Raw genomic sequence first — 72089 nt, 5'->3', positions numbered from 1 at the left:
TATTTTTGCATTGTGTTGACCCTTATAAGTCATTTGGCTTTAATTTTTTGTTTATTTATTTCTTAATATTGTGCTTATTGCTACAAAATCGCTGGTATTCGTAAAAAACCGCAAACACCATTCAAAATTCGAATTTGTTTCCCGCAGTTGCGGTAAATTGGTTTGAAATGACTCTAAATTAGTTAATTTATTTGTTTGTATAATAGATTGCTTGATAAAATGCTTTAAACAAAGGAATCGGACCGAAAACAAGGTAAGAAAAGGTCAACCGGCAAAGTTGACAAAACGTGATCAGAGATTTAAAGTTGAAAAAATTATAAAAAATACACATTTGAGTGCTGTAAAAGTTTTTACAGAGTTAAATTAAATATTTTACATTTAATTTTCACCTAAAATTTTTCGCCAAGTTCTCTGATTAGCTGGATTAAATGGGGCCTCTTCCCGCAGAAATTTTCTTGTTCGCACGAAAAACACAAAGCTTACGCTTTTCGTCGCAAAATCGAGGATAAATAAGCTAAAAACATTTTAGAATTACGTCTTGTTTACAGATAAAAATTAATTTAACATTTTTGGTTAAATTGTTGCATAATTGTAAGTAGAAGAAAAAATTAGGAAATTAATCTTAAGAACTTAGTTGAATCAGTTAATCACGACGGTGGAGGTGTTCTAGTGTGAGGGTGCATAACAGCATCAGGACTTGGTAGTTTGGAATTTTTTGATGAAATAATGAATCATACTGTTCCTTTAAATATTTTAAAAACCAATTTTGAACTCTTAACCAAAAATTTGGTTATTGGAAACAACTTTGTTTTTTATCAAGATAACGATATGAAGCACTCGGTTTTAAACGTTTGCGTCTAGTGCCTCAAAAATCGTCCTAAAATTCAGAAAAAAAACCCTCAATCTCCATATTTGAACTTAATGTAACGTATTTAGAGATATCTATAGGCTAGATTACGAAAATACGGCTTTAAAACGAAAATAGAGCTAGAAACAGTAAGACTCGAAGTGTGGTAGAACACTTACTCAGAAATTATGCAAAAAAAAAATAAAGAAAAGGAATGAAATCTATTCCCAGACGTTTAAAAGGTGTTATGAATATTGTATGATATTCTACTAATTAATAACTTAATCAAAAGTTAGATTATTCAATAATAAATAGACATTTTATAAAGTGTACAAAGACTTTTGTAACATAGAATTTCCGGCACTTTTTGGTTTTTGATTTTTTTTAAATTAAGTTTTAATATTTTTTAAAAACTTTTCATGTAGTTTTGTTAAAAATTAATCATAGATCTTATAATTAAATACCTATTCCGAAATATTAATTCTAACCAATGGATTGGGGCCTATTTCGTTGAAAGTCGCAGGTGTACGAAGACTTTTGGGAGCCACTGTATGTGCAATGTGCCTTCTTTTATGTATTGTTATATTTTTGTATAGTGTTGTGTTTACAGTTGTATTTAAAACACATTAAAATTGAAAACGAACGGTTTGATTAGGTTTAGAATTCTGTGTGTTAACTTTGAGTCACCTCCACGTTAGGCTTAGCTAGCGTTGTTTTTTTTATTTAAAAGAAAATGTTGGTTCGTTGACATTTGTTTTCAAAAGCGTACTTCCTTTATTTCGTTAAAAAAAAATTACAAACATGACTAAAGAGTTTGTACGAATTTAAACTTACAAAAAAAAAAAACCCTCCACCGTAGCTTTAACTAACAGATAATAAATACAGCGCTTTTATAAATGCATAGAACTTGGAAGCTTTTAATTTCAACATGGAATATATTACATGGTTATGTGTTTTTATTCTTCTCCATGAATTTTACAAAAATAATTCTGTTAAACGAAGTGTATTTTTTAGTTTAATAGTTCAAATTGGTTTCATTCTGCATTTTTATTTTCTTAAACAAATACTGTATACCAATCCCCCAATATGCTTACCAGCTTACCCCACGTTGTTTATATAATCTCTTTCCCTGCGGCAGATGTTTCTAGCAATAAGTGCTTACAGTGGCTCCCAAAAGTGCTCGTACACTTTGAAATTTTTTAATAAAATCAAAATAACTCGAAACTGAATTCGAATATGAAGTCCAATATTTTTTCACATCATTCCTATGTCATTCTAAATACAACCCATTGGTTTTTTCAAAATATTGATGGATCTTCTTTTTGAAATGGGTCAGAAAACCAAGAGACAGAAAAATAACACGCCAATAAAGACATCGTATACTCAAATATTTTCGAATAAATTCATGATTAAAATTATCATACGCCGTTTTATCAATATTTTTGCATTGTGTTGACTCTTATAAGTCATTTGGCTTTAATTTTTTATTTATTTATTCCTTAATATTGTGCTTATTACTGGAAAATGGCTGGTATTCGTAAAAAACCGCAAACACCATTCAAAATTTGAATTTTTTCCCCACAGTAGTGGTAAATTGGTTTGAAATGTCTCTAAATTAGTTAATTTATTTGTTAGTATAGTAAAGTGCTTGATAAACTGGTTTAAAGAAAGGAATCGGACCTAAAACAAGGTAAGAAAAGGTAAACCGGCAAAGTTAACAAAACGTGATCGGAGATTTAAAGTTAAAAAAAAATATGAAAAATACACATTTGAGTACTGTAAAAGTTTCTGCACAGTTAAATGAAACATTTTACACTTAATTTTTACCTAAAATTGTTCACTAAGTTCTCTGATTTGCTTAATTAAATGAGACATCTTCCCGCAGAATTTTTCTTGGTCGTGTGTAAAACAGAAAGCTTACGCTTTTCATCTCAAAATCAATGATAAATAAGCTAAAACCGTTTTAGAATCACATCTTACTTACAGATAAAAACTAATTTAACATTTTTGGTTAAATTGTTGCATAACTGTAAGCAGAAGAAAAAATTAGGAACTTAATCTTAAGAACTTATTTGGATCAGTTAATCAGGACGGTGGAGGTGTTTTAGTGTGAGGATGCATATCAGCATCAGGACTTGGTACTTGGTATTTTTTTAATGAAATAATGAATCATGCTGTTCCTTTAAATATTTTAAAAACCAATTTTGAACTCTTAGCCAAAAATTTGTTTATTGGAACCAATTTTATTTTTTTATCAAGATAACGATAAGAAGCACACGGTTTTCAACGTTTGCGTCTAGTGCCTCGAAAATTGTCCTAAAGTTTAGAAAATATCCCCTCAATCTCCAGATTTTAACTTAATGTAACGTATTTAGAGATATCTGGAGGCTAGATAACGAAAATAGGGCTTTAAAACGAAAATAGAGCTAGAAACAGTAAGACTCTCGAAGTGAGGTTGAACACTTACTCAGAAATTACGCAAAAAAAGAAAGAAAAAGAATGAAATCTATTCCCAGACATTTAAAAGGTGTTATGAATACTGTATGATATTCTACTAATTAATAACTTAATCAAAAGTTAGATTATTCAATAATATATAGACATTTTATAAAGTGTACGAAGACTTTTGTGAGAAAATTTCTGGCACTTTTTGGTTTTTGATTTTTAAAAAATTAAGTTTTAATATTTTTTAAAAACTTTTCATGTAGTTTTGTTAAACAATGATCATAGATCTTATAATTAAATATCTATTCCTAAATATTAATTCTAACCAATGGATTGGGGCCTATTTCGTTAAAAGTCGTAGGTGTACGAAGACTTTTGGGAGCCACTGTATGTTCTTATTTGTGCAGCCTTTTTTTTTACTTGCATAAAACATGAAGTAAAGTAAATATCCATTTGATATAATCATTTTAAGATAGATAAAATATTAATTTCCATAAAGAGCTCTATCTTTGTGTTTTATATTTCAGCAGAATATTTTCAATATTTTTTCTATTTTTTCGCAAATTAAAATAAATTATTGAAGTGAAGTTTTAATGCTTAGCCTCGATTTAAAAAGAAAAAAAGAAAAGATAGTATAGCATGTTTGAAAATTGTAATAACAATAATAAGCATTTTTTGTTGTTTATTTTCCCACTTCATGCACTAAATTTATAAGTTTTTCTATGTCAATTTGTGTTACATGATTTGTCATAATTATGAATTTTTCCGTTATACATAGTTTCTACAGCTAAAATAAATGCAGCATTAATTTTATTGCCATATTTGCCGCCTCAAGATATTGTCAACAAAAAGTGAGAAATCCCGGTCTACATTAAATCAGACTAAAAAGCATTTTATAGATGAACTTCCAATAAATCCAAATCTTTCAGTTGGAGTTGTGATTTTGCTGCAGATAAAATAAAATGTCTGAAAATTTACCCGAACTTCAATTGAAAAATTGAAAGGATAATGAAAATATATAAAAAATTAAAAGGATAATGAAAATATATGTTAGGCTTTATATATGTAACAAGCTTTGCTCACCACACTAGTCCCTATTTTCATTATATACCTTTGAAAAAAAAATCCATTGATATAGCTTCACCACGAAGAGAAGGCGGATGACCTTGAAGCGAAACCTCATTTTGTATCATTTGTAATAGGTAGAATCAACCAGAAAGCACCTAAAAGTGAGAGTCGTTTTCATTGATCCTATCTATCACAAAATAATTACAATCAATCTATTACAAACGATACAAATGATGTGTTTGCTTCAAGGTCAACCGCCTTCTCTTCGCGGTCAAGCTTTATCAGTCAATTAGTTCTCAAGACACAAACAAACAAGAAAATGCACTTTGTTATTGGATTTCCCCTATCTTTGGCAGCTCTTCTCCCTTGGCGTTTTTTTTTTTTTTATTTATTTATTTACTGCGTGAAAATTGAATATTTTGAAAATAAAATATGCTTAGTTAAAAGTTGATACTCCCTTCGTCTCCGTCCCAAACTAGTAAGTAGAGCTACGTTTGAATATTTTTGCACTATTGATTGATTCTGATGATTTTATGATTTTGTTCGAATATTTTTTAAAGATTTCAAGGTACTATACTATCAATTAACAACTTTACTTGGGAAGCATTCTCTCTTAAAATCATTACCAGCTGAGTTAAAAAAATCCGAAGTACACACGCCCTTAAGCTACGCCCCATTTTGTAAGTATACCACCAGTGTAGCAGAAAAATAAATTTTTTTTTCTACTAAATCCCTATCCATCAGCTAGAAGGTAGCTTTATGTAATTACTAGTTAACTTATAAAATGGAGCGTGGCTTCGAGTGTTGGAGCCCTGGGTTTTTGACTCTAATTTGATAGTAGTTTAAGGAGGTAAAGCTCGGTAAGTAAATGTTGTTATTGATAACATAGCACAATAAAATCTCTGAAAAAAGTGCAAATAAAATCATAATCACCAGTTTCAGTACTACTTAATTCATAAGTACTTTATTGGAACTAATTTGGGTAGGGGGGGGGAGTACTTCAGAAAACATTCGTGAAGAAAACGGGACACGAAAATCGGAAAAAAAAACGGTGTATTTTGGCTATGGGTTAAAATTAAAAATAAATTAAAAAAAAAAAATCACAGATCAACAATTTTCGCACTTTTGATTTTTTTATATCTCAAAAAAAATTAAAAATTCACGACTTGATGTGCAAAAGAATTAACTCGTTCAATGGCTAAATAATGCTGATTCTCGATAAATTGAAGAAACTCTAATTCTAGAATATTATTCAGAAATTAATTTCAGAAACTAACTGAGAGTCTAGCTGCCTAAATAAAAATTTTGTTCATCCGCTCAATCTGCTTGAAAAAAAGCTGTCAGCATCGAAATAATCATATATTTTGAAAAATATGAAAATTAAATCAGATGCTTTTCAAAGTCACAAGCGAATCGTAGCTTTTTAACTTAAGAAAAAAAAACTCAGATTTTGAAAGAAATCGTGAAAACATGTTTTATTTCAGAAATAAACTGCTGAATTTAATCGTAAAACTTTCCTCGAAATAGAAAAAAGATCCATGTGCATGAGGGCATACACCCATGGACTTAAACCTTTACTTATTATGTATATATTCTCTTTTTAAAACTTTTTTAGGATAGATCCAACATCACGGAGATAATCGGAACAAGGACAGACGAAGACTTTTTCATAATTATAACAATATTCTAAATGTTCGTATATTATACATTGATTTCATGTTACACATGTTTGGAAATGAAAATAAAAACTTAGGGGTAAAAAGCAAAGGTATATTTTTATAATTATTTAACAAACATTACACTAAATTAATTTTACCAAAAGATTTATTTCACATCTGCATTTTTTTAAGATTTATATTTTCAAATACCTTTTGCAATTTTGGCAGAGAATTGTTTTCTAAGTATGAAGTATGAATTGCATGCAATAATAAAGCTCCTGTTTTAAACATAAATTTGGCCAAATAAACATTCTCCATACAAGCAAAATTAATAAAACAAATAAATAATTGCAAAAAGAAAAAGGTAAGCTTTTTCTTAAGATTATCTAATTTTAGAACAAATATGTACTAACTTAAAGTTGTCCATTTTATTGTACTTTTTCTTTGAAATTTGTGGTATAAGTTAGATAAAAATCTTTTTTTTTCTGGAATTTTTTCATGCGATGCAATGAAGAAGAAACTTCTCAGCAATTTTCTCCCGAGCATATATCGATCTAACTGTGCATAAAAGGGGCACATGATTTTTTTTTCCCAGAACCCAATGTCTGCTGAGGAAGTAGCACTTTTATATTCCCAGTAGGGGCAGACGATGTAGGAATTTCCACATCGTGATGCATCGCCATCCTTACATCGCGATGTAGCGACGTAGTTCAAACAGTTTGAAATATTCTTTCCGCTTTAGGGGCACCCCCCTCCCCAATTAGGGGAGTTTTCCTTACAAAAATCCAGGCTTTTGTCAGATCTTTTTCTAATTCGGCACATAAATTCTTTAATCACATGGGGTAGTACCCCATATGAATACTACCCCATGGGAAACTATCCTATGTGGATTTCCAGCATCAAAGGATATCTGGGCCGAATCTGGAAAAGATCCGACGAAAACTGGATTTTTATAAGGAAAACTCCTATAGGGTTTGCCACACATAGCGGGACGAAAACTACACTATGAGAATTCCGAAACATCAAAAGACAAATGTACCAAATTTGGAACAGATCAGACAAAAACTGGGTTCTTATAAGACCCCCCCCCCCCCCCCTCCCTACACACACGTGGTTTCAAACTCCATAGCGGGACGAAAACGGGAATTCCCGAGTGTCAAAGGACATCTGTCACAATTTTGGAAAAGACATGATAAAACTGGTTTTTTTTAAGAAAACCCCTCATTTGGCGGTTGTCCCCCATAGCGGGGCGAAAACTACCCTATGAGAATTCCTGAGCATCAATGAACGAAACTCTATGCCAAATTTTGGAAAGATCCGACAAAAAATAAATTTTTTTTCAAGGAAAACCCCCATCGGGGTTGCCCCCCCCCCCACCCATACATTGACGAAAGCTAACCTCCGTGAATTCCTGAGCATCAAACCTCTATGGCAAATTTAGAAAAGATCGGACAAAAACTTTTTTTTATATAAGGAGAACCCCCAATGCGGGGCTGCTCCCTTCCCCCCATCATGGAGGGTTAAAAACTACCATGTGTGAATTCCCGAGCATCAGAGGACCTCTGTTCCAAATTTGGAAAAGATATGATAAAAACTGTTTTTTTATAAGAACCCCTCCCGTATGGGGGTTGCCCCCCATAGCGGAAAGAAAACCACCCGATGAGAATTCCTGAGCATCAAATAACGAAACTCTGCCAAATTCGGAAAGATCCAACGAAAACTGGATTTTTTGTAGGAAAACTACCATAGGGGTTGCCCCCCCCCCCATAGAAGGCCGAAAACTACCCTGCGTGAATCCCCGTGCATCAAAGAGTCTATGTGTCAAATTTTGGAAAGATCCGACAAAAATTGGATTTTTTCAAGGAACCCCCCCCCCCCCCTTCCTCCCTTTATAAAGTGCTGAAAACTACCCTGCGTGATTCTTGAGCAGCTAAGAACCTCTGCGGCAAATTTAAAAAAGATGGGACAAAAACTTTTTTTTTAATACGGAGAACCCCCAATGCAGGGTTGTCTGTCCCCCCCCCCCCGCCCCCCACATAGAGGGACATAAACGACCTTGTGTGAATTCCCGAGCCTCCAATAACGTACCTCTGTGCCAAATTTGGAAAATATCCGACAAAAATTAGATTGTTTAAAGGAAAGCCCCCATTATGGGGGGTTTAATTAGATACCATGGGGAGTTTAATCTGCATTGATTTGTTTTACCTTTTTTAAGAAGTTGTTTGTTTGCATTTTTACATAAATAAAAATTTGCTTGACATATTTTATGTGCCTCTTTTTTTTAACAATTGCTTGTCTTTTTTATGGGGGGGGGGGCTGCAGGCCCGTTGTTTCAATGTTTTCCCAAATATGACAAAGAGTCTGTACTCAATTAAAATTTTACAGAAAACGAACTAAAACAACGGCCAGTCATGTGTAAAAACATGAATGTTCAAAAATCAAGACAGGAGGGGGGGGGGGGTCAATTGACCCCCTGACCCCGTAAATGACGGGCCTGTGAAAGTGACTATACGCAATAAAGTGGGAAACTACGGTGGTAAGATTCTGAAGTTAGGATTTGATCACACGCACACAAATCTTATAAAATACAGTCGAACCTCGTTATAACGAACTTAAAGGGACCATTAAAATCGATTATTATAAAACGTGGTTCGCTTTATCCAAAAAACAATAAACAATAAGACAAGGATTGCAAAAAAGTTCAATTCAGCAGTTATTTGTTTTAAGCGTGTTCGAATTAACGAGGTTCGACTGTATTCTCAGAAAAAAAAAATAATAATAATGTGCTCAAAAAAAAAAAAAGGAAATAAATTTTCTTAAAAATTTACGAAATTAACGTCCTCATATATGACGAAATTAATTTGACGAAATTAGAATGAAGAAATATTTCGTTACATTTGACGAAATTCGCATCCTCAAACCACTAACAAAAGCAGTTTCTTCAATTTGACGAAATGTTCGCTCGGAGCATATCCCTGAAAGTGGTTTCGTCAAAAACGAAGAAAATTTCGTCAAATTTGAAAGTCCATTTCTGAGAGTGAAAAAATGTATCATATCACCTACCGTCAGTTGAATGATGCGAAAAAGTTGTGTTAATTATTTTAAAAATATAAAATTAATTCTAACCAGGCCCGGCTCTTGGGGTTGGCGACCTATGCCACCGCCTAGGGCGGCAGAGTTTAGGGGCGGCCAATTTCATAATGGCAAAATGTAAAGAGGCAAAAAAATAAGGGGGAAAATGAAAAACTCAAATTAGTTCTTTTTTTTTCTGTAGCTCAAAATCAGCAGTACGTGAGAGTATGCTCGATGATTTAAGATAAAAAATACATATAGGCCAGGGGCGGCTCCTGTCAACATCGCCTGGGGCGGCAAATCGATTAGAGCCGGCCGTGATTCTAACAATTATTTTTAAGAGCAAGAAATACTCTTCAGCTCCGACAAGTTGAGCAATGGCCTTGAACAAGTCCATTTCTTTCAAGGGAGAGCAATCGGTATGAAGCGGCATTGTTAGGCGTGGTGGGGCAACCATTGCAAACCTTTTATTGGCGAGAAAGTCCTGTACCGCTTGCTAATAGTTAGGTATAGTAATATTGTTCGCCAAATGGGCAATACACTGCCAACTAAATCCACAAATTTATAAGCCTTTTTTTCTCACCCCTATTTCAAATAATGGAATCGATGAATCGGTCAGGCAGCGGAGCTCAACTTGCCAGAGGTGGACAGTATGTGCTATATTGTTAGTTAATGATTAAACATAAATTGTCAGTAATAGAGGGACGACTTGTTGGGGGAAGTCGATAAGTAACCCCGAATATTGGTGCTGACAGTTTGGAGAAAAAGAAGTTTGTTTACTTTGTCCCCCCGAAGCGCATTTCTCTTTTTGCAGACTATCCCACTAGTCAGAGAAACATCTCTTTCCGATGGAACAGAAGTTGCCATCACTATCAAATACTTTAAAGCAACTTTTACCAGCTTTGAATTTTTAAAGCTATAATTTTCACCGTAGTAACATATGGGATTTTCCTTTAGTTTAGGAACTGGAGCCTTCAAATAGACTGCAAGTTTTGGCACCAGACTACCAGTGTCAGATTCTTCCAATAGCTTTGACATCTACCTCACTCTCTCGTTCAACTTCTACTATCTCGTAGTGATCTTCCCAAAAACCACCAAACAGAAAAATTAATCTTATAAAGTGGGTGCAAAAAATGATTTTCTTTTTGGCAACTCCATAAGTAAACTTAATTACCTAGCGAGAAAATTGGAGCAAATTTCATGATAATTTTCAATTAAAATGCAAAAACTTCAACATCGAAAAAACATCGAAACCAAGACATCGATGGTCCAAAAACATCGAAAGTAAAACATCGATGTTAAAAACATCGATGTTTCCGAAACATCGACATCGATGTCGCACCCCTACCAAGCACCCTCAGAAATTTCTCGACTTGCTCAAGCGATATATACATTCCTTTTACTATTATGTAACTGAGATCGAGGTAAAAAATATATTATTTTTTATTTGAAAGTGACTACTTAGAAAATGTTACGCAACAAAACTGTTTGCCAACTCTGACAGTTATTATCCAGTTAAATAAAATTAAACAACAAGCAAACTTGAGGACGGTTTCTGTAACTGTTGCAGACAGTTCGATAAACAATCAAGCCAGTTGGTTGCCATAATGATTATTTTCTTATTATAGTTATTTTCTTATTAGTAGGCCTTTATACAAGCAATCAAACTAATTGGTAGTCAGTTTTTTGAAAAATGCAAAGAGAGTCAATGAAAATTAAAGAGAAAAAAGAAGCCCAGAGTAGGAGTCGGCATATTTTCGAACGACTCCGACTCCTTTACATCAAAATCAGTCCGACTACGACTCCGACTCCATAGCCCTGTGCAGCATTCCCAAATGTCGAATTTATTACCTTTTTTTAATTTTTAATTTTATTTTATAATTATTAGTTGTTGTTTTTTTTTTTTTTTTTCGAAAAAATGAAAAATTTACAATAAAACTAAATAAGTCGAAACGAAAAATATTGAACGAAAAAACCTTTCACTTTTATGACTCAATAGCTTTTAACAGCAACTCACAAGAACAGCCTATTGAGTGTATCAAATGCTAACCCAAATTTCACTACCGTCAGCAAAGTTAAGCTGCCTCATCATCGAACCGAAGCCATCACCAAATAAATGAACGGGGTTTCCTTTCTTGGTCGCAAAGCACGACTAAAAAGAACTATCTATGGGCTAGTGCTTATCGACGCAAAAGCAACGAATTGTGATGTTTCTGGGGAGGGTAAGACTAAAGATATATTGCCTTCTTACCGCACGGCGGAAAGAATTCTTAAGTCGGAAACCCCCAGCTCTTTTTCCTTCTCACTCCCTTCGCAGTGTACATCAGCAATATTACTGTCGAATCTTATTTTCTCATTCCTTTTCAAGGATCCCTTGAATAAATTTCTGAATGCGTTTATTCCCTTGACGGAAACGATGTACAGTGCGGGTTTTTTCTGCCCACAATACGTCATTCTACAATGGAATCGCATTAGGACGATCTGAATGTGCATCCATCATAAGCATGAATGCCATCCCCTTTGCTGTTATGTTCTCTAATATATAGAACATTAAACTACTTTGGGATGGATATATTTATGTCTATTGCTCAGAGGGAAAGCAAAATTGAAAGTCAAGTACATTAGTAAAGACAATTGTAGAAATTAATTGCAAAATAAAAGCAAATTGTGAAGCATAATGAGTAACACACCTTTTGCAAGTTTAGAAAATGATATTGATGCAGTAAGTTTGACTATGCTACACTGTTAAAAATTCAGGAAACTTTTATGGTAAACATTACTGTAGAATAAAGTGTTTACAGTACAGAAAAAAAAAACTACAGTGAATTGTACCGAAAAAAAAACGATTGCAGCGCCAGTTGATACACCACGTGACTTACAGTGCGAAGCACATAACACCGTATTTCCCCCTCACTCGATGTGTTCCAACTCGTATGGTGGGAAGCAAAGCCGTCAGCCAATCCGATGGGCTTGAGATCAAACTTGCGGCACGCATTTTGCGTTTTTTAACTCTCGTTTACTCTATCGTAAAATTTTACACTAAAATAGGAATTTACGGTAAAACTGACTGCCAGCATGGATTCAGTAACTTTTACCATAAAATTTCAGGATTTTTTATTAGTGTACTTTGGTTTAAACAGCCAATTACGATCTAAACTCCGCACCATTAATAGAAAAATAAATCTATACAAAACTCTTATAAGACCAATCTTTTTTTGGTAGTGAGACAGGAGCCATTAACATAACAGAAGAAAGCAGGCTACTCATTTTCGAAAGAAAGATCTTGCGGTCAATTTTTGGAACAATAAAAGAATATAATACAGGGAATAGTTTATATAACAATGAAGTGTACACTAAATACAGACAACCGAACATCATGAGAGTTATTAAATCAAACAGAATCAGATAGCTGGGGCCATTTTTCGACGGTCAGATTTGGGCCCAGTTAAGAAACTAGCCTTTTCGAAGATTGAGAGTACTAGGAGAAGAGGAGGACCAGCTAGAATGTGGTTGGACTAGAGAGAGATTTGGAAACCTTGTGGGAATAAATAGGTAGAGATACCTAGAAAAGACTTGTACCGTCTGGGTGGAGCCAACAGAAAAAGACTTGGCCTGCAACAGACTGTAGTGCTGCTGAAGAAGATTTTGGTTATGTTTAAATTTTGGGGATCGTTTAAAAATATTGAGCGTTTTGCTACGTCACAAATCATTTCATAAGTTTTTTTTTCTTTGAAATAGGTGAACGAAAAACACTACGAAGGAAATTAAACGAGCAATTAAAGCAATTAATTAAACAATTAATAAAAATAATAATTATATTTCATACTGTAAGGCACTGCCGCGACCAGACTTTACCTGTAGGTACGGTGTCATAACAGTCCTTAAATTACCATATTACGATTGATAATAAGTGTAAAAACCAAAGGCTCTAGGAGGTTGAATAATCTATCTGAGTCCAAATCACAAAAAAAAAAAAGTACAAATCTGTACAACTTAAAACTTTTGCTAAAGCTGCATCAGAATGAAAAAAAAAACTAAAAAGAGTGAATGCAATAAAATACACAACTGGAAACGAAGGAAAATGAAAATTTAACTCTTGATCCTTGACGTATTTTCAACAAATCTTGAGCTATAAAAAATATTTTTCACTGAGTCCTTAACTAGACTTCATAAGAAACTATCATCCAGTTACCAACATATATTTAAATGTCTTCCTTTTAATTGTATATTAAATTTCGTTCAGATTTATCAATTTTTCGTTGATATTTACCAAGTTGATGACTTTAGTTGCATATTTTAGGTTTGTGAGGTTTGTCATCTTGAGCATCACTGCTTGATTTCAAAAGCACGGTTTTTTTCTTTCTATCTTTCTTTCTTTTGTCTTTTACAATGGTTTCTTTTTGATTGTTTATTTTTCTTTTCAGGGAAGAGAATGCTACATTTATTTCATTTCCTTGTTTAAATTTATGAACCATCTGCAAAGTAAGAAAATGAATGAAATAACTAATATTCGTTATAAAAGTTAATTATTGAAAAAAAAGCATTTTAAATAAACTTAATTGGACTACAGTTTGCTACTTTCCGACAAAATTAACTCTAAATAACCAACTTCTTTTTTTCCTTAACATCAAAACCATCAGCTTTCTCTAAGAACTTATTCAATTGCTTAGAGTTATAAATAAAATTCAATATCTAGTAAGGAACTGAAATAACTAATTCTAATGGCAGTTAAAAGATAAAGAGACTTGAAATAGTACATTACGAGAGCTTTCCTTGAAGAAAAAAAAATTAGTGTGCTCTATTATTTTAAAATAAAGATAACTAATTTTAAAAAAAAGAGTTAAAAAGACAGCCCAAACTTTCACAAAGAACTACTAAACTCTATTTTCGTGAAGTAATAGTTTTAACTTGGGGTGACATTTTAAACTTACAAACATAATGGTGTCGTTTCCAAAATTTTAAAAGTATTTTTTCTGAAAGAGCATGCTTAAAAACATAGGATCTGACCATTTTTAAAATAATTTGTTGAAGTTTATTATTTTTTAAAAATTACTTAAATTGGTGCGCATTCATTGTTTGTTGCCGGTGACATCACAAATGATAAAATGCCATTCAGTGTTGCCAAACACCGAGCAAAATATTTAATTCGCATCTTTACTCACGTGTATTGGCAACGATATGGTTGATAGCAAGCGTAGAGCGCAATTTTAATTCGCTTCTTGATTATCATAACGTGGAACGCTGTAGAAAGATGCGCCAAAGAGTATCATTTGTGACGTCATCAAGACCACGCCTTGTTTGAAAAATCGGACATTTTAAAAAATTAATTAAAAAATAATTGTTGGGAAAATGAAAGTATTTTCTGGGTCTATGTTTTTTTTTTTTTTTTTTGCTTATACTATCAATTTTAGTGACAAAAAGTACTACTTTTGACTGAAGGAAACAACCCCATTTTTTACCTCTTCTTTTTTTTTCTTTTCAGAAAGGCAACAGATTCCTCCAGAGCCATGGTTCGCGGAAAAAGCTGCAAATATCACAGCGGCCGTTGGAAGGGCTGTCACACTCCCCTGCGTTGTGGAGAATTTAGGAAATTACAAAGTAAAAAGGATTTAATATTTGATTCTCCATAAAAGTGTATAATCAGTAATTGTATCTAATATAAAGGGGCTATTTTGAATAATAGTATGATACATTCGTTTAAACCAAAGTTGGTATTGTAATATATGGTAAAGAAAAATTTTATTTTAGTTCCTTTTTATTTCATAATTACAATTTAATAAAACTAAAATAAAAATATTATAAAACTACGAAATATCTTATATAAGAGAAGAAAATTTCTCCCATATAAAACTAAAATTAATTAGTTATATTTAATAATTGAATTAATACATAAAGTACACCAACCAGCTCAGTTATCCCATCCGATGACTGCAGTTTCGTGGTTTTTAGCCCTTATCAGCCCGGAATAGGAAGTAACTGCGTTGGGGGCAAAAAAAAAAAGACCTAATATTTGAAAAAATAAAACTTCTAACATCAAGTGCCATATATTCCAAGATTAAAAAACTAATTGAACTTGAGTGGATAAACAAAAAATGTTTTATCAACGATTGAAAAATTGATCGAGATATATAAATCCTTTATATATAAGGAGAGCGTGAACTGAAAGTGTGGAATTGAAGAGAGAATTGCGAGAGTGTGGAATTGAAAAATAAACTAAAAGCAGTTGTTGTAAAACTTAAACACATATATTTTTGCTCTTAAATATTGATTTTTTTTTCGGGCAATATAATTGGTGGTGTTTTTACGAGGTAAATCAGTTAGTAAAAAATGCTTTTCTAATTTTCTACGAGTAACTTACACAGTGTGCGTATTTTCGCTTTAATATTATACTGTAACTTTCAGTCATTTCAAGAACAAATCATGCACACTAATAACTTTTAAATTGAGTGAGAAATAGCTTGGTGCTATAGCAATTAAAATTCCTCCCGACATACAGAACAGTATATTGATTAGGGCAAATTATGTGATGTTTAGAGTATTAAATGTTATTCTGCGGTGGAAAGGATAAGGACAGTATCGGCAGGAATGAATTTTTGAGATCCTCATATATGTAATAGCGAATGATCGAGTCTGACGTCATCATCAATGAAACTTGCGCCACGTAAGGCCCCTATATATACGAGCCGACGCATCAGCTTAAGATCAGCGTTTTTGGATCGGAGCGCGTGTTTGAGTGGTTGTCTTTTCTGGCGAGGTATCGCGTTGGTGATTGTTCACTGTGAGCAATTATTAGCGGCACGTGATTTGTTTGTTGAATAAAATATTATTTTCGGCAAATTTGGCGAAATCCGAAAATTTGCTGTGGTAACCCTAGCAGTGCAACAATGAAAAATCCGATTCAAAATGGCTAAACTTGAGCTGATGCGTCGGCCTATCTATATAGCGACTCTAGCGCCACGCCATGATAGTTTGATAATATGTTTTGCCAATGTTAGACATGCAGGGAAAGGCTTTATTTGGACAAGGCTGGACTGGATCCGGTAACTTAACTGTTTTACTGGAAAGACTGTCATTTTAGGAGAATGAAGAAATAAAAAAGTGGTCAACTCTGAACGCTATCTACTGGAGTTTAGGTTTAATCCACTGGAGTTAGGGTTAAAATTTCAACTATCAAAATATCACCAAACAGGCAATTGCTTCGTTCAAATGTAGAAGCAATTTTCACCCGTCATATCTTGACGGGTGATTTTCTAGTATTTTAAGAAATGTGTTTTGGATTCTATACTAACAATAGTAAAACGTTGGAGTTTGACGTTTTTTCCTATTTCATTTTCGGTGGAAACCAAATAAGCACGTCTGTACAGTGCAGGTAGAGTACAATAGATGACGAAAAATGAAAAAGGAAAAAAAAAATGTGCTGTTACTGCCTTTTACCTTTCCACGGCAGTCAGTGGCGGATACAAGGTGAGGGGGGGTCATGGGGGTCATGATAACCCAAATCCCCCCAAAACTGCGAACATATATAAATGTTTGAGTGAAAAAATAAAAAAACTTGATCACAACCATATGAAAAAGATTTTTTTTTTTATTTCAATAATATTTGGGCATTACATGAAGGGGTGGATAGAGGGGGGGGGGGGGTCACATGGCTCTCGACTCTCCCCCAGGAGTCGGCGAAATTTCTTTGCAATCGTTATAAGGTTCATTGCATTTGAGTAGTAAAAATGACTACTTTAAAAAAAACCTGAGCAACACCATAGAAAAAAGGAAAATTTTTTTGATTTTTTTTTTTTCGAGCAATCACGATTGCTTATTGCTTTCATTTGACCGTCCTTGGCGTCTGGTTCCTTTCTCAGCTTGGACCAGGGACACCAGCACCACCGCCCACCGGCCTCTGCAGGCGGCGCGGCGCGGCTGCTCCGGTCCTGAGCTATACGCTTCTCCTGGTCAGAAGCGTCAATGTCCTACACACATACGCACTCATACACACACACACACACACACACACAATCATACACACAAGCCTTTACACACATACACACACGCCTACGTGCATACACACAGGTCTATGCACACACACAAGCCTACACATGCACGCACGTGTGCCTACATGTACACACACGCGTGCACGCACACACACAACTATACACACGTAACCGCCTAGGAGGAGGGGTAGGCTTGGGGGGACAGGAGCTGCTTCTAGAAACAATAGCCCCCTATGAGTAGGGCACTGTCGCAACTCGTGATTGCGAAAAACATAATTTGAATTCAAAATTTCAGAGTTCAAATTAATTTTGAAAATTCAAAAAGTTTTTTTTTTTTTTTTTTTTTTTTTTTTGTGGCATAACATGTGATTTGCTATTGATATATAGCTTTGCTTGAGACAGTCTTTCTACGGCACTGTTATCAAATGCCAGTAAAGTGAAGTAACGAAGAAATGTCTCCACCCTACCGATCGCTTTTTATGCAACAAATTTAATGGGCGATAGGAATATTTCCTTAACTGTAAGGCATCGCTTCAATGGATAAAACATTTGGTAGTGTAATTATTTTTTATATAGAGTCACTGTAAATTATTATTCCTTTCTGTTGTGATTTTTATAGACAGTTTCGTTTCTGTTCGTGCTGAGTTTATTTGTTAATGTGCTGTGAATAGTTAATTAGTTTAAATCCCCCACCCGTCCCCCAAGAATAAGACTGGACCTATGACATACACTTCGCACGTAACGATTTGTAGGAAAATGAAATTAAATTCTGTTAACAGTAATTTAGTATGAGAGAATAATGTGCTGCTTCTGATTTCTGAAACGGTTGAGCACTGAATCTCGAGTAGAAAATGACGAGCGAGACAGAACAATAAATATTGTTTAAAATCAGATATTGAAATCAGATCGTTTAAAATGAGAAGCTTTAAATAATCTGATTTTAAGATTTATATTTCTGTCACACTTGTTCGAAGCTTGCTTTTGAACTGTGATTAAATTCGATGCAAAATTAATAAAGAAATCTTCCCATTCCTCGTAATCTTTAAATTTATACATGCAAGAGTTCCTCTGTGATTACAATGAAATGTCAATGCCGAGAAAAATTTGGAATTCTTTTCAGAAAACGGATTTTCTTCTTGAGTTGTTAGACAATTGGAGCAGATGAAAATAGACCGATCAGATCACGCTCCAGATAGTTATATAATTGAGTGGAATTAGCACGACGTTCTATTCCGATAATTTAATTTAGCAGTCTGATTTTACTCTATGAAACGATCTGTTTTCTTGGAATGGAATGTGTGGTTTTTTTCCCCCTTAATTTTAATATATGGTATTGGTTTTTATTTGCACTCCTGGTACATTCGGTATTTTATATAATGGTTTTCGGTACAGTTTTGTATGAGTGATAACTAAATATTTTGCTTACAAGTTTAATAATTTGACTTAAATTTCTTCATTTTACTTGGAATTTCAGATCGTCCATAAAAGTTATGACAGCAACAACCTGAATGAAAAAGAATTATTATTAATTCTTAGAATTATTATTAATTCTTGGAATTATTATTAATTCTTAGAATTATTACTAATTCTTAGAATTATTATTAATTTTTAGAATTATTATTAATTCTTAGAATTATTATTAATTCTTAGATTTATTATTAATACTCTTCTCCAGCTCAATTCTTTGAAGATTTGAAGCAAGGGTTTTAGCTAGGCCTAGGCAGAAATCCTCGACCTCGAAAGAGCCTTGTATCGTTCTCGACTCTGCCTCAATAAATTCATCATCGGAATTAGTTTTATTAAGTTTTCATCCCAGACATTCTCTGCATCACTCGGTGCTACACGGACTATCTAAAAATGCGAAGTTCAATACTATATTAAACGAGCTGATGTGTGCACCACATTACTTTCTTTTACACCAATTTAATGAGTTTTAATCAACAGTTTTAGAAAAACATCAACACCTAACCTTACCACATTCGGACGTGTCATTCACATTAACGAATCTAAAAACCTTTCAAATATTAACTAGTTGTTCGCGAACCGATGCAAAAAAGCGTTTTTCAGACATTACGTTTCGCAATATTAACAATTTTAACGTGATTCAATGGATAACTCTTTAAATATTGTCAATAACGCCAAATTGAAACCAAATTCAAAAAATTATTTTTTTTTCTCCAAATTTGTCGCCAACTTCGCAATATATCACTAAGTTGGCCACAAAACTTGGCGACCAAAAGCTTGATGATACATCGCCGAATGTTCTCCAAAATATAACATCACTTGAGTTGACATTGAAGTTAACACCTGAAGGGCCCTTCACCTTCCCACGGCAGTATTGTTTCCGAATTGCTGAGTTGTTTGCCACAATATCCAGGGTAAGAAAAGTTTTGGGAGGTCTGAGTGACCTCCCGTGACTTCCCATCGACTAACTACAATCCATGAAATATTCTTCAAATAAGCTAGAAAACGCAATGAGAAAGTACAGGTATATAATAAAATATTGTTTAGACAGTGGTTTACATTCACCATATTGATAATTGAATTCATTTATTTAAAATACAATTAATAGTTTCATATTGAGCACAATAGCGTTTTCGTCTCTCACAATGATTGTGCTGATCTTCCAATCTTTCAAATTACATGTAGAATTTTTGTACCCAAACCGGAGGTTTATCATCTAAGGCCTATTATATTTAGGGCATATGAAGATATTTTGAGCAATTAGCAATTAACAAATGAATAATGAGGATACACAACACACTTTCACACACAAAAAATCACACATTTTTTTGATATAATATTTTTGTAAACAAATACTCAAGTGCAAAATACATTATAATAACCAATACATTATAACAACCAGTGGCGTGCACAGAAATTTTGGGGCCCGTCAAAAATGATTTTTCCGGGCTCCTATCCATATTGTTGACCCGTATATTTCACCCCTAATTTTAAAAATATTGGCCCCCTTCAGGCTCGGGTCCGGACTAACAGGTGCCTCTTCTCCCCCTGTGCACGCACCTGATAACAACTAAAAATTCTGACGCATTTTCACCTTTTATATAACAATTTCTGAACATAATCTGATATCACCGATTCTGGAACTTATAACTGATTCATCCGATAAATGTCAAAGCATTAAAGTTAAAGTAACATATAGTTCAATTAAGTCACTATGGGCAGTCAAATAAACATTAACTCAGCTTCATGGCTCCATAACGGACTTGATGGAACCAACCCTGTCTGTCATTACCTAAAATGCGTAATGAATCTGGTTAATGTTACACTTTTAGCAAGTTAGATGGTATCGTAAAATGGAATTTTCCCAATGATTTCTATAAGAGCCTAGATTTTAGTTAAACGATTGTACTCAGAGATTGTGGGGTGAGATAAATTTAGTTCTTTTTAGTTTGAAGTATTATTAATATTTTGTAAATGACGTTTAGTATGGTAGTTCGAAAAAATCGATTTTTTTTTATTTCGGAATTGCGTTACCTCATAAAAGTTGTAGTTTAATATCCTCAATTGAAGAAAAATAGAAAAGAAATTCTGAGTTAAGATCTTTAGTTCAAGCATAAGGCTGAAAAATTGAAAAAATATGTTAAAAATTCAATGTTTGAAAAATTCAAAAAAAAATCTAATTTTTATAGTGCAGCAACCATAAATTATCTGTTTATAGCGTAGTTTGAATCTAAAAAAAATATTTTATAGCTTTTCATATGATTTTTAGTCACGCATTCGCAAATTTCAAATTTTACGAGATTTAAGCCCAATTCTAGGCGTATGCGCGATCTTCTGCAAAAAAGCCATAAAATATTTTTTTAGGTTCAAACTACGCTATATCTACATCTTCATAGGTATAGGGTAGTTTGATTTATGGTAGTTCCACCACAGAAATAAGAAAACAAAATTAAATTTTTGAAAAATTCAAATTTTAACACATTTTTTTCAAACATATATATTGTAACGGATCCGGTGCGACTTCCAACTTTCTTGAAATAAAGAAACAGTTCTTGAGGGAAACACAGGAAATTTATTTACACTATGTACAGGAAAGAGCGTCAACAACTGCTAAATTAATCATCAGCAATTAAGCAAATATCACACAACACCGTAAACTCAACGGTTACACACGTATTTACTTCCAAATACGAAAAAAAAACACAGCGAAATGCCTCGCAATAAACAGAGCTAATACACTCTCAGTACAAATTCTCAATCGAAACTAACTTTTTATCCTGCGTAACGGCTTTTATACACACCGAAATTGACCTCTCAACTATTCCAGCTGCACCGTTCTACATTTTCTTATTTCTTTCATTCATAAATTTTATCAATGAAAATTAGGGGATCGTATACTTCAGCCGAATGTATAGGGGCTGTATATTCATTACGGGAAACTGTTTACAGGTTACGTTACTACAATAATTACTATTTACAGAATTTGTAACAATATATATATATATATATATATATATATATATATATATATATATATATATATATTGTGTGTGTGTGTGTGTGTAATGTATTCTTAGATGTAATCTTTCAATTGTGAAAATGTTCAAAATCAGATGCAGAGTTAGAATATTGAAAGTTTGCATTAAAAATAAAAACAAGTCAAAAAATACAAAATTTAACTTTTTATACGGGCCCCAGGTCCCCTAACTTATGTTTAGGGAAATAATCTCCATTGGAAAATAATTCCAACACAAAAAGTTTGAAATTAGTACGACAAATATTCACTGAGATATGAAACGCAGCGTTTTGTGACTTAAACAACTTTTCACTCGCCGTCAATAACACCTTTGGGAGGGGGGAGGAAATTTAGCGGTTAACAAGTGTTTAAAATTATATGTGTGCATAAAGTGTGGTTTTTCTCAAATTGTTCGAGGTTTTGTAGTGTGTTTTTGGGTATCACGGCATAACATTTGCATTTTTTTTTCTTTGAGTAGCGAAGAAAAATATAAATACCTTGTTTTTCTTACTTTGACGACCTGTCGTTCTTCTGAAAGAGCGATAAGTAATTATTAGTTAGGAGACCTTAGGCTTGTCCTAAAAAAGGTAAAAGGTTAAATTTTATCTGTAAAAAAGCCTGTATAAAAAGTTAAATTTTGTATTTTTTGACTCTTTTTTTTTTTTTTTAAACTTTCAATACCTTAACTCTGCATCTGATTTTGAGCATTTTTGCAATTAGAAGTATACATATAGGACTAACCGTTGCAAAAATAAAGGTCTTGCAGGTGGTTGAAACGAACATCGTGTATATTAAAAACGAATAAATAACAAAATTAATTTCATCCTCATCCATTTACTCTCTATCAGGCGATTTTTTTCTCCATATCCAAATAATTATCCTATTAAACATCAGCCAATATTTTTTCAAAAAAAAATAATAAATATTGTTTCTTTAGTCAAGATCCTGTACTTGGCTTTTCGGACGTTTTTTCTTGGATAAATATTTTTCTTACTTACCATTCAGTAGAATCGCTATTTTCGAACAATGTTTACAATGAAAACTCATTATCATGTTTTGTTGTCAACTATTCAAAATGTTCAAAAACAATTTCATTCAAGGCAAAAAAAAAAAAATAAATAATAATAATAATTAGTGATCCTTTAATTATTAGCACTTTCATGGATTCATTGCTATGATTTAATTTTGTATCACGCTTCATTTCAAAAACAATATTTCAATGCAGTTCTTTTAACAACACATTATATACTTTCTTCATGTACTGTAATTTTCAGAACGAATTTCCATCATTGTTCATTGTGAAAAAGAAAAATTATCATAATTGTTTCAGTTTGCCCCGCATCCCCTACTTCATTTCCTAATTACTTTCTATAGAACCACTTCTGTGTCCTGTAACGATACTTTTCCAGCAGAATTTATAGATCTATTCTACATATCCTTAACATACCCTTTATCCCAACCCCATCTCCATCATTGTCAGCGATGGAGATCTCATTTGAATTTGACTTAATCTCCGCAGCTGGCGTGGATCCACAAAGACCGGCATATCCTCCTGACCCTGCATGACCGAGTGATCGCTGGAAATCCAAGAATATCAGTACATCACAACAATTATCGATCCTGGTGGCTGGAGATTAAAGATGTCGGCCCACAGGACAGTGGTGCGTATATGTGCCAGCTGAACACCAACCCTATGGTCAGCCAAACGATGCATCTCGAAGTAGTTGGTGAGTTAATCCAGAAAGTGAAAAATAACTTTGTTTGGGAGACTTGGGGTGTTTCCTTCAGTCAAAAGTATTACTTCTAGTCACTGAAATTTACAGGCAAAGTAATAAAATAATAGTTTAAAAAACTAAAAAAACACAATTTCGTAGCAAAATGAACTAAAAAGTGAAAAATAATCTTTGGATGATAGTAGTTGACCAATCACTTAATTTTAATGTAATACAAGAAAGCGTGGGGTGCTGTCTATTTACATTTTTGCATGGGCAACAAATGGAAGAAATTCAAGAGAACTGATAAGAAGCCCCCCACGCTTTTTTGTATTACATTAAAATTAAGTGATTGGTCAACTACTCTCATCCAAAGATTATTTTTCACTTTTTAGTTCATTTTGCTACGAAAGCGTGTTTTTTTAGTTTTTTAAACTATTATTTTATTTTTCTGTTTTTTAGTCTTACGTTGGAGAATTATCAGGCGACGAAATTATTTATAAAACGAGTGCGAGGTAATATCTTAAAGTTAAGACAAGGGCACCCCGATGGGAAGCTACTGTGAGTCATCGATGTATGTTTGCGGAAATCATATTTATATTACTTTGAAAATTTGCGATGCATTTGAATAAAAGTTTTGTTCAACAATGGTCTGATCAGCAATGAATTTCCAATTGAAGGCTCACCTAAATTTTGACATGAAATTAGTTAAAAACAATTATATTTCATGTTCTAATCACCTTGGAACATTGGAACAAATTTTATCTGATGCAGAAAAATGAAAGGTTTTTGTAGATATTTTCAAATAATTTTTGCGAGCATTTTTTAATGTATTTTTTTTAATTTTCCCTTTTTCACATTGTTAAATTTATGCCAAAATATTGATTAAAATTGGAGGAAACTAACAATTAAAAGAGCTAATCAATTAATTTGATTATAGAATATTGTATTGTCATCGGGTCTGAGGTCACGTGCCAAATTTCAAAAGAATTCGATCGCAGGAAGTGGGCGAAATTTGAGCTGCAAGATTCCGTTACAAGATACATACATACATACATACATACATACATACATACATACAGGTGAAGCTAATAAAAGCGTGTTAAAAAGAAAAGAATAACAAGGAGCCACAAGGCACTTTTATTTTCCCAACATTTAATATTTAATTAATTTTAATATCAGATTTGGAAAATAAAATGTTTCATCGTGTGACGTCACAAGTGAAGGCAGCCATCTTATATCGGAGCGTGTGGTTGTCTTTTCTGGAAATATATCACCTTTTCATGGTTTTTTACTACAAGCAATTATTAGCGTAACGGGAATTGTTCGTAAAATAAAATATTCATTTGGCGCAGTTTGGCAATGTCCTGAAACTTTGTTCTGGCAACCATAGCGACTTGTTCACTTGTGACGTCAGCAGCAAAAATGAAAACAGCAATTGAACGTCTTTTAAAACATTTTTTAAAGAGAGAAAATAAGTCAAAATTCAGGAAAAAAGTAACTCACTCCACATTTTCGACCATGTTCTCTCAGAATTTTAATTTTTTTAAATGTTAAACAAACCCGTTACTAAAATGCGGAACATGCCTAGTTTCCCAATGCTGAAATTGCCTCTCAACTGTTTGTTTAAACTTCATTATTCTGATATTATTTCTTGCCTTTACATTCTTCCAAAAAATTGAATTTCTTTGCTTAGAAAACTTGTTCTTTGGGAAGAAAACTTCATTTTCTGACCCATTCGTGAAATTAAAATTTACCTCTTTCTAACCCTTCTTTCGAAATATAAAATTTAATTCAATTTAATCACTCATTACTTTCTATATTATTGTTAATCCATATTTTTAAAAAATACCAATGGTGAATGAATTCCTGAAATGCAAATGATCTAGCATTTAAAGAATAAAAAAATTAGCACATATTTTTTCATGGGATATCATATATTATAGGAAATAATGTATTTTCCCCGTTTCATTTATTTTACATTACATAATTATTTATTCTGTACTTTGATTTTCAGCATTTTATCATTCTTAGTTCTCTGTCCGTCCCAATTTAGTCGTAACATTCAGATTGAAAACTTTGTCCCAAATTGAAACTAATGGTTTTGTGATTTTGTTTAAATATTTTTCTAAGATTTCGTGGTAATATAATATTAATCAACAACGTTTAAACAAAGCATGCCCTCCTGAAATCGGTACCAAATTAGTTTTAACAAATTCAGGGTTCGCACTCGGACGTTTCCATTGATAATTGCATAAAACTATCTTTTAGCTAATAAATCATGAATCCATTAGAAAGCAAACTATCCTCAAAATGGGCGTGGCTTATAACTAGGAAAAACAAATCACACGAACTTCCAATTGCGCGTAATGGTAAAACAGCTGATTTTAAATTCACCAAGCTTTAAATTCTTTCCCGAAAATTTGCTTGCTTTATTGTTACAATGGGGCGGTTTCCTTCAGTCAAAAGTACTACTTTTAGTCATTGAAATGGATGGAATTAGTAAAAAAACAAATGGGCCCAGAAAATACTTTCATTTTCCCAACAGTTTTTTTTTAATTAATTTTTTAAAATATCCGATTTTTCAAACAAGGCGTGGCCTTTATGACGTCACAAATGATGCACTTTGCCGCATCTTTTTACTACTATTTCATTTAAATATTTTTCTAAGATTTCGTGGTAATATAATATTAATCAACAACATTTAAACAAAGCACGCCCTCCTGCAATCGGTACCAAATTGGTTTCAACAAATTCAGGGTTCACACTCGGACGTTTCCATTGATAATTGCATAAAACTATCTTTTAGCTAATAAATCATGAATTCATTAGGAAGCAAACTATCCTTTTTCTGGTATACTGGTGGTAGAATCCCAGCAAAATGGGCGTGGCTTAGAACTAGGAAAACTCGGAATTTTAACTAATTTGGTTCTAATCTTGGGTGGGAAGGAGGGAATGCTTGATATATATATATATATATATATATATATATATATATATATATATATATATATATATATATATATATATATATATATATATATATATATATATATATATATATATATATATATATATATATATATATATATATATATATATATATATATACATGTATAACTAAACGTTGTTAATTAATATCATCTCTCCCTGGAATATCTAAAAAGAACATAAAATTATCGGTATCAATACTATGTACAAAAGTATTCAAATGCAGCAACTAATTTGGATGGAGGGAACATTTAACTTTTTTCATTTTTTTTCTTAACTTTTACTCTTAAAAACTATTAGAAATTAAATCTTTACCATCAAAGTACTGGGTGTCCGAAAAACAAGGGAGCCCACCTAGTCGGTGTCATGGCGCAGACTGTGCCATTGAAATTTTTAGGAGGGGTTGTTTTGAGGGATATTTTTCACTATTTGGGGGAGCTCTTGCTTTTAAGGGGGGTTCGCGATATTAAGGGGGTACGGCCTTGCTCATAAGGTGTGGGCACCCCTGCAAAAAGGCAATGACACATTTTTAAAATTAATAGGAAATCAACACATTGTCAAATAAATATGCGGTTTGCAGCATAATACTCCACAGGTTCAAGAATTTTTTACGACAAAGTAAAAAAAAGGGGGGGGGCAATGTACCTCTAAGTAATCGTTGTATCGTTACAGTAAGAATTTATTGATCTTATTGTGAAGATGCAGTCGTCAATGTAAATTACTTACAATTGGGTTGCTTCTGAAATTTCAAAAGTATTTTTTTCTGAAAGATTATGCCTAAAAACATGGGTTTTAACAATTTTTTTAAATAATTTGACTAAGTTTTGTCTTTAAACAAAAGAAATTTTAATCGGTGCGCAGATTCAATTTTATTTTTTACGCTTATGCTCATGACATCACAAGTGATGAAATGCCATTCACTGATGCCATCAGTGCAGAGCGCAATATTTTGGCAATAGATAAAGATAAAATATTATAGCGCGATAATACTAATGAACTTCATGTTTGCTTCAGAAAAGCCTTTATTCAAAAGTCTCATCATGATTGATATTTTTATTACTGATTAATGTCAACATTTTTCTTAACAATGCGTAAACATCCAGTGTGACAATGGTGTAGCGGTCCAAAGTACATTCCTTCTGACGTCATAAAGACCACAAATTATTTAAAACATCGGCCATTAAAAAATTATATAAAAAATTATTATTGGGAAAATAAAAGTTTTTCTGGATCCACATGTTATTTTTTATGCTTATTCTATTAATTTCAGTGACTAAAAGTAGTACTTTTAACTGAAGGAAATAGCACCATTACATATTTTTCCTTTATTTTTACAATGTCGTAAGAAGTTCTTGAACCTGCGAAGTATTAAGGTGCAAAAAGTATATTGATACAACAATGTGTGTCTTTTCTGTAAATTTTTAAAATATGTCAAAGACTTTTCAGACACCCTTTATATTTCAACCACTTTACTAAAATTCCTTTACTTCTTTTGAGTTGCATAAGAAATATCAATTTGCTGTGATAGTCATTGCTACTGTTTGACCACGGAATGTATGTAATTTGGCAATCGGCCAAGTTAAGACGATTCCATCTGAATGAATCTAGCAGGGGATTAGGGAAAATAGGAATGAGATTTTGATGCACGCGTTTTATAATGTCACTGGTGCCTAATTAATTTATTGCATTTTCCAAGTTGAAAAAGAGTGGAATCATAGTTTCTATGGAAACAACAAAAAGAAAAGAAAATGTTTTCATTTCGTCAGGAAATGTAAAATTAAAATGGTAAGCTCAAAATTACGTGATAATTTTTGTAGTTAGAATATAGATCGAATATAGTTTAGATTTAAAAGAATGCTTGCCGTGAACGAATTGTCATATGTGCAAAAGTGGGTCTAAATAATTAAAAGGTAAAAGAGCATATTTGTAACGAACAAACTATCACCCCTGTAAACTAATAGATACGTCCATTTCCGCCTATAAACCGGATAATAGCCTTTCCATTTAATCGATGGTTAGACAGTACCTTTTAGAACAGAGAAACGGTTGATTCCTTTAGTCATGAAGATGTTTACGTTATAAATTTGTTGAACGAGTTTTCTCGTTCAATAAACACGTCATTTATCTGGTTGCAGATAAGTGTCCCATTCTAGATTTAACGTGGTTTTTTTTTTCTTTTTTTTTTAAATCTTTGATGTACATATGCGTACTTAGTTTGCAATCAAATGCACATTACCGAAATAAAAATAAATAAGCATGAATTACAGAACCGAAGAAATGTATTTAAAACAATAAATGTTTGAAATATTTTTCGCATTTCAGTGCCACCATCCATTGATGAAGATCAAACCAGCTCAGATCAAAGTATTCGAGAAGGCGCAGATGTGAAGTTGAGATGCAAAGCGAGCGGATCTCCAGCGCCAGTCATAAGATGGACGAGAGAAGAACACAAGGACATTATTCTAGGACCAAAAAGAGGTTATGTTTTGTGATAAAAGACGTAATTGCAACGTATATGAGAATCACAAAATACAGGATGTTTCAAAATGAATAGCGGGGTTTTAACATGTTATAATATTTATTACACCAAACTTACAGCCACAAGTGATATATCAAATGAAAGAGAAACTCAAACAGTTTTTTGTTTGTTGGCATCAGTGCGCATGCGCGTGGAATGTTTCTGCTGCGATCCGCTAGAAAGCGCTTGTAGCAAAGATGGCGACCATAGACTAATAATAAGAGTAGACAGAGCTTTCCCGGACTTGCTGATGAAAAAATTGGTTCATGGATACATCATGTGACTGGTGGAAGGCTTGGCGAAAACTTTGGCAGCATGTTTGCTAGATGGCAGGATTATCTATAGTTTGGCACTCGACATGTATTTTAAGACGTAATGTGTTTTTATTATAATTTTTTTCCCAGGTGCAGAGATGATTGAACTGTTTTTCTTTTAGTTATGCATTATTTTGACATTAGTAATTAGTTTTTGATCACAGTTTTCAGTAACTTTTATTTCATTCGGAACTGCTACGTCAGCGTTGGCGTAAACGTAATGGCGTAAACGTTCCGCGTTAACACAAAAATGTACTAATCGGTATCTTAAATTGAAATTGTAGGTAAAAATCTTACCGCTTGCCGATTCTTTTTGGGCGCTTGCATCTTTAATTGCTTAGAGAGTTATTGAAATTGAATAAAGAGAATGCACAATACTATCTAAACGAAAAATTTGCTATATTAACAAAATATTTACAACTTAGAATAACAAATTTACAAATCGGACTCCATAAAAGATCATTCTTCCGTGTTCCATCAATTCTATTTATTTTATTTCTCGCTCGCGTAGATCGTCTGCTACGATCAACGCCCGCTGTTGCTAGGATATCCACCAGTCACATGGTTTGGTTTATGAGCAGCAAAAGGGTTGCCATAGCTCGGTCTACTCTTATTATTAGTCTATGATGGCGACTAAAGAACAGAAAGTGTTTTGTGTTTTACAGTTTGCAAAGACATAATCTGTTGCTACTGTGCAACGTGCGTTCCGGATTAAGTTTGGTCGTGATCCACCAGGTGGCCGTAAGGGGCCTAATGACAGAGCTTGTTTCCCATGGCCTCCACGGTCACCCGACCTAACGCTGTGTGATTTCTATCTTTGGGGTTTTATTAAGGAGCGTGTGTATGTGCCTCCACTGCCGGCCGACCTTCCCGAATTAAGGAACAGGATTGAAACAGCTGTTGCAGCAATTACTAATGAGACACTCATCAAAGTTTGGGAAGCACTCGCATATCGTCTTGACGTGTGCCGAGAGACGAATGGTGTTCACATTGAACATTTGTAGGCTATTATGTAAAACTTTGAGTTTCTCTTTCATTTGATATATCACTTGTGGCTGTAAGTTTGGTGTAATAAATATTATAACATGTTAAAACCCCGCTATTCATTTTGAAACACCCTGTACTTTTGGCATTGTTTATAATGATTGCAATGAATTTTCTTTCAGTTCCTAGCGTAGAAGGCGAGGTCTTAAAATTGACACGGACCAGCAGACTCAGCATGGGTGCCTATCTCTGTATTGCTTCCAACGGGGTCTTACCATCTGTCAGCAAGAGAATCATGCTCAACGTACTTTGTAAACATTAAATTGTCTCGTTCTTTTACTAAACATTGATTTTCTTTTGCTTAGTATGAGAATTTTTTAACGTACTGTACAAGCTTGAATGATGTATTAGCTACGTCGCCCGGCTTTGCGCGGTCCACCTCAAAAATAAAAGTTATGTCAAATGACGCGTGCTCGACAATCAGGCTAGAAAAAAAAAAGAAAAATCAGTTATAGTTTGCGGCAGATTTCGGAAAAATAACCAAAAAGTAAAAATTTTAAATCTTCCGATTACAGGAGAAGCCTTTAAAACAAAACCCAGAATTTTATTTGCTCATATTCCAGACAAAAAATGGCAACAGATCTTTCGTCTCAATGATTTTCTTCACACTATAAATGTTAATAAAAGCATTGTTGCGTAAAGTTGAGATGAAGCACTGAATAATAATTTGAATAGAGGAAAGCCGTCGAAAAATAGGGATTTTATATCGAAATCTAAGTGTCATAATGAATAGTTTTTAGTTGATATCTCCACTAATTATTACCGAAGGATTATGTTAAATAGCCAAGTATAACGACGGGAAGGTTACGAATACATCGATACCTTGTTCGATGGTCAGTTCACTGTCGTTCCGGAGAAGAAACTTGGACATTGATGACTACATAGGCAGATACATAGATACATACGCTCAGTTTTTAACTATATAGGATCTAGCTACGTCGCCCGGTTTCGCACGGTCCACCTCAAAAATAAAAGTTACGACAAGTGACGCGTGTTCAACAATCTGGCTTGAACAAAAAAAAAACTTGGACATAGATGACTACATAGATACATACGCTCAGTTTTTAATTATATAAGATTAAAGTTTCCTAATATTTCATACGATCGAATGAAACCAATTCATACAGTAAATATAATGTTATGACTCCCAAACAAGCAAATTAAATTGAAATTTGATTTGCATTTTCGTGTGTCTTACAATATTGTTATTTAGCATACCTTAAAAAGGTAAACGTTTAATTCCGTTTTTGTAGTTGCTCCGATGATCCTTATTCCGAGTCAGTTGATTGGAGCCAACAGCGGTGAAGACGTCACTCTCGTCTGCAACCTTGAATCTCATCCTCGGTCGGTAACGTATTGGGTAATAGCAGGAGGAATTGTCATTATCACCAACAACAAATACCGCGTGACGAGCGAGCCGGTGGAAGGTGCCTCCTACAAAGTAAGACTGAAGTTGCTCATCAGGGATCTAAGACCTCAGGATTTTGGAACTTATACTTGCGTGGCGAAAAACTCTCTCGGCGAGACAGAAGGAACAATTAGCTTATATGGTAAGTACAGAAAGTTTTTTTAATTAATCAGAACAAAAAAATAAATTTTCAAATGATATAAGTTTCGCCAAAATCCAAGTAGATTAAGAGGCTCATTCAATTTTAATAGAATTTGATCGAATCGAATACGATCAATCGTATCTACAACAGCATTGCTTGCAATTTTCTTTGCTTCACCCAGAAGGAAATTTCTCGGTACGCTACTGGTACTGTCTGACCACGAATTGTATGGAAAGACAAACATCCGTTTTACAGCCGGAAATGGACGAATCTATTATTTTTTAGCGATGCCAGCTTTTGCAGAAGCAGAGTCTCATTCAAATGAGTGGAATACCGGCATCAAATTTTTACTTTTCCCCCTCATTCAAATAGATTCGTCTTATCTGGACGTTTGAATATTCCATACAATCCGTGTTTGGACAGAAGAGTTCGATCGAAGTGAGCAAAACCGAGTTGAATGAACCCCTTAGTTTTGACATTTGACGAATCTTGTATATGATTAAAAATTTTAAAAGGTCTACTTCAAAGAACGACTTTCTATTATTGTGGAGGAATCGCCATGGAACATGCCGAGCATGAAACATACCGAATTAGATTTTAAAACATTCCCCTGCTGAAATTGATGTTGTCATGTTTTGCACCTCTTGATTTAATTTTATATTTTGATAGAAGTTTCATTGTTCCTTATTGATTTGAAATGAGGCATTCAGAGCAAAAATGGATCAAGTTCATTTTGATTTAATCCACTTTCATTTTGAATGCCTCATTACGAACGTAATTTTTTGTTGCCAAACTATACTTTGTTCAGAGCTAAGTCGAATCAACATCCGGCTGAAATCGACTTAATCTATTTTAGCTCTGAATGCTTCATATTTTTATTTGACGGATTATTTTATTTTTTAAAAGCTTAATTTAAATATATGGTAGAATAGATCATTTTTTATTTTTATGCAACTTTTAGTTTTAAAAATAACTAACAACGAATAAATTGAGAACTATAATTACGCTTTAAGTTAGCATTTTCTAAACATTAATTTTCATTATTACTTCGAAAAATAACCAAAACTATGTTTTACCTCCTAATTTCATGATACTAAGAAAATAAAATAAAGAAAGGTGGGAAGTAAAAAGAGAAAAAAAACACTAAGCGCTTTTCCTTTTCTTGAAGCAAATTAGGAGTTATTATTCGCTGTTAGAAATATGCTGCAACATTCAAAAGGCTTCCCAGAAAAAAAATGTCCAGGAGCTTCATAAAAGAAAAGCATATTTTTACTACATCACTGAAATATTTTATTGGTAACAAAGAAACTCGTCATTAAATGCCTGCCAAATTTTACAAATAAGCACCTGAAAAAAACCATTAGATTGTATCTTTAAAATTACTAAAAACATCCTGTGATAAGTGCTATTCCATTTTAAAACTAAGCAGGAAAAAAAAAAAGCATTCCATTTGCGTATTACAAATAAGCCTGAGCACAAATTAAACAATCTGTTAAAATTAATGCGTCCAAATTTATACCTCTTACAGAAACAACAACTAAACACCACAAAAGAACAATGTCACCATACAAATTACATTTCCTGCTGAAAAAATTTGCTGTTTGAAAGTTTCAAGAAAAAGCTGCCAGCAAACGAGATATAAACAAAAGATTTGGTTACGGTAATGGAGCAATAACAATGGAATTTACTCTCATTTATGATAGAACATTAGAACTTCCTCAAAGTTTGTATGTAGGGGGAGAAAAGACTGGTAAATAATGTCAGTCGTAATAAATTTTTCGAATATCTTTCATCGAAAAAAGGTTCCTCATCATCTTTTTAAAGTCGTATGTCTCTATTTTTTTCTTTTACAGAAAAGCCGGATATGGTAACAACAGAATGGATGAGGACTGAATCAACGGGTAAGATTTTTTGAAATCTTTCATTTTTGAGTTTCTGGATTAAGTAGCAGTGGCTATGATCTGACATTATAATAATGATCGTCATTTTTCCAAATGCCTCGAAAAAGAATGAATAAAAATTTCAAATGCTTTGCACAGTTGGTAAAGAAAAATATGCAATTGAGTTCTGGTGAAATTAATTATCTATGGATCAGATTCGAACATTAAAATTTTCACTATTCCCTTCATTGTTCACTTATTTATACATCTAGGAGTTACAAAAGTTTAATTTGAAAGAACTTTTTACAAATCTTAATTTTTAGGTTAAGTGCATTGTTAGTCTGTTTCATAAATCGAAAAAATAATTATAAGATTTTTTTTTTCACTACTCGTTGCAACCAGTTAGCTTTTATTAATTACAAGAAGTTGCCTGTCATGTTATGGCGGGTGAAAATTGCTTCTTTATTAGAGATATTTACCGTAAAATTTGACTTGTCAAATAGATACATATGAGAGAAAAATGTATAACATAGATACACATATGAGAGGGGAAAAGTTACAGGGTGTCCAGCAAAGGACTCCCTGGTTTCAAAATTAGATATCTCGAAAACAAAGGACGATATTGGAATAAAATAAACTGTTTGTTTATTGTGAAACCCATAAAAATCACGTACAGGAATATGGAAATTAGTTTAAAAAAACTGCCAACAGGCGGCGCTGTACAATATAATTGCAATAGAAGTCTCCATAAATAGTGCTGTGAAGAGGTTTGTTGTTTCAGCAGCAGTATAGTCTCTCAGATATGCTTACATATACGCTAGAAATTATCGTCCAACCTCTTCGCAGCACTATTCATGGAGACTTTTATTGCAATTACAGCGTGCAGAGCCACCTGTTGGAACTTTTAAAAAATAATTTACAAGTTTCTATATATGATTTTTATGGGTTTCACAATAAACATACCGTTTCTTTTATTCCAATATCGTCCTTTGTTTTCGAGATATTTAATTTTGAAACCAGGGAGTCCTTTGCTGGACACCCTGTAAGTTGATCATTGCCTTAGTGGCTTGAACTTAAAACGGACCGCCAACTTATTTTTACTCAATGTCTGACCAGTAAAGCAGTTGCTTTTTGGATCTAGTTTTACCTTGTTAAAACAAGTACTTCTTTGCTTCTCAAACGTTGCCAAAAAATATTATCTAATTATAAATAAAATTATTGAATTTTAAGTGATGCAACAATGAAATAATGCCGTCTCGCAAGCTATTGCTCGAGTTTCCTTGTTGGTGACGGCAGGAGCGTTACTCGATCATTCGCAATTATATATATATATATGAGGACGAGCAAGCGCACACGAAAAAAAATGTTTGAGAGGTGGATTTTCTTAATTTGCCGAATGAATGTCCAATTTCACCGAATGATAAAATACGCGAACATGCAGGCATTTCAATAATCAATAGCATCTAATGAGAAAGAACATCAGGCATCATTAAAAAATAATTTTAAAAAAATTTAAAAATGAAAAAGATTACCTATGTTGCAATTTTGTCTCCAAATTTTCTAAACAAGGAAAATTTTTGGGAGGTCACATTGAGCTACCGTGATCTCACATTGGGGTCTCCCTAAATTACGAGCTTTTGCTAATTGCCCACACTGTTAAAAAATTTCCGGAAAATTTACGGTAATTGTTACTGGCATCCATGTTGCCAGTAACTATTACCGTAAAAATCAAATGTTACTGTAATATTTTACGGTTTCCTCGGTAGGCCACAGCAACTAATTGGAGCTGGGATCCCTTATTTCTCCGGTATAAATTACCGTAAAAATCAGCGATGTTGTAAGTTGTCAGCCGCCATTTTACAGTAATAATTACCAGAAAATCTTCCTGAATTTTTAACAGTGTAAAATGAGTTTGATACAGCTGAAAGAATGGAAAACAAACTTGTTCAAATGATTTTTCAATATTTTAATGAAATCATAAAGCAAATGAGTCCATTTTGATATTTTGAAATTGAATAAGAGCGCTTGAACTTCCTTGATACATATATACTTAATATTTTCGTGAAATCAACTTTGAAAAACACGTGTTAAGCACCCAGTAACAAGTTAAATGAGTAAATAATGTACTGTATTATGAAAAGATAAATATGTATTTTCTTTTCCTGCACATTACTTCAAGAAAATTGCAGCTTTTGAAAGATGTTTAAAATAATTTTCAAAAGTTCTTTAGTGGTCTGCATTGCATACATCGAAAACGTTCTTTAAGCGATTTAGAAGCATATCTAATTCAAATTAATTGCATACAGTTATTACTTAGGTAAAATCAAAAACTTGAGGGATGCTGAAAAAGTGACTGAGAAATTCGAAATTCCTGCTGTGGTTTCTTTCTTTTTACTGATTGGTCTATTTTCTGAACTTGAAATCAAGATGTTTACATTTTCTTGCTTCAAACCTAGACTTTGAACAAAATTTATGGTTATTATAGACACTTGGCTTTCAGAATCCACCATCACCCTCCCTCGAACGAACGAACAGTCATGATATTTGAAATAAATAACTGTGGTGGGGTGGCCAAAGCTATTCTCTTATTTTTCGCTGCAAAACAAAAGGAGCAAGTCTGGAGAGCACGCTGGAGTGAACTTCTTTTCTGCCATAATTGCAAAACACACGAACTTCCAATTGCGCGCAATGGTAAAACAGCTGATTTTAAATTCACCAAACTTTAAATTCTTTTCTGAAAACTTGCTTGCTTTATTGTTACAATGGGGTGTTTTCCTTTAGTCAAAAGTACTACTTTTAGTCATTGAAATGGATAGAATGAGCAAAAAAAAAACATGAACCCAGAAGATACTTTCATTATCCCAACAGTTTTTTTTTAAATTCATTTTTTAAAATGTCCGATTTTTCAAACAAGGCGTGGTCTCTATGACGTCACAAATGATACACTTTGTCGCATCTTTCTACTACGTTTCCACGTTATCATAATCAAGCAGCGAATTAAAATTGCGCTCTACGCTTGCTATCAACCATATCTTTGCCAATGCACGAGAATAAAGATGCAAATTAAATATTTTGTTCTGTGAATGGCAACATTGAATGGCATTTCATCATTTGTGATGTCACACGACAGAAGTGTAAACAATGAAAGCGCACCGATTTAAGTTTTTTTTTTTTTTTTAATATTTAACTCAAATAAATTGTTTTAAAAAATGGTCAGATCCTATGTTTTTAAGCATGCTCTTTCAGAAAAAAATACTTTTAAAATTTTGGAAACGACCCCATTCAGGAAATCTAATACTTAAAAATTTTTAAACAGCTTTTCAGTGCAAGTATACATATTTTTTCACGAATAAAAATACGGTACGGTTGCTATTAGAAGCTTCACATTTTTGAGTACTATGCGGAAAGCTTCAAGTTTTAGGGATTCATTTTTTCGGCAGATAATTATACGACATGGGTGCTGACAAATTTCTTAATTTTGATAATCCACCGATGGAGCCGGTTTTGAACCCGCGATCCTGGGTGTACAATGCAAATATCTAATCTCTACGCCATTCAGCCATCTCGGCTCGGCGCGGCGTGTTTGTATATGACATATAGCGTCTTGTTATTTGAAATCAAAAAGGTTTATCCATTTTCACAAATTAATGGAATATTTTTATGGGCCATCCTTAAATCACATGTCAGGAACGTTTGAATGGCTTCCTTCTAAACATTATTTATGTAGCATATATGAGAAAACAAGAGCGTGTTAACGGTTTTTTTGTTTTTTTTTGTTAACTAAAAGCTTCAAATGTCGCGACTTTTCAAATTTAATTTTTGTAATTTTTTTCAAATATGCCATGCACGAAAGATTTAAAAAAATCGTTTTTCATAGTAGTTTTAAAAGGGTGCTGAAAACCTGATAAAACGCTTGGAATCAAAACGAGTACAAGAATACATTAATGAAAGTTGATTAAGATGTGACAAATTTTGGTACTTTTTTTTTCCTCAAAAGTTGAACTTTTTGCAGAGTATCAATAGCATCAATAAATCTTGTTATTTTTATAATTTTAATACTTCAAAATATCCGTTTGAACTAATTTTCATTTCAAAGCACTAAATTATTCATTAAAATCCTCCTTTGCCTTCCAGCAGTAAACTATAATTTCCCAAGCCGCTTCAGTTTTAATATTTAAGAGAAATTCTGGGACAAATTCATTTATTTCTCAACTTTAATTTTGTAATTATAATTTTACCTAACTGGATGGAATCTCGTCGTTAAATTTAATTGAAGGGAAGAACATTGCCATTTCTTGATACTAATCCCATAACGAAAATTATGCCGTCCGTGTTTTAACTGAAAGCGGATTTTCATTTGCATTAGAATAAAGATGGCAGAATTCCTTAAGCTAGGAAGTCCTAACAAGATAGAAACAGTGGCTTTCGAAATATATGTGGCTTAGTGTTTGACTTTGCTCGAATTGTGTTTGTTCTTATCAAGCCTGCTGGAGGAAAAGTAAGGTGTAAACAAGAAGAGTTATGAAAATATCCCTAACATTAAAACATAAAGCAAATATTGAAGTTTGGTGATCCATGGTATGATTCTGAAGTCTTTATTTGTATATGGAGTCTTACAGAGTTTTATACGTGAATTATGTATCAGTGAATTGCGATAATTTGATGATTATATGCTAAAATGCAATTGGAATTCTTTTGGGAACTACTTTGATATACCCCCCAAATCGGAAATTTGGCGATATTTTTTTCTCGCCAAGCAAAATACCTGTCATTGTTGCCACGAAACTTTTTTAAAAAACTCAAAAAATGGTACAAAATACAAGAAAATACTAAATTTGGCAACAGCAAAAACCTAAAAGCTGAAAAAATCTAAATTGGCAACACCAAAATAAGAAACAGCAACCCTAAAAAAACCCGTAGGGAGTGCCAAATTTGGCGCGTAATTTTTTTTTTTTTTTGGGAGGGGGGGTGGTCTATCAAAGTTATACCTTCTTTTGAAAATGTCCTTTAGTAGTGATGAAGAATAACTGCCACGCCATGTAAAGAAAAATCTGGAGTAGACATCGTATGAGGCAGTGAAAATCAAAGTGATGTAAGCAGGGCCTGATTACTAGTGATGTGCCGGATCGTTAAAAAAGTAGATCCACGGATCCGGATCCGGATCCGGATCATTAGTGTCAATATCCGCGGATACGGATACGGATCTCAAAATGTTTTTGCCCAATTTAACTGTCCAAGTGTAAAATTTATTACGGAAGGTATTCCCGTCATTATAATAACACAGTTTCTTCAAAAAAATGTCATCTACGGCGAAAATATAATAAAGAGTATGATTTACTCTTAGAGGAAATCCCCGTTAAAATTGATGGAGAGTTGGAAGAAACGGGTCAGCGCAGCATTAATGCTTAAATAGAATGTGAAAAATTATTTCTAGCTTGCTCGGTAGATCTAGGATACAGGAGCAAGAATGTAAAGCTGCTACTGGATAGGCAAGAAATAATTTTTTGCATTTTATTTCAGCATAAATGCAACGCTGACCCATTCCACCCAATTACTCCAACCGATGGAATAACAGAGCCGGGAACACCTTTACAAACAGTAAATCGAGACTTTTGTCTCTTTTTTTTTTTTGGAAGGATGCCGGGAAAAACTAAAATGAAGAAAAACAGAAACCCCATAAAAATAACAAAAACTAATATTGATCTAAAAATTTAAAAAAAAACATGTCTCAGAGGGCCGTTGGCTTCTGAAATGATACCTTATAATTTAAACAGGGAATAAAACCTAATTTAAACGGACTTTAAGAGTCTTTTATTCAAATATTTAAAAAAATTTAGAATAGAAAAGATCCGTTTAAGATCCGTAAAAAAAGTAACGAATACGGATACGGATACAGATCTTTATTTTTCCTCGGATATCCGCGGATACGGATACGGATATCCGGAACATCACTACTGACTACCCGAAAGGCTCGGGTAGCTTGAGCTTCCCTTCAGAATTTTTACGGGGGCACAAATATCACTGTAAAACTGTGCATAACAATTCTAGTTTCTGCTTTTAACTGCGTTTTTTAAAGAGACTTGACTTGCTACGAAAAAATGTTTGAAAGAAGAAATTTTTGAAAGGTAGGACACATTTGATAGTTTTTGATAGTTTGCTACAAGCTAGATTTTCAAATGCGTGATTTGATTCAACTCTGTTAAATTGTACTTTTATGAATTTAATTTCCTTTCTGAAGTGTCAAATATGATTCAAATGTTACTACCCGAATTTGCTTAGAATTCAAGTACATCGTAAGAAATAAACAAAATTTCTGTCAGTTGGTAAGGTGGAATAAATTTAACTCTGAATTCTAGTTTGCCACTCAGTGTAGTATCAATGTTCATAGAATGTTTAGAAAAAATTTCCTAAATAAAAAGTAGGGAGGCCCCAAAATGAAGCCAATCTTCCCCTAATTTCAGAGGTTAATAGGGCCCTGGATGTAAGTGCCAGAATTGAAAATTTGGAGATAACCAATACAAGTGGTACTGTCTGACCACGGATTGTATGGAAAGAGAAACATCCGTTTTACAGCCGGAAATGGACGAATCTATTATTTTTTACCGATGTCAGCTTTTGCAAAAGCAGAGTCTCATTCAAATGAGCGGAATATGTGCATCAAATTTTTACTTTTCCCTTTAGTTTACATAGTTTCGACTTATCTGGACATTTGAAAATTCCATGCAATCCGTGGTTAGACAGTAGGTGAATCTCACCTCTGTATTGGGACAAGAGATAGTGCTAGTAGCCCTGGTAGATGTTGCTATAGAGCAGGAGTTTTAAAAAAAAATCAATAAAAGGCTACCAAGGACTGGGACTTTAAACGCGTTTTCCTCAAAACTTGAAGATGTCCACTTAACACCCTTTGCTTCTCACTGCCTCATATGACATTTTTAAAAGTCTATTAAATAATTTATGTGTTTAACAACTAAAGAATGACTGGACAGTACTACTTATATACATGCGTTAGAAGTTATACTTTTTAACAGTGCCATTATTTAAAGATTTCTTTTAATGAATTCTTAGGCGCTTTTCTACAACTTCAAACACATGCAAATGGAGAAAAAAGTCTCATAAGGAACCCATACGATAGTGTAACTAAATAAAAAAAACAAAATAAGTAACAATCGAAAGAATATAGTAAAACATGCTTTCGGAAGCATAAATTATTTGCCCTCGTGTCCCCGGTATTGAAATATGAGGTTAAAATGTCTGCCGAAACTTTAAGAAAAGTAACGAAATTTAGCGAGTTTCGATGAGAAATAGAAGAATCTTTCACGCGGTTTGCAAATGGATTTCCTGCCACCTGTAGACGGTAGAGTGACGTGGAACCTTCCATTTCTCGGAAGATCTTTAAATTTGGTGATTTTTCTTAAAATTTTGGCAACCTTAAAACCTTACATCTCGATAAGGGAGAGATGAGGGCAAATAGTTTTTGCGTCTATAAATAATAATTTACTTTACTCTTTCCATGGCTACCAGTTCATATTTTTTCATTTACCTAATTATTTATTGAAGTGAAAACTTCTTCAGGCGCGTTGAACATTTTTGAGGAGGGGAAAAAACATCCATTTCAGGACACCGAAAGTCCGTCACCTCACCAACATTTGTAATACAGCGCATGCGCGGCTTCTTTCTGCTCTTTTACGTGCGATTTTTTCATTAAGATTACGAGGCTCAGTGGCGCGACCAGTCTCACAAACCAAGCAGGCTGCCCATCGTGAGTTCGATCCTCACCCTTATATATTATTTTTATGCATGGAAAACTGTTTACAGTCGAACCCGCTTAATGGAATAGTCATTTTGCCACAAAAAACTATTTTAATAAGCGGGATTTTCTATTAACCGGGATCAAAATAACGCATTACATTGGTTTGGTACATTGAAAATGTATGATATTAAACGGGGTATTCTTTTAACCGATGTTCTAATAAGCGCAATCGACTGTAACACAAACTAAGAACTTATTTTCTATTATTTCCTATATTTGCGTCAATGTTTACTTTATTAACGAACTGAAATAGATCAACCAAAACAGATATAATTGATGCTCGGATTGCTGAGAAACGTAAAAATAAAACTGTAGCTGATATTTTGAATCTACAAATTGTAAAATTTTAATTTTTGAAACTAAAATTAATTTTAAATGAAAATTAAACACACACACCACACACATTCGGGTGCGCACACGCACAAACATACTAAATTAATTTTGTAGTTTTAAGTTTTCACCTCTGTCGGCATTCCCATGACTACCTATTAATATTAGTATTTTTTTTTTTTTTTTTTGAGTAATCACGATTGCTTATTGCTTTCATTTGACTGTTTTGATGTGCTATGATTTTATTTTCCGACCAGCACCCTCTGCAGCACCACCGTCGAACGGCCGCCTCACGATGCTGCTCCTCTAGCGAGCAAAGTCTCCAGGTTGCGTCAATATCCTACACTTACACGCATATATACACGCACGTACACACAAACACATACATACACCTACACACACATACATACACCTACACACACATACATACACCTACACACATACATACACCTACACAAACACATACACACACAAACAGACACCTACACATACACACACACATACACAAACACATACACACACAAACAGACACCTACACATACACACACACCTACACACAACTACCCACACACTCATGCCTGCACTCAGAAACAAACACGTATGCCTACACGCACATATACCTCCCCCCCCCCCACACAAACACTCATACACACAACTACCCACACACTCATACCTGCACGCAGACACAAACACACATGCCTACACACATACACATACCCCCTACACACAAACAACATACCCCCACACACGCCTACATAGACACACACACACTCGTGATTGCGAAAAACATAATTTGAATTCAAGATGTCAAAATTCAATTTTTTTTTTTTTAATTATTACTACACATTTCGTACGGTTTCATGGTTAGAGTGAGAAAAACATTCTAGATACTTACTTTGTTTATTAAGAATCGATATAAGAGATACTATTTCTCAGAGAATGTCGCCAAATTGAAGGGATTGCTTCCGGCAAGGAAATCATGAATTCATTTAAATATCATTGGTATAAGATATTCTTAAGTTATGTATAATTAAAAGAATAATGACTCGTAGTTACGTATCTACATGTTTAAAGCTAAAAAATATACAAATAAATAATAGTAAGTACAAAAAATATTCAATCCGAAGTATATTTACAAAAACGAAGTAAACAATTATAAATAATCTCTGCATTTTCACATGCGAAAAAAGCAGATCATAATATTTATTTTCAGAGAAGTGGTTTGTTTTCGTTAATAATTTTGCCCCTAAGAAATATCATTCGTTATGAATGATAAAAGTTTTTTTTAACCACTCGCAAAGAATGAAAATTAATTTTTAATATTTTTTTTTCCAGTTATATATTGCATGACTCACTATCTATAAATGACACAGCGATTAAAACAAACGAACGCAACGTGTTGTGAAAAAAAAAAACAGTAAGCAACCTTGATTGTTTAAATGAAAGAGAAATAGCGCAGAAAAATTTTCATTATTTTCTTCACTCTAGTCCAAAACGATAACAAACTCTTAGAATCTCAAATTTTCCGAAATATTATCAAAGCTAAATGCTAGAAAATAAACCGTTTATGTATCCATTAAAAAAGAAGTGCTTCTTTTAATGTAGAATTCGCCAGAAACGTTTAATTAGCAAGAAACCATCTTTAATGTACACTAAGTGAAAAACTCGCGGCTTAAATCAGCAAGAGCTGCTTTAAATTTTTCACATAATCTTAGTAGAAACGACTAAATAGAATGCAACTATTTGAAATTACAACCCCCAAATAAGTTAATAGCAGCTCATTTAACCTAGAAATTGCTGATTATTATTGATCGTATACTTCTGTTTAATGACAGTGCCCTGAGCGCCCATTTAGTGTATCCACACAATGCCAATTAAGTCAGAGCAAAGTGAATTAGCGGCGGCAATTTCGAGGACGTCTTTTGGCGGAAAATGTGGACAATTATAATTCCCTATAGGATTTCCAATTGTATAATTAATTCATTTACGATTATTATTGCTACTTCGAAGGCATATTTCAAACAGGCGTTTACGTCACGGATCCACACTTAGGGTGGAAGTTAAGTAAAAAACTGCAAAGCATTTAGTATTTTTATAAATATCACCAACAAAGGATTTTTTAACTAGCTAAAAATCTACAATACAAATTTGTTGATCTTGGCAGACACTAATAATAATTTGAGTGATTTTTCAGACAAATTGAAAGTCGTTAATTCAGGATTATTTAAAAATGAACATAATATGCATTTTTTTATGAGCAGTATTAGAACTCGAATTGGTAGCTAGGAAGGCCGTAAAAAAACTTTAAAAATTCTTTAAAACAGAGAATTTCTTAACAATTAAGAAAAATAATAGACTTATTGCTTCTTCACTAAAACATGCGCATAACTAAAAAGAACAACATACATTACAAAGAGCAAAATTGAAAAAAAAAAAAAAAAAAATCCTGGGAAAATGCCGCAAAACCAATACAAAAAAAAAATTCTAAAACGAGTAGAAGAAAAGTACAATTAAGTGTTTGCTGAAAAGTTCCCTTTCTAAAAAATCTTTGAATCAAACACGTCTATTTTTTTCACAGGACGTTATTCCACTATTTTCAACATAAAATTGAAATATCGAAAGCAATTCTACTAACACTTCGTAAAGGTCCTACTACAGCAGAATAAGTGGTGAGAGTCTTTACAGAGCCGGATTTAGGGGAGGGCAGGCGGGGCTACTGCCCCGGGGCCTCCACAACAAAGGGGCCCCCCACAATAATTTTTTTACAAAATATCCTTACTTTCACGGGTCGAAAATATCGGATATATACATATATATCAAAATATTCGGATATATACATATATATATCAAAATATTCGGATATATATCAAAATATCGGATATTTTCGAAAGTATGATGATCTTTTCGAACCCTGATTTGAGGCCTCCGCTCCTTCGTTGCCCCGGGGCCTCCACATTTCCAAATCCGGCCCTGAGTCTTTAAATACTGAACATATTAACGAATTTTCAAAGATAAGTTGCATTTCATTTGCTACTTTTCGTTTCTTTACAGAATATTTTTAATTTTATCTAATCCGGATTTGGTTGCTGATCGGGAGAAATCCTAGCTGTTTCCCAACTCCTTTCTAAATGTAAATGTTTAAAAACTGTCTGCAACAATACACCTTCTTTGTTGCTGATGGATACATGTCAGATTAAAAGGCAAAATGTTTACTTTTGTGTGGGCTCAGCTCATGAGCATACCAACCGGGGGGGGGGGTGCAAAGATTTTATACTCAATGCAAATTATTCGAAAACCAGCAAAAACCACGTCCTCTTTCATGTAAATACATTTATTTCCCGATGCCAGGGAAGGCAATTCACTCCCAACCAGGGACGGATACAAGGGAGGGGCGATGGGGGCGATCGCCCCTCCCTTAAGGGACTCTCCACCGGTAATTTTTCGAAAATGAAGTTCAAAAAACGCAAATTTAGACGAGTTTCATTGATGTTGGGAGATGGGAGGTTTGAGTTTGGGACTCTACATCGGAACTGTTTCGGAATGAAAGACCAAAACCTTTGTGATTAATTTTTTTAAATCAGTATACATAGTAAAAAGTAAGTAATAAAAATCAATCGCTCCTCCCATGAAAAATTTCTGGATCCGTCCTTGCTCTTAACCCCTCTCTCCAATCCCCCTAAATTTCAGGCCTAACCAACGTTTGATCTAGTGCATCTCTACAGATCTAACACGATCCGCCGATATGGCATCCAGTCTTTCATGCCACTAATAAGGCGCTGATATCCGTGGCATAGAGAATTTTGACGCCCTGTTACTCACCAGCCGGAAGCACTTGCGCTCTTACGAAGCGAAATTGCACTAGGACTTTAATGGAGTGGTTTCCTTCAGTCAAAAGTACTACTTTTAGTCATTGAAATGGATAGAATGAGCTAAAAAAATAACATGGGTCCAGAAAATACTTTCATTTTCCCAGCAGTTTTTTTTTTAAATTAATTTTTAAAAATGTCCGATTTTTCAAACAAGGCGTGGTCTTTATGACGTCACAAATGATGCTTTTTGGCGCATCTTTCTACTACGTTTCCACGTTATGATAATCAAGCAGCGAATTAAAATTGCACTTTTCGCTTGCTATCAACCATATCATTGCCAATACACGTGAGCAAAGATGCGAATTAAATATTTAGCTCTGTGAGTGGCAACACAGAATGGCATTTCATCATTTGTGATGTCATCGCCGAGAAATGTAAACAAAGAAAGCTCACGGATTTAAGTATTTTTTTAAAAATATTAAACTTAAAAAAATTATTTAAAAAATGGTCAGATCCTATGTTTTTAAGCATGCGCTTTCAGAAAAAAAAAATACTTTTGAAATTTTGGAAACGACTCCATTCAGCCGATACTGTCTGAGCCAAATAAACACTTAACGGATCTTGAACGGCATAGGCTCTGAAGATTTCCTGCATCTCTAAAACCCATGAACTGAACAATTGGACCGCGGAGTCAGAACCCAAACTAAAGAAATATAAGACCAACGTCTAACCACTCGTACGTTAGCCAGCCAAATTTTTTAATTTCGCAAATTGAAAAAAAAATCAAACATTCATTTGTTTTAAGTTACCTAAAGCCCCTTTATCTATGCATTAAGTTAATATACTCGGAAGTCAGTTTAATCATAAATTACGTCTAAAATTGCATTAAAACCTTTGAAGTATGTTATTTATAATTATTTATTTTTTAAAATATTACACTTCGTTTTGAAAAAAAAGAAAAGAAAAGAAAAAAGAGATTGAATTCAAAGCTTAATAAATAAACTTCAAAGTAACGCCTCAGAAAAAATAATTCAAAAAGACTTAAAGAATGAGGAACGTACATGCAAATAAAGTCTTTCAATACGTGAACAGCTGCTGTAAGCTTTAAAATGCTAACTTTAAGTGTTTTTATCATTATGTTACAACCATTACTTTTTATGAGTTAATAAAATTGAGCATTTGTTGTAGTTTCTTTCTGCAATTTCTCGTTTAATGTTTTCCCATAAAAGAAAATCAGATTTACTACACATTTCTCTGCACTCCTGCAATTTAAAGTGATTTCTTTAACTCTTGTTTATACAAACATTTTTGTTTTCCTTTTGCATCGCACTTTGTATGGCTACAGGAAAAGGAAAACAACTTGACTGTTTCAAAACATTTTAAGTCAAAAGCCAAAACCGGAACCTATACACGTTTGTTACTGTTTTCTTTTTAAATGTAAAAAGTTATACACTTATAACTACAAATTTTTTAAGTTTTGTTTCAAATAGTCATAAAAGATTTTCAAAATCAACTTATGTGTTTTATATGTTAGATTTTATATTTTTGGACTGTGACCTACTTGGATCAACTACTCCTAAAAATACTCTGCTATGTTTCACTATAAGCAACTTTTTCAGCTTTTAATAATATAATTTAGATGGATTACTGAAATTTATTCATCTAAAAGAAATAGTCCGGTACTATACAAAAAGTTTGTTCAACCGTTATCATTAACTAGTGGTACCCGCACGGCTTTGCCCGTAATAGAAAAATTAAAAAGTCTTTTGATTAGCCTGTATATTTACAAATAATGTAGGGTGAATTTTCTCACCAATTGGCTTGTACCCATTGTTACGGTTCTACGTTATGATAATTTCGTATCTCACCAATTGACTTGTGCCCATGTTACGGTTCCACGTTATGATAATTTCGTAATTTACTCGTCCATCTTATGATAATTTTGTTCTTAAAATTAGAATAGAAAAAGAACCACATCGAATTTTCAAAAAATCGCTTCGAGGTGCACATTCCCATGCTACAAACTAACTTTGTACCAAATATCATGAAAATCGTCCGAACGATCTAGGAGCTAGACGCGTCACAGAGATCCAGACATCCTACAGAGATCCAGACAGAGAGACTTTCTGCTTTATTTTTAGTAAAGATAATTTATTTAAATTATATTATGGATTTATTTAAGTGAGTTTATGTTGATAATTTAATTATGTAGTACAAAAACATATGCCAAACCTATATCTCAGGATAGTGTATTAGCATAATTTAAACGATGACAAGGATGATAAGTTAAATTTTTCTCATATTTGACTCGCATAATTTAATAAATATTTTTCGTATTTCTTTATAGAAATGAGTTTATAGAAGTAGAACTTTATAAAAGTAAATTTTCAAATTGTTAAAAAAATATTGCGGCTTTATTTTTTATTTATTTATTATTATTTTTTTCTGAGTAATCATGATTGCTTTTCTTTTTTTTTTTTTCTTTTTACCATGGCTTGGCGTTAGTTTTATTCAATTTGTGATTGGTAGATAGCCAAAAAATGGTCCATTGCTTTATGTTGCTAATGAATCTTAGATAAGGCTATGTCATGTTACTTAGCTAAGGACCTTGGATCGGAATAAAAAATTAGAAAGCCTGATGTCCGGCGAACATCGTGAGATAAACATCTCTTCGCAAATCGTTAATTTTTCCAGGGTTCGTCCTGAGTAGCATGGTATTGCAGAATCATGTTTCATAATTACCCTTTTTCTGTTCATAACCACAGGATTATACTCACCGGATCTTGAACCATCTGATTTCTTTCTATTCCAATCACTGCAGGAGTTTTTATGCGAGGAAAGACTTGCTATTTTAGTTGATATCTATAATTCCATCTTCAGATATTTGGTTTCAAAACCAATTTATTTTTACCAATACAAGATTAAATTTGGGTACTTTTCCGTTGCATTTTGGCAAATTTTTTGTTTTTGTCAATCTTAATTTATCTATCGCTAATGCAAATTAATAATTTCGTAGTTAGCTACTTTCAACAACTTCTAAACTTTGAGGTTGTCATATACTTACAGATATCACCAACTGGTTTAAGCAATCTTTCTACCCTCTCCAAAGTAGAAAGTAAAGAAGTCGCCAGACCAAGTAATGTACGAACCTATAACGGAAAAGCACCGACATATGATCCACCAGGTGGAAAAAAACTGAAAATTCCACAACTGATTACACTCTCCAACACCAAAAATGAATCCAGTTCAAAAATGGCTATTTCCGAAGATTTCGCCCCTCTAAACACGAAAACCACCATAAAAAGTTTAGAATAGCTCTAGTTTTCAAAATAGAGAGCCAACTGTGGTGGTAAAATCTCACTCTAGTGCTCTTTCTTTTTCTTTTTTGAGCAATCACGATTGCTTATTGTTCTCATTTGACTGTTCTGATATCCTATGGTTTTAGTTTCCCACCGCCTCCCTCTGCCAGTACCACCGTCAGCCGGTCTCACGATGCTGCTCCTCTAGCGAAAACCGTCTCCAGGTTGCGTCAATGTCCTACACTTACACGTATACATACACGCACCTACACACACAAACACATACACTCCCACACACACAAACAAATGCACACACACGTATACATACAGACACCTACACACACACGTATACATACAGACACCTACACATACACACACACATCTACACATACACACACTTACCCAAACACTCATGCCTGCGCACATATACAAACACACATACCTACACACACACACATACACATATCCTCGCCCCACACACTAACAAACATACACACACACACACACACACAAACACACATGCCTACACACACATACACATACTCCCACACACAAACAAACATAACCCTTCCCCCCACACACAAACACACACGCCTATACACACACACACACTCGTGATTGCGAAAAACCTAATTTGAATTCAAGATGTCAAAGTTCAATTTTTTTTTTTTTTCGACAGATTTTGTGTATCGCATCTCACATGTGACTGACCATCTTCTAAACTTCAACCCCTGGTTGGGATAGAAAATCTCACTACATAAAACTCAAATGGACTTCAATAAATTTGAATTCCGGGGAGAGAAATGCCCAGAATGAGCCTCGAGTATGTACAGGGTGTTCCCTTTTAACCTGCAAGACCTTTATTTTCGCAACCATTAGTCCTAGATGTATACTTCCAATTGCAAAAATGTTTGAAATCAGATGCAGAGTTAAGATATTGAAAGTTTGAAGAAAAATAAAAAGGAGTCAAAAAATACAAAATGTAACTTTTTATATGGGCCCCAGGTCCCCTAACTAATATTTAGCGAAATAATCTCCATTGAAAACTATTACTGACGCAAAAAACTTGACATTTGTGCAACTAATATTCACCGAGATATAGAACGCAACGTTTTGTGACTTACACCACTTTTCACTCGCCGTCAATAATACCTTTTGGGGGAAAATATAGCAGTTGACAAGGGTTTAAAATTAAATGTGTGCATAGAGTGTAGTTTTTCAAATTGTTGGTTTTGTAGTGTTTTTGCGTATCACGGTATAACATTTGCATTTATTTTTGAATAGCCATGAAAAATATGAATACCTCGTTTTTCTTACTTTGAAGAGCTACCATTCTTCAGAAAGGGCGTTAAGTTCCAATCTGTTTTTGTATAGTCCCTTAAAACTTTGAACTGGAATACCTCCTTTAGGTTTTTTTGCACAAATGTCAAGTTTTTTGTATCAGTAATAATTTTCAATGGAGATTATTTCTTTAAATATTAGATAGGGGACCTAGGGCCAGTATAAAAAGTTATATTTTGTATTTTTTGACTCGTTTTTATTTTTGCTTCAAACTTTCAATACCTTAACTCTGCATCTGATTTTGAACTTTTTTGCAGTTAGAAGTAAACATCTAGGACTAACGGTTGCGAAAATAAGGGTCTTGCAGCTTAAAACGGAACAACCTGTTGTCCAGTGGCGTAGCGAGAAAAAATCCTTGGGGAGGGGGAGGGGGTAACTTTTTCTGAAGTTTAAAGTAAAGCCATGCCCTCAAGTTTACACACACACACACACACATACATATATATATATATATATATATATATATATATATATATATATATATATATATATATATATATACATATATATATATATATACATATATATTACTCTTTATCAATTAAACAACAAAGGACAACATAAACGAATTTCTTCTATGTAAATACCTTGATCAATACTGCCGTCATAAGAAAGAAAACCCTGTCTCCAAGACAAAAATGTTGCGCAAAACAAGAAGACATAACCTTTTTACCGTCATAACAGCTGTTGTATTAAATAAAAATCTTTTAGCTCATACACAGAACCCTTCAGGTTCGACTGAAAAATGTTTTTTTGGGGCTCATGGGGGAGGAATCCTGACCCCCCCCCCTATTCCCCCATGGCTACGCCACTGTGTATATCCACCCATTTCTGCTTCTACCCATTCTCATTCTGCTAAGAATAATGCAGAACTTCATGAAAGTTGTGGACAAAGATGGTTTCCAATACCTTTAGAGGGAACTTTAAGAGATATATTGAAATTAAGGTTAAGGAGAGAATTTTTAGCCGCCCTTCAGATACGCACAGTTATTAAGATCACTGTTTTTGATAAAAATTTCAGAGGGAAATTGAAAAACAACTTGCAAGCCTTTAAGGGTGCGTTACGAGTATTTCTTCGCAGCAGAGACGACGAGAACTGAAAACAGTTGATAAAATAACTCCTACAGAAATTCTGCGACGATTTGTGCAATGTACGTCTCTGAAACTCTATCTCCTCCCCTCTTCCAAGATATTTTTCTGAAAACTATGGAGCTGTGAGCTATAAGCAATAGAAAAAGTTTCACCAAGATATATCTGCAATGAATTGCAGATATCAGGGACATTGAGTTGAGTTAATGCTTGCCGAATACTGCTGGACGATAACAAGATATGATCCTTCTTTGACGTACAAGAGGCAATCGAAAATAAAGCTTTTACAGCAATAGGCTAAAAACAACCTCTGCTTTCTGAAAAATGACCATTGTTTAAGGAGAACAGGACCTTTTAATTATGTTAATTGCACAGGATTTTTTTTTTTTTTTTGTCAATGAGCGGCTGGCTATGCATCTTTCTTTTGTGGACTGTTGTGTATCTTGAAAACAAGATAATAAAACAAAATCATTTACATATTCGTTTTTTTTTCCTCCCTCCAAAATAGGTAAGAACTGATTAATTAATACCAGGATGCAGACAAAACGTTCTTTTTTGTTGCATAGTGTTATCAACGAAATCTTGTAAACATTGCTTTTGTTTCAAAAGACGACATTACTTTCTGGTGCTCCTAATATTTTTGTCAATTTCTAATTGATGTATTTTATTTATTTATTTTTTTTTAGATTACAGAAGCAAACCCAATGAATTAAAGAAAGAAGAAGTAAGGCCCGTTGCAAACAATATAAAATTAGGTAAGATTTTTATTTGTTATTGGAAACATTTAATAAGTCACAAAAAACAGAGAGAGAGAGGGGGCTAGCGTTACTAAGTATTTGCTATCAACACTGGATATCCCCTAACCATACTAAATGTACCATTAAAACACCAATGACATAACAAATGAAAAAAAAAATGGGAATCAATTGTAATAATTTCGCAAAAATTCGTTGTAATAAATATACAGATTGGAATAAATATTCGTGGGAAACCCAAACCTGTTTTTATTCGGTGGATAGAGACCGCATAAAAAAATTGCACAATTTTTTTTTTTTTTTTTTTTTTTTCAAAACTTCACGAGTAACTATAAAAAGTTGTTTTCGCAACACAGTTAAGAAACATTTTTTTGTATGCGGTGGATAGGGACAGCATAAAAAAAGTCTCACGTACAAAATTATCCAAAAAGTTATCTTAAAACGAAATCAAAATGAACCAAGTGATGATAATTTTGCCGACTCCCGAAAAATTTTCCGAGTGAGGAAATTTTGGGGAAGTCACAGTGACTTCTCATCGGGATGTCCCTGTCGTCACTAGAAGGTACTACCTCGCACTCGTTTTATAAATAATTTTCCTATACCACACACACACAAAAAAAAAATCCCACAAAAAAAGACCGCACAAAAACAGGTTTGAGTGTACTCTTCATTATTACTTAGGGGGTTGTCCACAAATAATGTCGCGGTTTGAGGAGGAGGGCGGTTCTTCAAACTGTGACAGTTTGTGACGAGGAGGAAGGCGACAAGAAGCTTGACATATGCTTTTTAATAACAATATGCTTTTGAAAAACAGCATGACATGTGACAAAGAGAGGCGAGGGCGTAAGTTGACGTGAGACATTTTGTGACGAATTGGGGGGGGGGGTGTCAAATTTGTTAATAAACGTATGACATCAGAGCGTCTACTGTTACTGAAGATAATTAGCAATAGGGAAGTATTCGATTTTCTAATTTTATTTTTATTTGATAGAGTAACATACATGAACATCATCTGCGAAAAAATTTTTACGATACGACTAATACTTTTTTTTTAAATAATTTTTTAAAGTTCACGCGCGAGTACGTCATTTGCTTGTAAGTTCTTTGACTGACGTCACTGCCGCGCTGCGAGGCGGCGGGGTTGGCTAGGACAAAGAAGTGCTTGGCGATCTTTGGGGAAGGCGCGGGAAAACAAGAGCCTTCTAACAGCAGCGCGCATAAAAGGCTAGTGAAAATCCTTTGCTGTCTGTAGGGTTTAATGCATTCTGCGATTGTTTTTAATTTGATTTTCTTTGTCATGGCTAGTAGAATCAATTACAAGTTTGCTTCGTTCCTGGATGCGTATCTACATCTAAAAAAACTACTCACAAGCGATTTGTTATTGTTCCGTCCCAGCAGGATCTTCGAAAGAAGTGTTTTCAAGTGTGTTTATTAATTAAAATTTGAAAATGAAAATTTGCACTTCATTTTAATTAAAAACTATGTCAAGTGAGAAATACAGTTTGAAATATATGTTCACAACTGTTCATAAATAAATGTTTAATAAGCATATGACATATTTTTAAAAAAAAATGCAAGTAAACAAAGGAATTTAAACCCTGCACAATAAACTTAAATAGAAAGTAATAGATGCATTACTATTTCCATTTTAATAACAATGCAAAAACTATTAATACTTTCTTTTTAACATTCAAACTATCTTCAAATTTTAACTATTACAAATTGATAATTTAAAAATACATTTTCAGTTTATCACCAGAAGCGTTTCTATATATACAAGACCTTTCTCACCTGCAAAAAGGTACTTATTTTATGAAATGAACACCATTTTCAAATTTATTATTTTTATCAAAAGAGCAAAAAAATATATTTTTCCTTTTTTTGCTAAGTTGCACAAAAACTCAAGGATAATTAACATGTATTAGTGGATTTAAAACAATTTTCCACAAAAAAAAAAAAAGCAGATCAACTTTTATTGCCAACAAAGCGAAAAATTTTCATGCAAAAACTGCTCTAAAACTTAGTACTGGAATCACTTGCAGTAGGGTGTTACAAAATGCGCGCCTCATTAAAAGCCGCCAAGTAAGAACTGGAATAGCGCTCTTACATTGTAATTTATATATTCAGATAAAAAAACCATCGACACACAAATGGAAATGATCAATCTTGATAAGGGAAACTAATGCGAATAATATGAACTGCAAACATAGACGGATATGTACGTACAATTTTAAAGAATAACAATGGTGAAACTTTGTTGTCTCACTCCCCGTACTTCTAGGACATTAAATCTCTCGTCCTTTCGAAAAAAGTCAAACACCATGAATGACTTTACTTGAGGAAGGTTATTGGATTGACCTTTCGTGAATCCTAGCCCCATGATGGAAAAAATGCTGGTTAAATGCTTTAAAAAGGCTGAAAAAGACAGTGCTATTCACCTCCTGGTAGGCGCAACACGGCATGGAAATGGAGCTCTGATCGGAACAGGGAAATGACGTCAGCTGCTGACGTTTTAGGCCACACCTCTTTTTTGCGCATCGCTCTTTAAAAAATTCATAAAAAATCAATCGTTGGTTTTAAAAATCCGGCCATGGTGAATTTTTGTGTTTTGTAAGCCTGTCAACATTGTGCAATAGTTAAAATTGGAATATTTGATAGGTTGATACTTCCCTATTGTACTCAGAATTTTTATAAATTAAAAAGAAGGGGTTAACAATAGGGTGTTTCGAAAAAAATCATTTTTTTTTATTTCGGAATCGCGTGACCTCTCAACAGTTGTAGTTTAATACCATTAATCGGGGAAAAATTAAAAACAAAATCTGAGTTAACATCTTCAATTCGCGCATAAGGCTTAAAGTTTTAGAAAATTTGTTAAAAAATTGAATTTTTCAAAAATTTATTTTATTTTATTACTATTTTTTTAATTTTCATAGTGCAACAACCACAAATTATAAGTATATAACGTAGTTTGAGCGTAAAATAATATTTTATAGCTTTCACATAAGATCTTTCGCCGCGCTTACGTTAATTTCAAATTTTAGTCGAGTTTTGCCCCATTCAAGGCGTATGCGCGAACTGAAGATCTAAAAAGCTATAAAACATTTTTTTTTTCAGTTAAAACTGTGCTATATACGGATAATTTATTGTTGTTGCACTATAAAAATTTAAAAATAATAATTTTAAAATTTTTGAAAAATTCAATTTTTAACATATTTTTAAAAATTTTTAGCCTCATGCGCGATTTGAAGATGTCACCCTCAGAATTATCAGAGGATATCAAACTACAACTTTTGAGAGATAACGCGAAACCGAAATTTTAAAAAAAAAATCGATTTTTTTCGAACCACCCTAGTAAACAGCACCCCTTAGAAGCATTTTAGGGAGTGCTTCACTGAGCAACTAACTCGAAGTTGTTACTCCTGCTGCCATTAATCTGCCAAAATATTAATTTACATCTAATTGCATTCATTATTTGTTGCTAACAAAAAAAAGCAATAATCACGATATTAATGCATTACATGACTTTCATGGTTAGTATTGCACTATCCACAATTACTATTTTCTTTTTTTTTTTTTTTTTGAGCAATCACGTTGCTTATTGTTTTTATTTGACTGTTTTGAGGTCCTATCATTTTATTTTCCCGCCAGCACCCTCTGCAGCATCACTGTCGACCGGTCGCCTCACGATGCTGCTCCTCTAGCGAAAACCGTCTCCAGGTTGCGTCAATATCCTACACTTAACGCATACATACACGCACGTACACACACACATAAACACATACACACACACGCATACATACAGACACCTACACGTACATACACATACACACACACAAACACATACACACACCTACACATACACACACACCTACACACAACTACCCACACACTTATGCCTGCACACAGACACAAACACATATGCCTACACAAACATACACATTCCCCCCCCACACACACAAACACTCATACACACAACTACCCACACGCTCATACCTGCACACAGACATAAACACACATGCCTACACACATACACATACCCCCCACACACAAACACACATACCCCCCCCCCCCCACACACACATAAACACACACGCCTACTTACACATACACACTCGTGATTGCGAAAAACGTAATTTGAATTCAAGAGGTTAAAATTCATTTTTTTTTTTCGTGTTATTATGTCATGCATTTTACTTTTATTATTATCAGCCCAAAAATTAAAGAAAACTGTTAAAATCAATTCCAATTACAAGCGTTGTTCAGTAGTTCTTATAATCCATATTGAAACCATTCTTCAACAAATATAATATCGATTTCAGACATTAATGATTGCTTATTTTATTCTACGTAAGTAATTCAGGCATGACAGAGTTCTAACAACAGAAAACGAATTCATTATGTAGTATTTTGGAGCATGAAATTTAAAACTCAAACACATTATTGAGTTTCTATACTCATAACCTCCGTAGTTTAGGATGAGTTTAGGTTTATATTTTTCATCAATGTGCTTTCAGTTTCATTCCAGTTAAATAAATTTTAATTATTTCTGAAATTAATCGTAACAGAACGTTACGAATCTACGCTATTTGAATCACTTTACTTAATATTTATTTTTGTTTTAGAACGGAAAGAAAGAAGAGAAGAAACTGAACAGCTTCACATTTCTTCGAAAACGCATACGATAAGTAAGTTTTTTTGTTTCCTTTTTTTAAATTAATTTTTTTACTTATTCATTAATTTATTTATTTTGGTTGCCTTTATGAATACCTATCGCTTGAGCTTAGGCCATTATTTCGTTGTTGAACTGAAAGATTCAAAATATTTCTTTACGGTTAATTAACTAACTCTTACTAACACGTAAGTATCCGAGCATACTTACGGTTTTACGTTACGTCGGTAGTTCATTGCAGCTCTTTTGTTTGGTATTTTTTGACTTCAGTTTAAGAGTCGTCATCAAATACCGGAATTTAAAAAGTGAAGAAATTTTCGTATTCGTTTTTCGGTTAAATTGCTTGTGAAATAATGACATTGATGAGATAATTGATTTACCCCATAATATGGATTTTGGATTGAATCTGCTGAAGAAAAATTAATTGCATTTTTAAAATCAATATTAAAATATATGTGTATCGTTAAAAAGCATTATGTAGTTTTAAATGTATTATATATTTTAATTAACCGAAAAATGATTTTATTAATGCAAATTCAGTTTACATCAGATTTTTGCCAAATGTGGAAGAGAGGTCCTTTGATGCTCAAGAATTCACATTGGGCAGTTTTCGTTCGCAATTGGACCCCCCCCCCCCCGCTCCCATCCCACCGGGGTTTCCTTTTATGAATTCACAGTTTTCATCGGATCTTTGCCAAAATTGGCACAGCGGTTCTTTGATGCTAGTAATTTTCATAGGGAGTTTTTCGCCTACCGATGAAGGAGGGGGGGGGGGGGGGGGCGAAAACACTCCACGGAGGTTTTCCTTATGCAAATCCAGTTTACGTCGGATTTTTGCTAAAACTTTGAAGATATGTCCCTTGATGCTCAAGAATTCACTTAGGGTAGTTTTCGTTCGCAATGGGGGCCACCCTCCCTCCCACAGGGGATTTCTTTATACAAACCCACAGTTTTCGTTGGATCTTTTCCAAATTTGGCACAGTGGTTCTTTGATGGCCAGGAATTGTCATAGGGGTTTTCGCCTCCCTATGAGGAAAGGAGGGAGGGTGCGAATACACCCCACAAGGGGTTTTCCTTATGCAAATCCAGTTAGTTTTCGTCGGATTTTTTTCCAAACATGGCGCAGCGGTCCTTTGATGCTCAAAAATTCACATAAGTTTTTTTTTCATCAAAATGGGGTGTATGGGGACCACCTTGAGAGGTTTCGCCAGAAAATCCAGAATGATTACGAAAAAATCCAATGATGTCTGAATTTAAATTTTGAATCATAAAATTATGCTTTCTACACAACTGACGGAAAATGTGTGTGCTATTTTTTTTCCCTCCTTCTTTTTAAAACTTTTTAAAAACATGTGTCACTAGACGAAACTTTTGATTTCGAGGTAGACCGTGCAACGTCGGGTAATGCAGCTGGTGACATATAAATTAAAGGTATTAAATGACGAAAAATAAACTACGTAAGACGTCAATACAAAATATAGTTCAAAGTACATTCAAATTAATGAGATTGCTCAAATTGAAAGACTTAAACAAAATATTGAATTGAATATTTAAAACGTTTTCGTTGCGAATCACTTTTGTCATGCATTGAGCTATACCATTTGCACGCCCCCCCCCTCCAGGAAAGTTTTGAATTAGAGAAATAATTGTATTTATTATATTTGAAAATGTTTTTTGTGGTTTTTCGATATAATATGCTCTGAACTATAACCTAACCCCCCCCCCCCTCCCAAGAATATATCGATATAGCGAAAATATCGATACTTGGAGAGCGATATATCACGGTATTAAAATTCTGATATCGCCCAGTCCTAATCTTGGGGAAGTTTAGAAGATGGTAAGAGATAATTGGAATGTGAGGAGGGACACAGGTAGTCTAGTGACAGGACTTGCAATCTATTTCAAGGCTCCAGTTCTTAAACTAAAGGAGAATCCTATAGAATACTACGGGGAAAATTATGTTTTTAAAAATTCAGAACTGGTAATATTTGCGTTAAAGTAATTGACAGTGATGGCAATTTCTGTCCCATCGGCAAGATTTTTTTCGGAGATTGGTGAAATAGTCAGCGAAGAGAGAAATGCGGTTCCGGGAGACAAAGTAAACAAACTTCTTTTTCTCCAACCTGACAACACCAAATACTAGGGGTTATAATACTTATCGATTTCGCCCAACAATTCGTCCTTCTATTACTTACGATTTGTGTTTATGTAGCATTAACAGTCAACACATATGTCTTGCTCTTAATAATATAATTTTTTGAATTAATTTTGTATTTTTAATATAATTTGCACAACTCTTTCTCGTTATTCAATTGACGGCAAGTGCTATGATACATTTTTCCTTAGATTATTTTCTGATGCAGACTTATTTTTAGTTTCCCTCAGTTTGAAAATATTTCCTTATTACTATAACTAATTTGTATTAGTCGTTACATGTTTTATTATCATTTTTTATCCTATTATAGTACCAACATGTTATATGTATAGTTTATTATTTACTTTACTTAGAAATTTCTGAAAAACAATAGCTATAATTTAACGAATTGACGCAATGCAAAAAGAATTCACTGATCCATTAAGAAACACCTATCATATCATGGATGCTTCACTTGCCAAATCGATTAACTCCATAAAACAAAAAGTCGAGAAAAGTGGTGAAGAAGATAGTGTTATCCACAGGAGTGAATGGGCCCTCGTGCTACATTTTCTGCCATCGCAGGATCAGAAATGTACTGAACCAAAAGTTTTAATATAAATTCACATTCTAAGCATTGATTAAGCACTATTAAAGCAGAAATGAGGATTTTCTTTTAAGTGGAGTTAAGCGATTTGCCAACTGAGGCATCCATATGTAAGTCTGTAGAGCAGTACATTCAAAAATATATGTTATATATCGATAAAAAGATCGGTTTTTTATAACACCGATGTTTTTTGGTAGATGTATCAATACCATCGATGTTTTAATTTCTTACATCGATATTTTGAAACATCGATGTTTTGCACCAATGTCGCACTTCTACTTTAAACGGTATGAGTCCGTCGGAGAGGGTGTCTTTTATCAGTAGTATCAGAGTGTTCACATTTATATATACAGTGTCGGCAAAAAAAAAAAAAAAAATCATTCCATTTAGTTGGAAATTAAAAACTCTACATGCAAACTTCTTTTCATGATATTACGTAGCATGCTCCCTAGTGATTTGGCCGAATAACGAATATTTGGCCAGATTGTGGGTGCATGGATGTCAACATCTAATTCTACCTTTATCACCAGAGGTACTCTTACACTGTAGTTGAAAGCAGAACCAACAGACGTGGTTGAAAGAGGCTACTTGATCAGCTTGCTTAGATCAGCTCTAACCACGATTGGCTCTGACTATTCTGTTGAAAGCTGCAGTTACAAACTGGAGAACCATGAACTGTTGTTCAGTTTTTAATTCTCTTGACAACTTGTGCTAGTGTGCTTTCTTTTTACCGTACCTTAATCCAACCAACGTTAACAGCAGCACAACGCGCCCAAACATGGAGTAGTGTTTTAAGATGTCCAATGACGGTACATCACTTAAGGCAAAAATGTTTTAAGTGCATGTCCTTCTGGTGCAATCTAATTTGTATCACATTTGTCAGGAAATCTATCTAAAACCTAAATCAATAAATATAATTGGTAAATAGAATCGTGTCCAGTTCCGGAAACTCCCGGATAACATTTCTTAGTTTCTTGGAAATTGTAAGCAAACGAAATCAAAAAACCTCGAAAGTAGAAAAAATGATATGTCCCCACTCGCTGATATTCACCAGACGATTCAACCCTCGGTCATGCAGCCAAACCTCCTGTCGAATCGTCCTTAAGATTTCAATCTGCAGTTTAGGTATCTGACCAAGAGCCGAATAGTCTAGTTGCTACGGGAGATCTGCTATTCACAGATTTCAGACAAATGTAACTTCATTGAGCAATGTCTACATTCTGTTTTGTTGTCTTTTTTCAGATATCCTAAACAAAGAAGATTCTACAAGTACATCAGTGAGCTTCAAAGCATCATTCATTCCCATTCTACTCTATTCTGCATATCTCGCATTTCGAATGATCATCTTGAAAGAGTAGCTTATCACGTTTACTTCACCTCGCCCTGCTGCGAAATCTTGAACTCAAGTCATATTCTCGTTTTCTGCCGCATCAAACTGCTTTTGGGTGATGTCATTGATGCGTCACGAAAGATTTTTCTGAAATGTATCAAGCAGTGACGTATTCCTTGAGCATTGTGACATCACTCTCGGTAATCATGTATCAGAGTTGGCGAGAATAAGGACGTCACTCTTAACACGGTCGGTAATAGTGAACTACTGCACCAGGGATGAATTGAAGCCTAGACCACTTAAAGCCTTGGTTTCCTAAGAACGAACACTCCAATCGTCGGCATTGTTCCTCGCCGAGGCGAAAACTTGATTCTTCTGCGCATGTGCGCCCGAGTTAACTCGACGTTGTGAATGGTCACGCCGGAATCCACTTGACTTTGATTTCAGCGTCACGGCGAGGAGCGACGCCGAAGATCGGCTATTCGCTGCTAGGAAACCAAGGCTTAAGCAGTGGCTCAGAGCCTCTAATGTAAGCGCTTTGCGTTTTACAAGTTCAATTTTAAGAAGTTAAATTTATTTATTTCTAGTTCAATTCACACAAGAAAAGAAAAATATATTCCCGGTGAAATGGACTTAATAGGCTTGTAACATCTATTTTACCACAATTGACAAGCTAAGTAAAATAAGCAACCAAATATGTATCGACACATATGAATCAAATGGGGTCGTTTCTAAAATTTTAGAAGTAATTTTTTCTGAAAAAGCATGCTTAAAAACATAGAATCTGATCATTTTTTAAATAATTTCTTTAAGTATAATATTTTTAAAAAATTACTTAAATCGGTGCTCTTTTATCGTTTAACGCTTCTGCCGATGATATCACAAATGATGAAATGCCATTCAGTGTTGCCATTCAAGCTCCAAAATATTTAATTTGCATCTTACGTGTATTGGCAACGATATGGTTGATAGCAAGTGTATAGCGCAATTGTAATTCGCTTCTTGATTATCATAACGTGGAAATGCGGTAGAAAGATGCGCCATAGTGCATCATTTGTGACGTCATAAAGACAACGCCTTGTTTGAAGAATCGGACATTTTAAAAAAATAATTAAAAAATAACTTTTTGGAAAATGAAAGTATTTTCTGGGTCCATGTTTTTTTTTTTTTTTTTTGCTCATTCTATCCATTTCAATGACTAAAAGTAGTACTTTTGACTGAAGGAAACCACCCCATTCAATGCTGTAAACTTTAAAGTCCTGTGTTATGAGTTAACTCGATTTTAACTTCAACGTTTTAACATTAACTTACTAAAGAAATGTACGCAAGTTTATCAAAGGTGCTACTCTAAAATGCAATTTTATTAGTCACATACTAAGTAAAGTTGATCACTATTCAAACAGGCATGCAACGAAATATACTCATTTGTACTCATTTAACCAAACAGTGTGTGCTTTTTTGAATATAGGAGCTGTCTTTTAGGTTATTATTCACTATGTTTTTTTTTCCTTTGTGATCGTCCACAAAAATGATGTCATACTTTGCGGGAGGAAGAGGTTCAGGAACCTGTGTCCGCTTGTGACAAGGGGGGGAGGAGGGAGGGGTTAACAAAAAGTGTGACATGACATTTTTACAACAATATGCTACTTCATGACATGTGACAAGAGGGGAGGGAGGGAGTAAGAAGAAGTGTGACATCACATTTTTTACAAAAATAGGCTTAAGTAATACAGCATGGCACGTGACAAGGGGGGGAGGGATTCAATATGATGAAAATAACTGTTACAAAACTTTTGGACAGTCCCTTGAAGAGATGCTAAGGATCATAAAGCAAGCTAAAATTATTTTATTTGAAAGTAAAATAAAATTATTTTACATTCTCTATTATCGACCGTGTGGGAAGAAGTTTGAACAAATGAAGTGGAAAAGGCTAAGAGTGCAAATAACTCAAAATAATTTGAAACCAATTATCATCAATCATTTCCTTGATTTCTAGAGAAACTATATGACATCATAAGCCGGAATTCAAGAAAAAGTCCAGTTTTGAGACATTGACGATTTAAACTTTGAAATCGCTGTGGAAAATGCCAAAAATCATTTTACAAACACCTAACTCGTACAGTAAGTTTATTCACATAACGTCAAAATTGTATAATTGGATTACATCTTGAAATAACTGTGTAAAGTTTTGATTCATTGTAGTGGTTTACCAAAAAAAAAATTGTTGACTTAATGACTTTTGCTAGAACGCCGACAATACAGTATTGAATTAACATTTTAAAAACAATTGTTAATTACTTTAATTTCAGACAAAAATAAACGAGTCGTAACTAGCAAAATGATTAAAGAAGGAGGTTATACCCTTCATAGCCGCATACGATTTGGAAAGAAGGGCAGACATACATGCTTCCTCTAGGGAGGCATCAACTTCTTTGAGTAATTGCCCCACGAGTCATTTTTTCTATTTATCATTCAAAGCCACTTAACCCTATTTTATTTCTTATTTAATATTTTTAAAAAAATCGGAAATATGAGGTTTTTATTACCAGTGTTGTAAGCAGTGATCTCTCCCAGTAGCATAATCCAAAAAATCTATAGTATTTTCACCTAATAAATGGGAACACGGTGAATTTTACGTTTCCCGAAGTTTGAAACCATCTTCGACTGCAGAAACTTAAAGGTAGGCTTGCCAGACGTCCCGGTTTAACCAGGGCAGTCCCGGATTTCAGACTAAATCCCGGTGTCCCGGCCGGTTTACTTGGCGTTCCGGAGAAAAATTTATTTGATTATAGACGACCAAAAATGTTTTGTGAAGTGATTAAAAATAATTACTTTCTCTTTTTCACCTCACGGTATGAAGAATAAAAACTATACAAGAGCGATATTCTGCTAATAAATTGTAGTACTGTTATCGTATTGTTCTGTCTCACCAATCGTTATTATACGGTCGAGTTCAATATTAGGAACTAAAGGGTGCAGCTTCAGCAGCAGAAGAAATTTCGCTGCACATTACATTCATTTTCGCGTGGAATAATATTGAAGTCGCTCGTCTCGGGGCCAGCCGCTTATGAGGGAGGTAAAATAAGTCTGCACCAGCTGAGAGAGTATTTTCTTTGATGAACAACGCATAGTCTGACGATAGGAATTTTATGAAGGAATCTACGGTTAAAGGCTTAACGTCATGTAAATATAATATTATATTGGACTGTACCGATTTTTACATCAAGATTAAATCTAAAAGACTCTAAATAAAGTCCTGTCCAATGAAAAATACTTGTAAATATTGATTTTTTTTCCTCATTTTAATTGCTTCTTCTTATTCATGTTTTTTGTAAATATTGTCTTGTATAAAAATTTAATGTTTAAATTTATATGCTTGTGCCATTTATGATTAACCCTAATTTAAGTTCAAAATTAGGACCGTTTTTTCATAGCATTGCGAAAAATCTTCATTCCCTTGAATTCCCTACTTACATTACCCTTGGATACCCACTACTTTGATCGGGGGGGGGGGGGACTCCGGCGTCCCGGTTTCACATTTCAGAAATCTGGCAAGCCTACTTAAAGGATCTTTCTTCGTTAAGATTTGCCTTCGAAATTTCCGTCTTTAAAATTCTACTTGAAGAAAAAACATTGTAAAACAAGTTTAAAAGAAGGGTATCCTGTCATGCTTAGCACCTAAGTGGTACCTTTAGCCGACCTCAAACTGAGAAATTGCGTTTAGTTTCACGCTTCCGTACATTTGATTAAGATGCTCTTTTTCAGAAGTTTAAAAAATATTTCTCATACTTAAATGATCGTAGAATATTGTATGCAGGTAAAATACGTTTCGCAGAACCACCTGGTAACAATATTGTGCAGATACGACTTCTGTGAATAGCACGACAGTATAACGCAGTTATTGACTAAATATTTACAACTTTTCTTTCATTCACTAAATTTGTGCTATAAATGAATTCTGCGAAGAAATAAATTTTGCTTTGTAAATTATTTGGATTTTCTGATATTACTAGAAAATTACCGCCATGATATGACGGGTGCAAATTGCTTCTTAATTAGAAAGATTTCCCGTAAAATTTGACGAGTTAAAATAGATACATATGAGAGAGAAATGTTTAACATTCATTAGGAAAAAATTTAATTCATCATTACCATAATGTCTTGAACTTAAAACAAACCGCTAAGTTCTTTTCATTCAATGTCTGACCAGCAAAGCAGTTGCTTATTGGATCTAGTTTTGCCTTGTTAAAACAATTACTTCTCTGCTTCTCGAACGCTGCCAAAAAATATTGTCTAATTATAAATAAAATTACTGAATTTTCTGCGCTGCAACAATGAAATAATGCAGTCTCGCAAGCTATCGCGCGAGTTTCATTGTTGGTGACGTCAGAACGTTACTCGATCAGGGATTTGGGCTATTATGTATATGAGGATGCCCATAATTAAACGGTTTTTTTCCCTTTCTCTTCTTTGCTTTCTACCAACAATCATATTAACTTCAAATTTCACTCTATGTAGTTGTCATCTCGTTGGTTCAAACGCAGCGTTCGCACTGTACTTGCATTTCCTTGAAGGTTTAAAAAGCAACGATTACAGTTGGACTTTGATTTCATGGAGATATATATACAACTGTTGATGTATTTAAATCAGTATGTACGTATGTATTTATGTATATGCGAAGCTTGTCTCGTATAAAATATATCAATGTTTCACAATAAACGTATGTCCTGATTTTGTGGTTTCTTGTAGCTTTATTACTTACGAAAACCAGTACAATTTTATACAAACGCATATAAAATACGTAATAAGAGCATGAAAAACAATATTGTACTCGAAAAGTAACATCCGTTAAACCTGCTGAATGGTCAACAGGCAGGTCTTTGGCAGGCGCTCTATGCAGTACCCATGTGGTCGACTCAAGTGTCCTCTCTGTGACTCAAATCAAAAAATGAACATTCGCCAGCTGCACATTTGCACTGAGCTTTTCGGTAGGAGCCTATGCCACCATTATTGCCATTATTGAAGAGTTGAAGTTAGGTGGTTTTACAATTCTAACAATAATAAAGCAAAATAGACTCGATTGTACCTCACTCGCATAAAGTAAAAGTCCACTAAAGATGTCATTACCGTCAAAAACTTACTGAAAATTTAACTCATACATTAAAGCCATTTACTGGCGTATCAGAGGAATATTTTGCTCTTCAATGGCTGGCAGCAAGAAGAAGTGACTAAGAACAAAATAGAAAATATAAACACAATGCGTAGAGCAAGGAATACAGTAAAATATTAGCTATCTATACGCTCTCTTGCTTCTCAATAATGGCAATGATGGTGGCATAGGCTCATACCGGAACGCTCAGTGCAAATGTGCAACTGGCGAATGTTCATTCCTTGATTTGAGTCACAAAGAGGACACTTGAGTCGACCACATGGGTACCGCATAGAGCGCCTGCCAAAGTTGTTGACCATTTAGCAGGTTTAACCGTTTGCACACAATGCACCCCTCAGTGAAATATGACTCCATACAAAAATAATGCGTGGAATAAACTATTCGAGGAAGTACGAAATTCCTTGTTTTTTGAGGTCCTTAGGTGGAGCCCCTCTTTTCCTCCAGCCTAGTTTTGTTAATATTGATTGGAGCAGGGTAGAATTCCTCAATTTCACAGTACCGGAACGTCATTGCGAAATAGTTGATTCTTGAGTCGTGACCAGTTTTATTGGAAAAGGGAATTTATTCTTCCAAAAAAGCAATACCGGAACGGCGTTCAGGCACCAATTCTGTTCCTTAAAGTCAGACTAACATAATCACCACTTTGGAGGAATTTGAAAACGTCTGGTACATACAAAAGTCGGGACTTGTACTCTCATAACAGTGGTGAGTATTAGAAAGGAAATTTTGTTATAAAATTACGTTGTTAGGCTCATTGCAGAATGCAATAATAACCTGAAAATTGCCATTTTGGACATACGTTAGTCCTGGCCGTGAGGTATAGATTCTTCCCTTACATGGATTTTAGTCTTTCGGGTTAATTGGAAACATGGCGTGAATGGTAATGAACTGCATTACCATCAGTATGGTACTTAGTATATAACAATTACACATATAACTTTAAAAACTGAACCATATTTTCAAGTAACTGTGACATTAAAGATGACACTTAAAAATTCATTACACTCAGGGGCTATTGAAAACAATATATATTGCCTTACTGTTTTTGAAAAAAAATTACACATCAGATTTTGATGTGAATCATAATTTCGTTACTCATACCCCTACATTTTTCTCAGCGAAGTTTTCAAAGATGAAACCCTAAAACCGCAACTATAGGTCACTCTTGATGACATTATGGAAAGGAATGAGGTTTGGAACTCTCTCCCAGGAAGTTTTCGAAACTGAAGTCCAAAAAATTTTATTTTAAACGACCTTCGATAATGTTAGGGTGATAAGGATTATTTGGGGGTCTCTCTAGAAATTATGCGATATTGAAGTTCTAAAAATACAACTGTAAGCCATCCTATATGAAGTTAAGGGAAGAAATAGAACCCGGAAGTGAGTTCCAGATGACCAAAAACGCAGTTTTAGATGATCTTCGATAATGTTAATAAAGATACGAGTTCGGGACAATCCTCTGGAAATTTTTCGAAATAGAAAGTCCTAAAATTGCAAGTGTAGGCCAACTTTGATAACGTTAGAAGAACGGATGATATTGGGATTTCCTCGACAATTTTTTAAGATTGAAGTCCTCAAAACATAAGTGTAAATTATTTTTTATAACATTAAGGGGATTGTGAGTTCGCAACTCTCTCCCGAAATATCTGCGAAATTATGTTCTTAAAAACGAAATTTTCGGCTAGGAACGCCCTTCCTCCCGTCCTTGGCTACGTCCCTATCCTCTATTATTCATTTGAAATAAAGATTATATGGGAAACACTCCTTGCGTTTTTATTTTTCAAAGTCATTTGCTTGGTTTGGATAGTGAAGTTTTCAATATCCATCCGAATACTTTTATTTGTTTTACTGAAATACAAACACGCACGACCCAAGTAAAAACTTTAACATTTTGAACTGAATTGGTGTACAGCAGTAATATTTTAGGTATTTTTTTCTCGTTTCGGTTTGCTTTAAATATCCTGATATCCTGCCTCCTTAACATCTTAATAGTTTGTATAGTAAATTAATAGTTCTTTCTCATTTGCTTCATTTTTTAGCTTTGCAAAGCGAAGTCTAAATGAATTTTTAGTATTACTTGAACACTAAAGAATCAATTTTTTTTCCAAATAAAACAATGTCAAAAAGATTAAAAACAAAACAAGATTTATATTGAAAAGTTGAAGAGTTCGATTATCGAACAAAGAAAGAAAAAATATATTTTCTGTTGAACTTAGTGAGCTACTACAAAGCACAATTAGCTTATATTGTGACGATTTTACAAAAAATACATTAGTTTTGAAAGCAAACAAAGTAAAAATAATTTTCTTTCTGAAATTTTTTTAATAGGCTTAACATAAAACATATTAAAATTGCTCCTACCTAAAAACTGGTAGTACATTTAGCAGAACTTTAAACTAATAAGCCAGGGGTAGACCAGGGGAAGCGTCGCTGTCCTGGAAAATTTTTTGCCTCCCTTAATTAAATATTAAAAAATAAACACCTTCAATATGAAATAAAGATGTGTGGGGCTTTTTTTTCTTAAATATTTTTATACTTTTAGCACCTGAAAAATAAATGAAACAAAACTATTCCAATTATGTTTTCAAAGTATAACACATCAGTTCAAATCGTTGAAAGATTTTTTTTTGCTGGGGCAGCAGATGCTTGCACTTTAAACAAATAAAAAGTTGTCAAGAAATTGAAAATTTTACTAGGGAAAACTAAAGCAGTCAAATAGCTTTGGAAAATGGGTCGACCACAGAATATTGATGAATAATTAAAATCCAAGAAGATAAGGACGAGGAACGCAGCTAAGAAGGTGACGACAGGGTGTCCCTGAGCTTTATCTCTTCATTTTTCGTCACCCAAGACAACCTTATTAAAGCGCATTTTTGAAACTTTAATTTTTAAAAAAATCCGTGGGAGAATTCTCGAGCCCAATCCTTTCCGCTAACGTCATAAAAGAAGCCAACACTTAAGTATTTAGAAGACTTCCAATTTCGAAAAACTTCCACATTAACTCCCTATCATTAGGGATTTTTCATTTTCAGGACTTCCAACCAATTTCGAAACAAATTTGGAGATCCCCCACAGTTATTCTTCCCTTGATTTTACCAAAGATCCTGTAAAATTTCGTTTTTAGGGCTTCAATTTCGAAAATCTTTCCGAGGAGAATCCCGAGTCTCATCCCTTGTAATATCATCGATTATCTGCGTTTGAAGAATTTGGATTCTGAAAAACTGTGGAGAGGGGGCTATCCGAACCAAAAACCACCACTAATAACTAAAAGTTTACTAAAACACATTTTGGTGTCAAATTCAGTTCAGAGTTTAGAGTTTTTTTTTTTCTAGAAAAGCACTTCACCCCCCGTCGCCTTTATATTATCAAAGGTAACTCAAAACTTTTAAGACTTCAATTTCGAATATTTTTCGGGGGCGAGCCTGAAAATCCTCTAAGTCTTAAGGAAACCCCCTCCCCCCCCAAAAAAAAAAGTTTTAATTCTTCAACTTCGAGAATTTTTCGGGGGACAACTTCTGAATGATGTCATGCGTTGATGATGCTCCAATGATGTCATGCGTTCAGGTTGTTGCACTACTCTGTATTGGCTATAGCTATCTTTACCGCTCATTATTTATGCGTGTAAAGGTCGCAAAAAAAAAAAAAAAAAAAAAAGGAAGAAAGAAATTAAATTCACAGATCAATAGGAAAAGGGGAAAGGATGATCGAAAATAGAGAGGAGTGAGGTAAATTTTCAAATAAAGCTAAAAAAAGACTAATTTAAAAAAAAATACCGAGAACCAAGAGCGACTCCAAGGTCTGATATAAATTTAAAATATACATGAATATGAGGGTATTTAAAGCGGAATTTTTACATAATTTATTTTAAATATTTCCGAAAAATGCGTACTTTTTAAAAACCTTGGTAAACTGGACAACATTTCCCAGTTTTCTGTCTATCGAACGAAAGGCTCTATTCCGTTATATTCAATGCTTCATAAATATTTATTACTTGGACTTTATACTGTTTTCTAGTATATGACTAGTTTTCTTCTGGTAGATTCACATGTATTTTGCTAACTAGACATATACTTTTAATTGAGCATAAGCCAAGTTTGCAAGTATACACACAGAACCAATTTGTATTAGATTAGTGTACAATACATAGGTATCTACGTTTGGTTGCTTTTTGATGCATAACTACTTTGAAAATACAGGGGTTTTATTGTGAGGAACGTCATCAACAATCATCTGAAAGTGGGCATAACTTTGGTTTGATAAAGCCTTGTTACACACTCACACATCTTGAGCTTGGTACATCTTCATGTCTGCTGGTTCAGAGAATGACTGGTCCACTTAAGAATTAAACATGAAATATGTTATACTGTCCGACCATCGATTACATGGAAAGGCTAATATCCGGTTTACAGGCGGAAATGGACGTATTTATCAGTTTATAGGGGTGTTGGTTTGTTACAGATGTGCACTTTTGCCTCTCTATTATTTAGCCTTAGTTTTGTAAAAATGAAAATTTCCTCTCAGCAACATTTTTTAAATCTAAAATATATTCAATTCAATCTATATTCTCACGGCAAAAGTTAATCGATTTATAAATTCACAAAAGAGTTTTGAGCTTACCATTTTGCTTTTACGTTCCTGAACAAAATGAAAATAATTTATTTTCTTTTTGTTGTTTCCATGGTAACTACTTTTGTTTCCCCTTATTTTATTTCTGAGAATGCAATAAATGAAAAAGGCTCTAGTGACATTGTAAAACGCGTGTATCAATATCCCATCGCAATTTTCCCATCTTTCCTGCTAGATTCATTCAGATGGAATCGTCTTTACTTGACAGATTACCAGATTACATACAATCCGTGGTCAAACAGTAAAAGCATTTTTACTCACATACTTATGTTTCATAAGATTTGAAAAATGTATTTTTAGTAGTCGAACTCAGCAGTAGTCCTGTTGATACACAATCAGATCAGAGATCTATTTTTAACATCACGCATTTTTATCGGATATTCTCAATTTACATTTAAATTAAAGAATCACTCATCAACAGAGGAAATTTCAAACCTTGCATAATTCAGCAAATCTTTTTATTTTTCCCGAAATGACCTATCAGTATTAATTATTAAACATGTTTGATTTTTTCTTTCTTGCATAAACTTACACATTTAAGGAAAATGTTTTAGTACCTTAAAACCAGATGGCAGCATCAACAATTGTCAGCTCCTTGCAGGCATCTTTTGATCACTCACACGATAAAAGAGACATATAAAAGTGCAAAACAATTTAAACACACACACACACACACAAAAAAAAAAAAAAAAAATGTTGGAAAAATACATTTTGTATAGTTTTATGACATCTACAACTTAGATCATGTGGGAATAAAATTAGATAAGTTGCTCAGCAACTCCTCCTATTGCAAAGGTAAAAACTTTGGTTAAGTCCTTTTTTAGACATGATAAATAATATGAAGAATATAAATTGCACGCGCGAGAGGAAAAATCTCATAAGAGTACATATTTCAAACTGTCAGAAAGACTAGATTTCACTGGGAAATTCCAAGAATGCATTGATGAACTTGTCTTCTAATTTATGAGGGAGGCATATATTTAAGCCACAATAAAATGAACCCTATCCAAGAGCGAGCATTCAGAAATGCAATGACCATTTATAAGTTTTGGCCCAATTTCTCATGCATTTTGTAACGTCCTCATATAACTGAATCAATGAGTCCGATAAAAGTTTTATCTCCTGGGATTAACCATAGCAGATGACTGTTTTTGAATTAATTGACTAAATTGAAATATTTCTTCTGCAGACTTTACATCAATCATTTAACCAGGTGCTTCCAGAGCTGTCTTTTTCCCTACAAATATATATTTTATTTTGCTTTCTCGCCACTAATTTGAACAAAGCACTATTGCACATTTTTCATTAACTGAATTTTCGGAAAGTAAAACACCCAATTTATCAAGCATGTAATTTTGAAATTAGTTTTTATTTCCACTTTCCTGGATTTATGGAGCATTAATGCCACAATTTATGAATTGCTTAGTAAAAGTTAGTTCAAACCTAACTTGCTAGTGTTGTATTGTTTAGGCCTGACGAAAGGCCATGTCAGCCTAGTCAAGGAATGGTTGTTGAGGGGGGCCTGCTTGGGGTTGCAGAAGTATAAATTTAATACA

The 72089-nt window shown here is 33.8% G+C and overlaps 1 protein-coding gene across 1 annotated transcript; it reads left to right on the top strand.

Annotated features, from left to right (window-relative positions):
- Nucleotides 1-11767: 11767 nt before the first annotated feature.
- LOC129222464 (lachesin-like) lies at nucleotides 11768-60765 on the top strand. Its single transcript, XM_054856977.1, has 11 exons — nucleotides 11768-11812; nucleotides 13515-13572; nucleotides 14573-14688; nucleotides 23075-23282; nucleotides 28581-28736; nucleotides 30257-30385; nucleotides 31388-31684; nucleotides 33538-33585; nucleotides 51929-51997; nucleotides 56620-56682; nucleotides 60650-60765. Exons 1-11 carry the CDS (start codon nucleotides 11768-11770, stop codon nucleotides 60763-60765), a joined length of 1305 nt encoding a protein of 434 aa, XP_054712952.1.
- Nucleotides 60766-72089: the final 11324 nt, after the last annotated feature.

This window comes from Uloborus diversus, chromosome 5, assembly GCF_026930045.1.
Source record: "Uloborus diversus isolate 005 chromosome 5, Udiv.v.3.1, whole genome shotgun sequence".
Classification (NCBI taxonomy): Eukaryota; Metazoa; Arthropoda; class Arachnida; order Araneae; family Uloboridae; genus Uloborus; species Uloborus diversus.
This window is presented reverse-complemented; position numbering and strand designations above follow the sequence as displayed.

Coding starts and splice junctions, on each gene's coding strand:
- LOC129222464 (XM_054856977.1), top strand. CDS start 11,768: ATGAGTAACACACCTTTTGCAAGTTTAGAAAATGATATTGATGCA. Junction 14,689..23,074: donor AGAATTTAGGAAATTACAAA/GTAAAAAGGATT, acceptor TAATCTCCGCAG/CTGGCGTGGATCCACAAAGA. Junction 30,386..31,387: donor AATCATGCTCAACGTACTTT/GTAAACATTAAA, acceptor CCGTTTTTGTAG/TTGCTCCGATGATCCTTATT.